The following is a 72,089-nucleotide window of genomic DNA, read 5'->3' as shown; positions in this document are numbered from 1 at the left end:
TAATGGACATTGGAAGTCGATTGCATTTGCACCTATTGGTTTCCAACCCTGACCTTCAGCCAACTCTAGGCAAGAGGTTGCAGCAGTCATGCACTCTCGCACACGAACCAACCCCTTATAATGCCTGAATGAAGATATATTCTCAGACAAAATGTTATTGAGGAGTATGAATATGACTGTGTGGAACACAGTATTCATATGTGAAAGGAGTGTGAAAAGCATGCGGATTACTTTAATGCAAGCAATTTTGCAGATTATAACTGAGTAGCTAATTGGGAAAGGATGATAACTGTTTATGAGCTGGGCGGATTAAGTAATTACACCAAACTGTTTAAGAATCATTATTTTAAAAAGCCTCCTTGACAAATATATATGAGGAGTCAAAGATTGGTTCTGTTCTCATTACATGTTTAAAACTGATCTCTAAATATAGAAAATAGAAGGAACTCGTCTTAAATGCAGGTTGAATGTGTGCTAAAAATACGTGGATATGATCGCTCTTTGAGTTTCTTCCATACTGAATAACAGCTAACTTATATTTATAGCACTCTCTAAAATCATTCTTTCCAGAATAGTACAAACTAGAAATCCCAAAATAGCTACATTTAGGGGGACTCAATCACATCCAACTACAGCAGTGGTATGGGGGCTAATGAAATAATCACAGAAACTTAATAAAGCTGTATTCAGAGTCAGACATGATGATCCATTGCTGTTTGTACAACAAACTCAGGTTAGTCTACCAGCCATAAGTAATAAAATCTACCCTGATATAAATCCTGATTTGTCTGTTCCTTCTCTGCCTCCTAGCATGGAGGACATCTTCCTACTCTGCCATCTCTGAGTCCTGGCAGTCACAGGGGGCAAAGCTGGTCAACAAACTGTTGTTTCTTAATTCAGATATCACAATAAATCACATTATACAAACTGTGTATCAAACTAGTGGCTTCTCCAGGAAGGATGAGGCAGTTACCATGGTGTGACAGAGCCAAGTCCACCCCGTTTTTTCCATATCTGACAAACCCTTTAATATCCTGGTGGACTGGAGAGAAAACCAGCTATGACCAGTCAAAGCCCTCAGAAAACTTGGAGAGAGAAAAGGGGAGGGAGCAGCAGAGGGAAAACTGCCATTTAACTGCTTGTCGAGTCAAATAGCGTTTAGAGGTTCCTTAGGTACGTAGGGATCTTCCTTTGTCTCCAGTCACTTCAGGGCGAAGTGGGCTGTTTAGTGTGGTGGCCTAGTGTGGCACACACTGTTTCTCATACATGGTCCTTTAGGGTTGTTCGGCGGCTATAGGGCAGGCATCGATCTGCAGGTTTAAAAAAGCTCTAGTGAAAAGGTTAAGAAACCTGAGGGACACTTGGCAGTTATTGGTGTTACTGCTCTGACACAATATATAGATATTCTATCAAGAAACTAGATCCAGAGGAGTTAGCCGTGTTAGTCTGTAGTAGCAAAATCAAAAAGAGTCCAGTAGCACCTTTAAGACTAACCAATTTTATTGTAGCATAAGCTTTCGAGAATCACAGTTCTCTTCGTCAGATGCATGATCCAAACTCTTCTGTATTTGACCAGTTTGGATCATGCATCTGACGAAGAGAACTTGATTCTCGAAAGCTTATGCTACAATAAAATTGGTTAGTCTTAAAGGTGCTACTGGACTCTTTTTGATTTATCAAGAAACTGTATCTTCATATCTCTTTGAATAAGTTTCATTTCTATAAAGTTGGTCCTGAATATCCCCAATTTACTCCCCCTCCCCCAGTAAATAAACCATTCTCTTATTGTATTAAATCTTGGTTCCCCTCTTTGGTATTAAGTGTGAGAAAATATATAGCTGGGTTTTACTAGGACAGGGGAGAAGAACACTTTCATAATTTAATTAGGAGTGGTTAGTGGTAAATAGTGCCAAGCTGTGACATTAAATAAACATTTCTTAGATCTCTTTCATAATTGTGCTTGGTGGTATGAGGAGAGGAGTGTGATGCGGACAGAAGTCCTCAAATAATCCTGGGGCCAGCACAACGACATCACTGACATCATTGTGCAGCTCCGAGAGCACTCCTACACTTTGCAGCAGGCTGATTTGGGCCCCAAACGGGCAAAATCGGGCCTGTTTGGGGCCCAAATCGGCCCATGGTGAAGTGCATAGGCTCCCATGCCTTGGGGCACACAAAGCGTGCATACAAGGAGGCTGCCAGGATGAAAAGGAAAGTAAACACTGGGCACCCCCTCTCCCACCAGGAAGGTAAGGGGAATTGGCAGCCCTAACCTCGCCCTAACCTCATCAGTTGAGTGGTGACTGAACAGGGAGGGTTTTGCTGCAATAATGGTTGTGAGAGAAGCTTTATGGAGAGTGAGAGCTTTCCCAAGAGGCTGGAAGGCCGACAGAATGCTGTGGCTTCAGGGCATTCTTCAAATGACTGGGACACTGATTGATGACGCATCACCTGACTGATTACTCCAGGATGTGCAGGGGGAAGACCCAGAAATGGTAAAATTCCCTTTCCTTTTTACACTAAGAGCCAAGCTACAAGTGATGCCTGACACAGGTTGGACACTTGTCAGCTTCCCTCAAGTTTTGATGGGAAATGTAGGCATCCTGGTCTTGCAGCTGTAATGGAGACCCAAGCTGTAAAACCAGGACGCCTACATTTCCCATCAAAACTTGAGGTAAGCTTACAAGTGTCCAACCTGTGTAAGGCGACACTTGTCGCTTGGCTCTAAGAGGGGCAACCAGAGGATGAATACAGAGACAAGGTATGTCGAGCACCCAACCAAGAGAGTACTCCCTCTCAACACTGTGGTTAACAAACAAGCTACAAACCCTAGTTTCCAATCCAGGCTTGGTTGCTGGGTCTGCTTTCAGACATCACAACTAACTGGGATTTGATCAAATCATGATTTATAAAGCATAGGTTATGTGACGTCTGAATGCAGACTGACAGCCTACAGTATTGCAAGGGCTGACTCCAGTCCTCCGCAGAAAGAATAGGTTTCATGAAGGGGCTTTTCCGTTCTGTGTCCCAAAGTTGTTCAAAACCAAAATGGTGTCATACCAAATCTTTTCCATAGGAATAGCACTAATGTGCTTTGCGCTCATGGCTGACAGCAGCGAAGGAAAGCAGAAAAAAGGTTGAACCAATGCAGGACCAAGGAAGAGAAGAAAACGAACAATGGTGTAGTGGGAAAAGAAAATTTATTTCACTTGAACACGAAGCAGAGAAGGCCAATGATACATTTTGGCATACGTGGGAGAACATGACTGCAAAACAGTGATCACACAACAGATGAGATGCAAACCTGAGTTTGTTATGTAAAAGGACATAATGGAAATCATCTGTAACATAGGTCATACTTTTTAAGGCAATTTGTTTTAAAAAACCTTGCATACTTTGCACTTTTCTAACTGTCACAACATTACTACTCTCTCCTCTGTGATGACTAACAAAATAATAGTAGAATAACTCTCCTCTCTCCATATTTTGGTTCTTACTGCACTTCCTGAACTTTCATTCCTTCACTGCAACACACTTCTTCAGGTCATCTATCGCTCCTCTCTTTCACTCCCTTGGTGCCTTAAAAGTTGCATTCATAGGAATGGGTTGTTCTTAATTAGGTGTTTGCAGTTCAATAATTTACTGTGTACCACTCTGAGCTCCTTGGAGGAATAAAAGACATAAATTAAAATAGTTAGGATAGGCTAATAATCCCCAATACTAATCTGAGTTGAATGAAAATATATTACAAAATCTATGCACAGTTCAGAAACTATTCTTGTGACTAATTTCATTGAATTTTTCCCTCATTCACAAGTTTGACCTTCCCCACATCAGGTTCACATCAGGTTCACATCAGGTTCCCCATCAGGTTCCATAATCTTAATTCCAGTCCTTTAGCCATTGGCCAACCTACACATTGCCTTGGCCCCCCAAATATGACACTAGACAATAAGGACACAGACTACTGTGTGTGGGTTCAACTAGGTTGTTTATTTCACTTTATTCAGTTTATTAAAATAGCTGATCTATGTCAATGTTTACTTAATTAAGCTGTCCTTTTTTAGGGCAGGCTGCACATGGCAACTACTCTGGGCGCGCAAGTCCACCCTGGCTCTAAATTCCGCCAGCAGTTATCACCAGCCTAGTTTATCCCAGCCCGCACAGACCTTCTGCACCAAGAGGTGCCCAGATTCATCTGCCTCCCCTGATGAGCCATGAGCCACCTACCAGGTTTGAGAGATGCTGCCCAGCACTTGAGGCGTTTTTTCACAGCACCACCTGCTGCCCAGAATATGATGGGCTGTTCCAAAGACATCTCCCATCACTGTGATTGCTGCTTAACTCTACCAACCCTGAGTAATCCATTCAGGTGGAGGCCCTAACTCACTGTCTCCCCACCTTCTGCCCCCCCAAGCAGAAGCGCCGTGATGCACCTCCCCAGTGTCCAAATCATGCACTTCCTTCTCAACTCTGGTGTCACCAGTAAGGAAGCACTTCTTATCCCTCACTCTTGGTTGCTTTCACTGGTCCCTCCCCTCTCCCTCTCTTCTTGTTGTCTTTTGAATGCCCATGGAAATAGTGGGTGGGGGCAGTGGGGGGAGGTGTGGCTGCAGGATAAAAAGAAAGTTCTTACAAACCCAGAGAGGGAGGGGGAGGGGAGGGGGAGGGGGAGGGAGATAGAGACAGACAGACAGACAGACAGACAGACAGACAGACAGACAAATGATAGCAAGAAAAAATAAAAGAAGTTGACAGCAGTACTAATTCTACTACTCATGGCACACTAGCAAGGGAAAAACACAAACAGCCCCATCCAAACTGTATTGGCAAGGTGACAGCAGGAGACAACCCTAGCTTCGCTCTTCTCTTTCATCTTAACAAAAATGCCTGCTGAGATGTGTGGGCAGGTAAGCAAATGGCTTCCTGCGCAGCACCCTGATTGGTTGGGACTCCCCCACTTTTGCCCCACAGGCAATGCCTTGTGCCCTATTTGCATAGATGTGGGCGGGGGCGAGCTAAATCCACAGTGCCAAGCCATGCATCTTCCTCCTACCAAAAAGATATTCACAAAAGATACTGCAAAGATGTTGCAGCCAGAATCACTCACACATATTTGATAAATGTATGCAAAGCAGCCCAGTGTGCTATTCTATTCTAATGACACAATTTAGATTTTCTGATTCTTTTTTTATTGTGGGGATAATAATAACACCGACTTTGTTCATCACTTTGACTGGGCACTAAGCTGTCTGGAAAAGCGGTATACAAGCAGTTATTATTATTTGCTGTGGCTATTGTCTGACTAATAGTGTTTAAGTGTTTAGTCTGAGAATCAGCACTCTGCTGGTTCAAATCTCACTACTACCATGAACTCAGCCTGTGGCTTTGGATAAGTCACTCCTCAACCCCAGCTCCCCAGCTGTATTGTAGAGATAATAATAACACTGACTTTGTTCACCACTCTGAGTGGGGCACTAATCTGTCTACAAGAGCAGTATATAAGTACAATTTTTGTTGTTATATCTAGATTCACTGCCTAGCAGGCTACCTGCCTGTTCATCAACTGAAGGAGAAAGTTTTCCAAACCAGCAAACATTTAGATGAACTACACTTTCTTATCCAATAAGTGACATCAAGGGAGAAGCCAGAATGGTTCACTATCACTATGATCCTCTTCACAACCCTAATTGGCTGCAGCTGTATTTCTTCTTCATAACAGTGATGTCATCATCCAGCCAATTAGATCTGACTATATAATGACATCACTAGGAGCTAACAAAGGTAGTTTAGAGTGAGGGCAGAACATCCTGAATAGATACTGATTTCATACTAACTCTGTTTGCTCTTAGTGATATTCTCAGGTAATCTCTGGTTGGCTGCATGTTGACATCACTGTTAATATGAGGAAGCACTATTTTTAAACATAAAAATGGCAATGAAACTGCAGCCAATGAGCTCAGTGAATCAAATGTAAGTTTTTAGGGGCCTTTCTGTAAATTTCAGACTATCCTGAAAGCACCTCCGCCCCCTTTGCACCAAAAATGTTCCCTGGAAATTATTCGTAACTAATATTTTGGCCTGTCAAAATATATGTGAATAAACCACACAAATGCTGGCAAACAATAATCAAGCATACCAAATACTGCTTCCTACAGTAAGCCCCTCCAGAAACCTGAGGACGTGTATCTTAAATAATTAGATTTTGTTCAGTAATCAAATGCAATCAAATGGATTCTCAGCAAACTACTTTTATTTCCACAATGAGAAATGTGTGTCATATTTCTCTGCACATTTGCATATTTTTCCATAAACCTAAAACCAATCAATTTTGAAGAGTTATGATAATATAAAGAATCTGAAGCAATTACATGTCTTTTAAATGGGAATTCCAAATGCATCTCTCTGACAGAATTCATGTCATAGAATAGTCAGAATTTCTTTAACCCTTTTGGCGATATTACAATTAGCCTCTCATTCAGTGGCCTGAGAAATTTTGTGGGACTAGAAAGGATTATAGCCATTGACTTCCTTTGAGGCCATTAGTTCTTCTTGATCATTAATTCCCCAGGAACGGCTCCAGGCCAAAGTTGTTAGGATCATTATGAAGTGCTGTTCTTAAGCCAAACAAAAGCCTTGTTTTATTTGTTAGAAAAACAACTGCTTAATAAATGTTGTATTTTAATCTTGTTTTTCCCCACAATTTGTGTGATAATAGGAAGTTCAGCTTCCATTATATGAAGCTTTGTATCTACCTTTAATATAAGATCCCTGGATGTGGGTGAAAACAGACATAACATTCTTAAGAACTGTGTGAGGAGATTTCAAAAGTACCCTAGCTGCATAGTTCTGAAGTTTCCTCAGCATTGTTTAGTTTCTGCTGAGTGAGATGATGAGTGATGCAACCTATATAACATCAACACATCACCCAGTCATTGGAGCAGTTTTGTAACTGATTTAAAAAAAACTGGGTGAGATCCAGCACAAATTTCCCCCTTGCACTAGAGTCCCTGAGCAAGCAGAAACATTAGAAAAAGGCTGTGGTAGCCATTTGCACTAAGTCAGACTTCTTAACAACAACATTTGATTTATATACCGCCCTTCAGGACAACTTAATGCCCACTCAGAGTAGTTTACAAAGTATGTTATTGTTATTCCCACAACAAAACACACTGTGAGGTGGGTGGGTCTGAGAGAGCTCCTAGAAGCTGTGACTGACCCAAGGTCACCCAGCTGGCTACAAGTGGAGCAGTGGGGAATCAAACCTGGTTCTCCAGATTAGAGTCCAGCACTCTTAACCACTACACCAAACTGGCACTTACTGTGCCCCACTTGTGTTTCTGCAACCAATATAGTAATAACTGCGCTTATATACTACTCCTCTAGACGGATTAGTGCCCCACTCAGAGCAGAGGACAAAGTCAGTGTTATTATTACCCCCACAAGACAGCTGGGGAGCTGGGGCTGAGGGGAGTGGCTTACCCAAGACCACCTGCTGAGATCATGGTAGTAGTGGGATTCAAACTAGCAGCATGCTGGTTTGCAGGCCAACCACTTAACCACTCTGCTACAGCAATCAGTTTCTAGGCAATATAATATATAGAGGGGAAAGTGGTAGGTGTTGTACAATATATAATGCAAGTGGAACTACACTAAGGTTGTTTATGTTTCTACTTACACTTTGACGGATCTGAGCCAAAGCATTTTTTTAAATAGAGTGAAAGTTTACTGTATTAACATGTATATAAATTCTGATGGCAGCAGGTCAAAATTCTTTTGAAACATGAGGAAAAGGGAGTGATGTATTCAACTTATTGGTTCATGTTGGTAAGACCAGCTATAAATGTTGGGTCACACTGCAGGTAAAAGAAATGCTGCCATCAGAGTTTAAAATGTGACACTGTTCCCTAAATATTGGGACAAATCAGTTTTCCAGGCTTCATTTGTAGCTTCACAGTTTCCAGAAAACATGAGATTGGATTTCCCGGGTATTCTGTACGTATGCACATGGTATCTATTCCTGAGTTTCCTTTTCATTCTGTACTATTCCATTCCTGTACAAGTATACAGTTTGAAAAGAGCAGATAAGCCATTCTCATTCAAATTTCAGTTACTAGTAACATGTACCACCATATATTCTGTTTATCTCTCACAAACTACATCCAATTCTTCTAAGTATGGCTTTGAAGATTACACCGAAGCATCCATTACAACTGCTTGAACTAGGTCCAAGAGATGAATGTGTACTAGTGAACCAGCGCTGAATTTTATGTGTTCTTGCAATCAACTGAAAAGGCGACATCCAAACTACTGTATTAAAGTAGTTTGGGTGCTATTCTGATACTGAAGGATTTTGCCTTTGACTGGTGGAATCAGGATCGCCTGTACCATGAGATACAAACAATATGTAATAATTTCAAATATATGTAGAGCATATTAGACATGCCGCTTTAAATTACCTCCATGCCAACACTGCACTCCTTCCGCATTACAATTTGTAAAGAAAATGCACCTGTCCAGCTGGCAACAATTAACAAATGGTTTATAGTTTCTTCAGCAGAACTGTGTGTGCATAACACATCACATTTCAAAGGCCCTTAAATACACAAGAAATGTGTTCATTCAAGAAAAAACAGGTGGAAAAAGAAGATAGCTACTGTATGCCTGTTGGTGAGGAAAGCTTGTTTGTTCAGAATATATTGAAGACTCAGTTCAGGAAGAAGTCATCCTTGTGAAAATATTACGCCTGTAATATTGCCAAGGTCAGTGTCTGAAGGTGTTTGGGACTGTGTAAGAACTGCTATGTTAAATATGTGCAAGAAATATGTACCTTGGATAACCAAATCTTTTCTCCTAATTTTTCACTGATTAATAAATCTTACTACTTATAGGTACAGCCATTTGCGCCTCTGGTCTTTTATTTCAATAACTCCCATATCTTTACTGCCTGAACTATAGGATTGCAGGACTTCAGTATGATTTCTTTACACACTGAAATGTTGATCAATCACATTTTTTTAAAAAAATCCAGCTATTCATTCAAAGACCTCCGAGCAGCGTAACTGGTTGTCTCCTCCTCCATTTTATTTTCACATCAGTCCTGTGAGGTAGGTTATGCGAAAAGAAAGTAATTGGCCCAAGATTACCAGGAGAGGTTCCTGTTAGCATAGGGATTTGAACCAGACCCTAGTCTGACACTCTGATAAGCCTATTGGTGAAACCCATTGGAATGCTTGCTTCAAGAAAGCAGCATCCATGAGGCTGCAAATCTAGTAACTGTATAAACTAACTGCAGATATAAGTACTGGTCCAGGACATTTTGGCACCTAGAGCAAAATAGCCTCCCCAGTGATAAAAAACACAAATTACAATTTACTGCCCTTTAATGGTACCCAAATTCTGCCACTGCCTGTGGACTTTTCCACACTGGTTAATTTCATCAATTCTGACCTCATGTTGCTTCGGTCCTTTTTGATTTCCACATGTTATCTTGAGCCTTTAGTTGTCACGTTGGCTTTTCCCCAGCTTTCTTTCATTTTGGAGGGATGACCACTTTTACCCCAATCTTTTTTTTAAACCAATTTTGAGTCGGTTTTTCATGTGAGGAATGTTTAATTTCAGTTTTGTTTTATTTGTCCTCTCCCTCCCCTTTGCAGCCTATGCTGAGAGTGGGGAAGAGGGCAGACGCAAAGCGAACAAACCAAACCCACACGCTAGCTGGAGGAAAATAAGGCCACAACTTTATTGAATACAGCATAAAGAGGAGCATTGGCGCGTCATATGGGTTGGATCCCAAGCATTGCCTGACCCGCCTGCCAGTCGATGACCCCTCACCCCCTCAGACCCCAGCTGAGGGGGGACCAAGGAGTGACATTAAGGGGGAGATCACCTGGGTGTACACCCCTTAGCGATTCCCCTGCCACCTGGGAGTGAGTGTGCCCTGGCAGCCCTGAGCTGGGCATGCACCTCTATCACCCACTCCCAAGATTCCTTATGGGAATCCCCTTCAAGGGGAGCCTGGATACGTAGGCCCTGGCTCCCCCCAAAAGAGATCCAATTCAATGACAAACTGCCGAACAAAGTTGTGACAGAAAAGAAAATGACAAACACATAATACAAGGAAGAGGGGGGTGGGTCTTCGCTGCCCGAGAGCAGAATGCGGGGAAGCGGGGTGGCAGCTAAATATATACCCAGCTGCTGGACCAGAGGGAGAACTGCCTCACTGAGGTCTGGCACCAGGCCCTGCCCTCCCCCAGCACATCCCCGGCCGCTGCTGATTGGTCAACCGGGATTTCAAACTGATTGGCCGCTGGCTTGCCCAGAGGATGCTAGGCAAGCTATGGCAATGGAGGCCGCCATGCCTTGGCCCTCCTCCCCACCTGTTGGCCGCAAACCGGCCTCCAGGTAAGTCCAGTGGCTGTCACTTCCAACTCACTTTGTGATGATTGGTTCTTCATCATCATCAAACCACTCCCCTTTCCCACTCCCTTCTCCTCTCCCCCCACCCTGTCCTCCATAGAGATGGGTTGATTTTATTTTTTTTAACATTAAAGGTTTATATCGCTATTACACTATAAACAGCAGCAATAGTTTTCTGCCTTTAAAAACATTGCACCACATGCAAGATCCGTGTTTTGCTTTCTGTTATAAATGAACACACTTTATGCACGAACACATTATTTTCTCTTAGGAGCAGGGTCCTAAGAGAAAGTGTTTTTCTTTTTAAAAAATCTATTCTTGTAGTGTTATATCAGTATAACAATATAAGAATGGCTTAATTTCATATTTTGGTTACAATTTATAGCTTCCAATTGTTTTTCAAAGATTGGTTATCACTTTTATTATTGGGGTTCAATAGTGATTCTAACACATGCACCCTTCTGGTTTCTATAGCTTTCTGTTTTGTGTTGGGCAAATGACTATTCTCATACATCCCTCTTAATCTAGTGTCAGAGAATCACCATTGGTCAACCTTTCATCCAATCAGCAGTGAGTATGAACAGAAATAGCCTACCAAAACGCATTACTACTAAGAGGTGTATTTGAACAACTTTCTCCACCATTTCTTACTCCTCCTTTGCTTTATCATGTGGCTGGAAATGTCTGCTTAGAACAAGCCTGTTTGGGTGAGGGGCAGTTCTTGGTGACAGAAAGAGAGCTTGGATTGCCTTGATTTATGGAGTGAGGAGAAAATGCAGGAGGCATGGGCCAGGCCACCTCACATTGCAAGTCAACGTTTTTAAGACAAAATGCCTCAAGCTGCCTTATTCCAGGTTGCCCCTCTTCTAAACAGGACTCTAAAAATTATTTTTGTACCACATATGGTGGCAACTCCTCACAGCAATTGTTTACATCACTAAGTTGTTTATATCACCAGAAGCAGTTATAATAGTTGTAATTGTATATAGAGGAATTATTTGTGTGTATTTAAGTATTTAAACTAGATAGGCAAAAGTTATACTGGCAACTTTAAAATCTCACACAAACACACACTTTCCCATACTAGCATCAGTTGTCAGACTATGGTTTGTTTGAGACTTGGGAGACCCTCACTCATTTTAGTAATCTCTCAAGTGTTGTTGAAAATACTGCTTCAGTTTCTAATTAGGACTAATGCTACTACCTTTTAAACATTACAGTAGTATTGAGGGGTGTTGCTTTTCCATGTATTCATCCCACAGGGAAGCTGTATCACTTAGCTTGCAGTCACATCAGTGGGGCCAGTTATGTGAATCCTTCACAACATTATAGCATTGCTGGAATAAGGAGCGAATTGGCCCTGCCTAGAATATGCCTATAGAAAAGCACTCCCGTGGTATTTCCACAATGTATCAAAAGGCGACTTTTAGTATAGTCACCTAGTATGCTGGTAACGAGGCACGTAGTGACCCACTCATTCACCAGGAAAGCAGACACGTGATTGTTCCCTCACACACACACACACACAAAACCATTTCATCCTGCTTTGGGGAGTTTTATGATGTCCTTGCTAACTGCAGCCATAATTTCTGTTTAACTAATCAGATGATAACTTTGCCATGGCTTTAACCATGTAGCCAGCAATTCACATCTTATCATATACTAAAAAAATGGGGTGAATCAGTCTTAAGGTCAGTGGGTTGGACCTCACCTAACATTTCCATGGGCAGAAGAGGAGACCATTTTTATCAGCTTCCCTTGCCCTGTGCAGACCTTCCCCCATGCCGATTATTCAGCCAAACCTCCAAGAGCAATATTTCTGGGGGCATTGTGGGCTGCATCAGGAGGGGGCAGGCAAAAAACTTTCCAGCAGGGGTAATTTTTGAAACAGTGGCCCCAAAGCCATGTATGGAACTTACTGGAGGTCCTTTGTCACTGGTTTTTTGTTTCCTTTCATTTATACTGCAACCTGTTCTTCTATCAGACTGCTGCAGTGACCTGTGGGATATCTCTGTATAGGTAAGTCGTCCAAACGTGCAGAGTAAGAATTGATTATAAAAACTCAATCAGCAATCTAGATGATCATTCTTTTGACTGTTGATGGGAAAGTGAATACATAATATATCCATATTTGCTCATGACAGTTCTGAATGAAAAAGCTGCCCATTTTTAACACGCTGTAGTTGGTTTCTCTTCTGAAACATGCAGTACCCGTATTCGTAGTATCCTTTTCCTTTGCAAATGACTAATAGGAGGAGGTAACTTTGGAAATGACATTGCAATGTAATCATCCATAGTGTATTGTGGTTAAAATTGATTAAAATAATATTGACATTCCCCCAAGGGATTATGCAATTATAAGTCAAGTCCCAAATGGAAAAAGGGTTTGGAGAACTTGGCAGATGTCTTAATGAAAATGAAGCATTATAGTAATATATTAGTGCTATTTGTATCCTATTGACAGCAAAATTACTAAACTATATAAATTACCATCCAGAAGTAGTGTTGACTTTTTGTTGGATTTTTGTTTTATTTCTCTTTTAGGAAATCCATAATCAAATGTTACTTTTTAAAATGCACTTGTTTCATTTTGGTTTGCTTTTTTTTTTTGGAGGGGTGGGGGGGAGGAAGGCATATTGATGAATGATTAATTTTTTTCCAGATTCTTTTCCTTCCTATTTATTTGCCTTTACCAGCTGACAGCTGAAATATTTGAGTCTGCATCAATTTAGTTTGATTACAGAATAAATTCAGGATAATGCCAGACACTATTAGATGCAAACTTGTAATAAAATAAAAATTGTGGAACCCTTATGGCTTTGTGTTCTCTTTTTTATTAAATGGGTTTTGTGTGGCATTTCTTTCTTTAAGAGCTTTGCCCAGAGGAATTTAATTGTGTAAAAGGTGTAAGAGTGATATAGCTCTTTAGCAAGGGAGGTAATCATATTAAACCATTTTCACACAGCGATTTAAACATGATTTACAAGTTTTTGTTGTAATGGGGCCTCTCTTTCAAAAGGTACATATTTCTGTACATATCCACATCTAGAATAAATGTCCTATAATAGTTTGAGCCCTTCGTCAGGAATTTCTGTTTCACTGAATAAGAAATAAACTACCTGCTGGCAGCTACACAATATTTTAGCCTCTAATTTTAAAAGTACACTGTATTTTAATACCTTTTTTTAAAAAAAAACAGATATCAATTTTTATGGAGCAGGACATGAGTTGCTGATGGATAAATCACCCAAGCATGGTTAAAGAGATCCTAATATCCAGATGGTACCAAATCCATTTAATTGTATCCTCTGACCTCATCTCACCTAAGCCTGCATTAAAGTCATAATACAGTTCAAGTGTAAAAATGATATAGTGTTTATTTGTCCTGTTTATAGGGGGGCAAACACACAGTTAAATTCATATGTCGAAAATTAGTGTAGTAATTTGAAAAGGTTGAGTTAGATCAAACCTACTCTCAGCATTCCATTTGGCCTTTTTTTAAAAAAAAAAAATAAACAGCTTTGCTGTGCTGTATGTGGGCATTTGAAAAAGACAAAGAAAGCCAAGCAAAGGGGTGAAACAGTTGACTGGACATAAGGGATATTGGCTTGTGCATTAGCCACTGGGATCTATCAAGCATTGTTTAGTAATGAATGGAAACCATTCATTCTACTTTTAATTTGTGCAATGCAAACAAAGGAAGAGAAACTTTTCACAGAGCAAATCCGTTCCAAATGTTTTAATATTTCAGAGTACCCAAACCAACGATGCTCACTGTTGGTTCCATTTTCATTAGTGTAAAATATGAGCACGATGCTTACCAGAGTTCTTACATTTCTTGACAGTTTATCATTCGTAAATCACAAAACAAAACCTTTCAGTAAAATAACTTTTATTTTGCATTCTATTTCCATTCATTTGAATAGTCAAGGTATACTAGCCTTTTATTTTTCTTCTAAAGCAGACAGGTGAGCAGATCAAATTATTGTATGTACAATATGTCAATGAAACTGTTTATTTTCAGATCACCAACTTCTACATGTAGAGGCCATGAGCCCCCCCCCCTCCCCTGAACAGGCATGCAGTGGGGCAGACCTAATAGCACTGGCCTGCTGGTCAGCCAGCTCTACTGGAGGCGTGGCCTCACCACCTTACCCTAGTGTGCTAGGTGGGGGAGGAGAGGGATTTCCGCCCCGCCCCCCCTAGTCTTCCATGTGGTGCTGCCACAGCTTTCCTCTTGCTCTCACCTCCTTTCGGAGGAGGAAGATGTGACCCAGCTGGCAAGCCTCACCCCTGCTTCTGACCTGCTGTTAACTGTACCCACCAAATGCATTGAAAGTGCAAGAGGCTATAAACTGGATTATAAACTGCCTTGTATTCAGGGCCGGATCAAGGGGGCTGTGTGTGTGGGGGGGGTAGTTTGCCCCCAGCGCTGCCAAGGAGGGGGCACTGGGCGCAGTTGCCAGCCACCAGGAGCACGCGGGCAGCAGCGCAGGCAGCCTCCCAGCCCTCCGCGCTGCCTTTCGCATGCCCTGTAGGACAGGGGGCAGCCGGCTTGCCGCTCGTCCCCTGTCCTGCAGGGCAGGCAAAAGGCAGTGTGGCGGGCTGCAAGGCTGCCCATGCCATTCGCCTGCCCTGCAGGACAGGGGGCACATGGCAAGCCAGCTGCCCCCTGTCCTGCGGGGCAGGCAAAAGGGAGCACGGAGGGCTGAGATGCTGCCCATGCTGCCTCCGCCAACTCCGCGGCGCACCAGGGCACCTGGTTTGCCACGTGGGCGGCACACTCCGCCCTGCATGGTGACATCACGGAAGTCCGCCCTGCGCGATGATGTCATGTGAAGGGCCATACTAGGGTTGCCCTGGGCGCCTGCAACCCTAGATCCGGCCCTGCTTGTATTTCTCTCTTTTGAAAATCAGGATCAAAGTATTCCTCAGTAATAGTTCTGAGTGACTCATGAGCACGTAACTGTCCTGGAAGCTGGGAGGGGGCCTGCATTTGAAAGCACCCATTGAAAGCACAGATTCCGCCCAGTTTACAGATCCTGCACAGGGTTTTGTGAACATTGACAGCTGTGGATTTAGGGAACTTTCCAAACTGGAAGGGGCCAGGATGGGAGCAGGACTAGATGCCTCCAGTCCCTTGGGCCTGCTGGAGCCCAGCACACCTGCCCTGCTCTCCCTTTCCCTGGCTGTCAGAGTCAAGTCTGAGCCTTCCTTTCCCCACATGCAGACTCAATGCTAGACTGAGTAAAGGAGGCAGGGCAGGCAGCACAAGTCTGCCTTATGATTGGAGTGGCATGGTGAGGGGTGACTGGGTCGCCATCTTCCTCCTGCATCCTCCTCAGGTGAGCTGGCTGGTCTAGAGCTGCTCCGCTGTGCACCTGGTCTGGAGGGGGGCTTGAAGCTCTTTGTCCAAAAACTAGAAATCAATTTAAAATGGTGTCAGAAGACAGAGTTTTAATCCCAGGGAAACTGTCACTTTTAGCTTGGCCCTCAGCCCTGGGCAAACTGGAAAGTGGCCTGGAACCAAGTAAAGCTGAGCAGCCCCAACAGAACTACTGGGGCTTGGCTCTGCTTGTTCACAAATGCAAACGGCCCTCCAGAGCAGTGGCCCACTAGAAAACGCCTTGCAAATTAAATGGCTACCCCTCCCTTGCCTCAGAAAAATGGGAATTGTTTCTTCCCAGGCTACAATAGTAATTTAATTACTTCAAAACATGTACCTCCAGCATCTGCTTGTCTGATTTATATGGATACCTTTCAACTTGAGGATGTGGACAAGATCTTTGCAGGGGTGAGACTATTTGCATTTTTGACACTTGCCCTTCCTGGCTGATAAAGGATGCAAGAGGAAAATGGGCTGACTGGATAGGAGTGAAAAATGCTTCCTGAGAGTGGGAATTGTACCACCCCTGCTCAAGGAGGCAGTAATTTGACCAGTGTTTAAATAACCTTCCCTGAGCTCTACCATGTTGGAGAACTTCCGGCCAGTCTCCAATCGTCTATTGTTGAACTAGGTGTTAGAACAGGTGGTTGCTTCCCAGCTTCAAGGGTTCTTGGAAGAGATTAATTTTTTGTGATCCATTGCAATCTGGCTTCAGGCCGGGATTTGGAACAGAGCCTGCATAGGTTATCTTGATTGATAACCTCTACTGAGCACTAGACAGGGAGAGGGTGATCTGCCGGACTAGCTAGTCTAGCCTTCAATATCATCAATCATGGTATCCTTCTGAGACACTTCTTCATCCTAGGACTAAGCAGCATTGTGTTATGATGATTCGAGTCCTATCTGGTTGATCAGTCTCATCAGGTGGTTCTTGGGAGACTACTGCTCTACCCCATGGCCATTAACCTATGAAGTCCCACAGGGCTTGATTTATCCCTTATGTAATTTAATATTTGCCATGACCTGGATGGCCCAGGTGAGCCTGATCTTATCAGATCTCAGAAGCTAAGCAGGGTTGGCCTTGGTTAGTAATTGGATGGAAGACCTCCAATGAAGGCCAGGGTTACAGAGGCAGGCAATGGCAAACCATCTCTGTTAGTCTCTTGCCATGAAAACCCCACCAAAGGTTGCCTTAAGTCAGATATGATTTGAGGGCACTCTCCACAATTTAATATTTACATTAAGCCACTGGTAGAGGTCATCAGGAGGTTTGGGCTGCGGTATTACTAATATGTGGATGATACCCAGCTCTACCTTTCTTTTCCATCTAGTTCCAAGGACGTCGTTGATGTTCTGTACCAGTGGTTGGAGGGAATAATGGACTGGATGAAGATGAACAAGCCAAAACTGAAGCCTGACAAGACAGAGGTTCTCTGGCTTAGTAGAAAGGTTGAACAGGGATTTGAGAGCTTCCCTATCAAGTCCTTTTTTCCACTAAGACTTTAAAGTGTTTCAGTATCTGTTCTGCTTCCCATGTTTGCAAGAGTTTCACACTTGGAAGCTAGTCATGGGACATAGTACTGATGTTTGTCCATAGTATCCCCAATTTTCCCCCGAGGACATCCTGCGATGGTATTTTGAAGCTGCTGCCAAGTTGCATCTGGCCCAATTACTGTCAGTGTGAACTCTATACTCCCCTTCTGCTTCTCTCTGTTCTCTCTATTCTCCCTTTCTCTCCCCTCTCCTTTTCCCTGGGAGCTGATTGGTCTGTGCAGAATTAGACACTCCTGCTCTCCTCAGCTCTCTGGACTCCTTTTCTGCCATCTTTATCAGTAAAGCGAGGTAAGGGCCATAAGGCTGCTTCTCCGTTGGTGTCTTTCCTCCCAGGTATGTAAGCACTCTATGCTTACATACCTGCAGGGCTTTTTTCTGGGAAAAGAGGTGGTGGAACTCAGTGGGTTGCTCTCAGAGAAAATGGTCACATGGCTGGTGGCCCCACCCCCTGATCTCCAGACAAAGGGGAGTTTAGATTGCCCTCCCCTCTGTCTGGAGATCAGGGGGCGGGGCCACCAGCCATACGACCATTTTCAAGAGGTTCCAGAACTCCGTTCCACCGTGTTGCAGCTGAAAAAACGCCCTGCATACCTGGGAGGAAGGACGCCAATGGACTGCTTAAATGACTGCTTTTCCCTCCCTCCCAGGCATGCTTCCAGTTTTGCAAAAGAGAAAAAAAACCAAGCGTTTTGCACACTCCTTTGGAAACAAGCAGCAGCATTTTATTTATTTATTTAATCATATTTATATTCCGCTCTCCCCGCAAGCAGGCTCAGGGCGGATAACAGCATTAAAAACATTTAAAACATTTCATTAAACATTATCATAAAACATTAAAAGCATTGTATAAAGATATTAAAAATAGCAGCACTCTTTTTTTTTTTAGTGGCGATTACAGAAAGTGCAGCACTTTTTTTTTTTTAGTGGCGATTACAGAAAGTGCAGCAGTGCAATTGAAACATGGCAGCAGCTTCAGAACAGTGGTGGGCAGCTCTCATAGGGAGGGGAATAGATGTTATATCCTCCAGCCAGTGGAGGCCCAGCCACAGCCATAAGCTGTCCAGATGCTACGATCAGCAAAAGACAGTAGAGACCCCCTCACCTCTGCAGGAGTATACCGTATACCCTGCAGCTGTGGACAAGTTTACATCGGGACCACAAAGCGTAGCATCCAGACAAGAATAAAAGAACATGAAAGACACTGCAGACTTGGACAACCTGAAAAATCAGCAGTGGCGGAACATAGCCTAACTCAAACAGGGCACAGTATCTTATTCCAGGACACCAAAATACTGGACAACACTTCCAACTACTTTGTCAGACTGCACAGGGAAGCCATTGAAATTCACAAGCATAAGCAAAACTTCAGCAGGAAAGAAGAAACCTTAAGAATGAACAGAGCATGGTTTCCAGTTCTGAAAAACACCAGGCTAACAAAACACTCTACACCCGACAATAGCCCTGCAGAGAAGATTAGCACATCAAGCACCAATCCATATGCAAAAGAACCTCCTCAGGATACAGTGAAGTCTCCCGCCATTAGCATTCCACACCCTGGGAAACTCTTACAGGATGACTCAGCTCAACCCCACCCCTCCTGAGTAGATACAAATGACCTGCCAACATCTTTTCCACACTGTGACACTGAGAGATCTCTGTCTTTTGGTGCTACACCTCTGAAGATGCCAGCCACAGCTGCTGGCGAAACGTCAGGAACTACAATGCCAAGACCACGGTAATACAGCCCGGAAAACCCACAACAACCAATAATAACATACTTTGTAAACCGCTCTGAGTGGGTGTTAAGTCATCCTGAAGGGCGGTATATAAATCGAATGTTGTTATCTGGAGTCAGTTGTCTTGAGCGGTAGCTTCCTGCACCGCCTGTCAGGAAATTGGTAGGAACTGCACCATGTTTATTAAGTCCATGTCCTTCTCTACTGACTCATCTCCACTAGGCTTCATGAGGTAAGCTCTGCTCAAGATGTCTGGCATGACTAGACATTTCCCTGGGTGGTACTGAATGTGCATATCATACTTCTAAAGTTGCAGCAACAATTGCTGAAGCTACTTTGGGGCACTCAGTAATGGTTCCACACAATGATTTCTAGAGGCTTCTGGCCTTTGCCTCTTTAAATGAAACCCCGGGACACAAGTCATTGGGAAGTTTTCTTCCTTGAGCCCTGTTGAAATGAAAGAATGCTATGCACAGGCATGCTAAGATTCAAGTGCAGCTCCTTACATTCATTTCAATGTGACTGGTAGTCGTGCCTCAGGTGGGGTGAGCCACCTTATGCTGCCACCACTCTGGGATTTAGGGTCCCTTGGGAAGCCCCAGAGTACCCCCCCCCCAGCCCTTCTGACCTCCATAGCTTGGCCAATAAACAGGCGTGAGGACCCAGCAGAATAACAACAAAAGGATTTATTTACGAGGTCAGTTAATAACAAACAAACAAGCAAGGTACATTAGCAACAATAGATGGGTGAAAGCAAAATAAACAAAAGGCCCTAGTGCAACTGAACTCACTGTCCCTCTGTCTGCCAGGCCTGCCTTCTCACCCTACCTGGATGAGGGCCTCTCTCCCTAGCAGAAACCTCCTCTGGCCTGCTCCCTGGGAGAAAGAACACAAGCTTTTTTTCCTCCCAGACTTATACAGCACCAGCCCCCTGTGTTCTGATTGGCCAAAAGGGGTGCCAAAACGGCCCAGGGGCTCCTGGGAATCGGAGGCAGGCCTACTCTCACTGCTAACAGGCTTCTGAGGCCTTGCTAGGCCTTCCTGGCACAGCCAGATCATGACACTGGTACAGAACCTCCCAGCGGACCTAGCTCTTGAACATGCCCATTTTGCAGAGCTATTGGTGGGTGGCAATTAGACTTTTGTGGATCTGTGATTAAGAATTAATTAACTGCCCATATTAATTTCTATATTTCACGCTAATGAAATTTCATGCAGAATGAAACATAAGGGCATACATGCATCTCCCAAACAAATTGTCTTCATCAGACTAGAAATAGGAAACAAATATTATTCTGTATCGTAGTGGGTCTCATAAACAATTAGGGTCGCCAGCCTCCAGGTAGTGGCTGGAGATGTCCTGGAATTACAACTGGTCTCCAGCCCACAGAGATCAGTTCACCTGGAGAAAACAGCTACTTTGGGGGGTGAACTCTATGGAATTACGCTGTAGCAAGGGCCTTTCCCTCCTCAAACCCCACTTTCTCCAGGTTTCACCCCCCAGATCTCCAGGAATTTCCCAACTTGGAGCTGGCAACCCTATAAACAGTGCGTAACTGAAGTTAGGACTGTCAGAGTAAAAGGTAAAAGGTAGGAAGGAAAGCTAACAAGAGACAGACCTAAATTATTGTAAAAATGTATTTACAGAAGCAGGTTAACAGTTTTACAGCTGATATACTAGATTATAGAGAGAATTGAATAATTTATCCAGCAATTTTCATATAGGCAATATTATTAAAAATGAAGACATGAAAGAAAGGATATAATGGAGAATATATAGAGGCCATGAATAAATGTATTAGGTAGTAAGGAGAGTGAATGTTTTAGTAGGTTTATACTAGTTTTTTCCCCTCTAAAATATATCTTATTTTTCTGAAGTTTTAAGATATCAGCCAGAGAACATGGGCTACCTGAGGAAGACATGGTGTCTGATCCTGTAAAGCTTTACTCAAACCTGCTGAGTCCAGTGAGGTGAAACATGAGCAGTAAGTATCTGTGATATAATCTATCATTAGGCTATACCGTTTCAAATTGCAGGAGTGTGGAGTGGATTGAATGGTTCAAACACAATTTTAAAATATACAAAACTAAAAAATACACTACATATAACAAACTAAGGAGATGTGGAGAAGATTCTTCATTTTAAATATTTATTAGCAAAGAAGTCTCATTGAGACACGGGATCAGGCAGATGAATACTGGACACAATTCAGCGAAAGTTATTCACTAGTCCTGAGGCTGCAATATGGGGCAAACTTTAAACTAATGATGCTGCCAAAATACATATTCCCTGGGTTTGGAGTATGGGCATGAATGGCACATAATGCTCATCTTTATTGCATTACAGGCCCCATATCTTCTCTTTTTAAATGGACAAATACGTCATATGAAAACAGAAACCTCTCCATGATGGCTACATCAGCTAAACCAAGCCATTTAAAAACATTGCTGCATGCATTTGACTTGATGAGTTCTTACCTTGCCACCTCAAGTATCTACCTTAAAATGTTTATGATGGTTTCACATAAGCTTTTGAGCCCATGGCATTTAAAATGTTTGCATTATACTCCTGGGAGGCCCTATTAGGAGTCCAGAGAGGCCTGGGCCACTTCCATCTTTTGAGACCATTAGTCATAATACAGATAAAAATGAAAATAAAATAAGACACAAAAAAGAGTGAACTGTAATCTGAAAACATCATATAAACATTGGTCCAATAGAAATGCACATAAAACCAAACTAATTAAATAACAAAAAATTAACCGGCCTTCTTTGTGCTCTTGACCCATTCCTCTCAGGCTCACCTTGACCTCTAGGTAATAAGATTTTTGGTACCTTCCACCACTGAAGTATGATTCCAAATTATCTGAAGGAACATCTAATCATCTATGGATCTTCTAGGGTTGCCAGGTCACCTTACACTCCAGGATGGGGGGAGGGGAGGACTTGGCACTCACCTTTTAGTTCTCTCTTTGTGCTCCTGTGTGCATGTGCTAACAGAGGAAAATTGATACAATGTGATTTCCAAAGTGTGTGCTAAAGTAATATGCTGGATTATTTTGACTTGGCTGGAGCTGCTTACTCTGAGATTTCAGGTGTATGTTGCAGTGGGCATATGAAGGGAAGATGAAGAAGGGAACTTTGACTCTCAAAAGCTTATACTCTGAAAGGCTTGTTGGTCTTTAAGGTGCTACTGTTTACAGTATTTGCTTCTAATCTGGGCACAGGAGGAGGGACTTAAAGAAAGCCATTATTGTCACCGGGTTGGGTTACACCTGCACATATTTGTAATTTCTCCTCACTTGGTAACTCATACTGCAGCGTGTGAACTGATGAACAGCGTCAAGTCTGACTCAACAGATTTAAGTTCTATCTGCTGGATCTAATACATGCAAGCACCTAGCTTTGCCCATTCACACGTTTATTTACTTACTTATTTATTTCATTTATTCCATGCCTTTCACCCCAACGGGTACACAAAGCAGTTTACATCATTCTTCTCTCCTCCATTTTGTCCTCACCACAACCCTATGAGGTAAGTTGGGCTGAGAGTGTGTGACTGGCCCAAGGTCACCCCAGTCAGCTTTCATAGCAAAGTGGAGATTCAGACCTGGGCCTCCCAGATCCTAGTCCAACACTCTTAAGCAGTACACCAGCACTGGATCTCAAGTTGCATTGTTGCAGCGTGGGAACTGATCCTTCTGGGCTAGCAACTTGAACATGCAAGACATCTTAAACTGCCCCCATTAAATATGGAGGGTGGGGTGACATTGCAAAATCACTTCTGGTTGTCCTCAGAAATGAGGTCATGGTGTTCTAGGAATTCCCCAAATCTCTACGGTTTTAACTGTAGAGATTGGGGGATTACAAGAGTGTTGTAATGTCACTTGAGTGCAACCAGAAGTCATGTTGCTTCCCATTCCCCATTTTTTCTTCTGGTGGAGCAAAGGGGCCCGCTGGCTAACGTAACGCTGATTCTCTTTGTCAGATTTTACCACACCAGATGATTATGGCAGTCTTTTATCAATGAGCTCTAAATGTGCAGCCCAGTTGCTAGATGTGAGGGTTTTTATCACATACCTCAAGCATGGAAGGCATCCAGTAAGGCAGTCCATGAACTGAAGCCATATTGGATACATCGTCTTTGTTTACCTGGCAAAAATGCAAAACAAAAAAATCTTTTGTTTTAATATGGACAAAGAGAGATTTGGCCAGATTGCAAAGCTACACGTTTCTTAATTCTGGTCAAAAAGTAGACCAGTTTATTTTCTTCAGGGTTTGGCCCCTTGTTGATCTGCCATCACACCCCCGCTGAGCTCCTTTAATCAACCACTCAGATCCCTCTGAAAAAAAATAGCAGATCATTTTACAAAATTCAAGCTGTCCTTTTTTTTCCCTGCGACTTGAGTCAGCTGAAGAGCTCCAAATTAGCTAAAAGGAACTCTAGATTTCTGATATCTTAATACAACGGGTTGTAACACTTTGCACCGAGGCTTCATGCCACTGTTCCTGCAACAGAGCTAGGCTGACTTTTTGGTCTAATGGTGCTCTTGTTCGGTGCTGCTTCCCTTCACATCTGGTTGCCAAAGAGTCTCTCCGTCACCCTGCAGCCTGCTAATGAGATCCCCCATTTAATTAATACCATAAGAATTTTAATTCTGACTGAATCAATTTAACGTGATGTGATTTTGTCAGCTCTATTCCCCAAGTAAAAAGTGAGCCTGATGCTTATTACATACATCATTTCACGGGCTCTGCATTCCCTGCTGACTTAAACAAATTCTAATTAAGACTAATTAAAGCATCATTTATGAAAGCGCTTGTGATAGCTATGCAAACATTCTGGGTGGGTATGCTTTGCATAATAATTATCCTAGTTAATATTAAGGCTGGGTCCTTAGCAATTAGATCTTCCTTGGAACAGAGAGTCGCTCTGAATTTAGCCCCTTTTTTCAGACTTAGCAATTAATAACCAAAAATAGTGTGAAATTTATGGAGCGGCTTCACTAAACAAAATATATTTAGAAGTTGTAGTATTATTTTCAATTTATTTCCAGCCAAGCATAATTTTAAACCAGGTGACAGTTATTAAAATAAAAAGATACTGCTCCTATAGTAGGTCTTAGAAATTTATTATACGCCTGTAAAGATTCGGAGGAGAGGGCAAGATAAAGCTTAAAAGGTATAAGCTGGAAGAACTAAGGCATTTTCTTGTATTTCACTTCACACCTTCAGGTGGCCCCATCCCTGAGTCAAGAGTATATAATCCAAAATGCAGAACTGTTTTTTTCAAAATACATCCAAGCATGGTTCAGTAGAAAATACCTACAGGAATATTAGGTGTACTTTAAATTTCTCATAGAAGACCCAGCAGTTTAAAAGGTGAAATAAAGCAGGGAGAAGACAGATGAATTATAGCAACAGAGTGAATTATAGTGATTATTGCTAGGTGCATATATGCAAAAAGAAATGTTACGTGACACCTACAGACGTCTGGGAAATTAAACATCCTGCATTTACAATCTGTGCTTCCCAGGCATATATTATGTTGCCAGTAGTAAATGTGCTGCATTGCCTAGAGTGGCTTTTTCTCTCTCTCCCTCCCGCCCCCCCGCCCCATACTGTGTATTAGAACTTAATATTTATTTTTATAGTCACTTTTTCCAAGGGTAACAATTTCTTACAACAGAGGAAATACAAATGTTATTGTTAATTATCTATTAAAGTCAAATCAAAAAGAGTCCAGTAGCACCTTTAAGACTAACCAATTTTATTATAGCATAAGCTTTCGAGAATCAGAGAACTTGATTCTCGAAAGCTTATGCTATAATAAAATTGGTTAGTCTTAAAGGTGCTACTGGACTCTTTTTGATTTTGCTACTACAGACTAACACGGCTAACTCCTCTGGATCTATTAAAGTCAGTTTGTACTAATTGGGAAGGACATGCTTTATGGTCTCCTGCTGCAATAAATGGGACTTAAAAGTGGGACTGAACTCAAAATTACCTATGTCTACTTGGATATAAGTCCCAATTTATTTTATAGGGGTTACTCCCAAGAAATCTTAGGATTGCAGCTTCAGTCACCTAGCACCCACTCCCCAAATTTAGGGAATATGCATGTATTTTATGTTCAAATTGTTAAAATACTTCCCATTGAGTTAATGCCATGAAATTTGGTAGACAGGTATTATTTATTTATTTTAAACATTTATATCCCACTTTACTTCCTCAGACATTCTAAGGCTAACAATGTAACAACAAGTAGAAAGGATGCAAAATTTCAACAGTCCGATTAACAAGATTTTTAAATAGATAATCCAAGACATTCTGATTACTAGAAAACATTCTGAAATGGAACATTTATAATGTATACATTCAAAAAGAAGGGTTCTAGTATTCCCCCTAATAGTTTTGGTAAATCCAGACTACCCAGAAAGCTCACATTTGCACTTATACATCCCAGGATACCTCCTTGATTTCAAAACTTTGAAAAGGTTTGTATGTCTCTCTCTCTTTTTTCCTCAAGGGCTCAGAGTACCCCTAAATAGTCAGACTATTCTCACTGTTCCTATGAAGCTGAAATTTGGTACATGCTTAGCCCAAGTAGGGCCACCAACAAGGAAAATAAGGGACAAAATTCCAGGCACTTTGATCATTCTGGGGTCCACGGAGTTAAGCAAGTCATGTGATCCCCCCCCCCCCCATGATGGTTGGTATGAGGAGGACCCCAAAGGGAATTTTTGTCTGTGATAGCTCTCAGCAACCCTGAACCCAAGACAGCTGTAAACATTGTAAAATGGGATATTGTCAGACCTTCTAATCACAATTTGGGACATGTAGTTTACCTAACACTATTGTTGTGACACAGATTATGCCAAGCCACTGTGGAATGTCAGTCTGAGAGAGTTCTATTGCCTCTTCTCATGTATGCATTAGATCTGAATTAGAAAGTTCTATTGCCTCTTCACATGTACGCATTAGATGCAGCAGGCTACATGCAGTAGCATGTAGCCTACTGCCTGCTGCCAGAACTCATCATAGCTTCCTCCTTTTACTACTTGAAAGTGACATATCCAAATCATGACAAAGAAACAACATTACTAGATATGATAAATAACTGTACCTTGGAATAGTTCATCATAAATCCGGCTGCGGAGACGTTAACCCTGGACTTCATCTGATTTGGTGCAAAATGTAAGCATTGTCAAACCAGCTGGAAAGAATGGCTACTATGCTATCAAATTTATAATGTACATCACACCCGGAATCTCTGTCTTCCCCGTCTAATACTACTGGAGCACGTGTAGAGTATAGAAATTGAAGTATCCACAACCAATGCCTTCTGAAGTCATCTTTCAGGACTCTGGCTGAATCACATTTTTTCAATGATGGTGCCTTGCTTTTGAGGCACCACCCATGAGAATCACCCATAAGGCTCACTTGGCGGCCAGAAGTTACACCTGCTTAGAATTGCACAGTCTTTTAAGCCCTAAACAGTATTTAATCAATGAAGTTCTATCTCTGAAATGTTTCACACTCTGCTTCTGACCTGAGGATCATCTTCATCATTTAGGTTGCTTGATGTTTATTTTATGCTGTTGTTATGCCCTTGCTTATTTAACAGCATTGGCTAGTTTTTTAATGGTTGCATTCTAATGGCTGTGTTTTATTGTTTTAGCTGTGCCCAGAGGAGGTCTCTGCAGAGGCAGCATATAAATTTTATAAGTCAATAAATAGATATTTTTGCTAAAAAAAAAAAAAAATTATAATGTACGTTAGTAAGAAATTGTCCAGTAAGTCTTAATATGGTCCCATTTCAATTCAAAACAAGAAACTTTTCAAAATTGAGGAGATTCATTAAAGCAAGTTCAAAGGGAAATTCAACAGAATAAAATCTCTTCGTGACCATCAGAGATTATTTCAGATAAAAGCTCAAAGAGAATGTATTTCACAGATTAGGAAATTTACAAACTAGTCCAAGTAGATGCCAGTATGGTTAATGAATAGAATCAAGGAAGCCATGGAAAGGCAAGCTGGCTTTCTTTAAAATTGTGCCATATGAAGAAAGGAAGAATAAATATAAGTGAATGACCAGACAAGAAAAAAAGATGTTTGAGCAGATTGTTAAAACATTGAAACAAACAAACGTATTCAAATGCATTAGAAACAGAAAAAAACTAGCCAGAAAGTGATTGGACAGTTAGCCAATGTAAAAAGATTGTTGAAGGGAGGATAGGGAGATTGTAGAGAAGGGAAATGAATTCTTTCTACCAACTTCACTTTAGAAGATGTTGGACAGATGCCTGAAGGATATCTGATGATACAAGTCCAATAAAGGAGCTAAGAGATTAAATGCTAGGGTTAACTGAGAAATTTATAAGTAAGGAGTCACCCGATCTGAACTGCCCAGGTATAAAAGTACAGTGATGTGAAACAGATAATCTTCTAACAAATATATGCAGCTTTTCACTGAAACTATCCTTCTTACTAGATGATTAGAAAGTTGCCAACACAAATCCATTTTAAAAAACTGATGAGAAGGGACAGGAAATTGCATGTACATTAGTTTAACATTTATCCTGAGTAAACTGAAGGTTAAAGCTAGATTTAATGAACACAGAATAGTAAGATATTGAGGAAGAATCAGAATAGCTTCTTGCAAAGAACTCTTTTGAAAGTTCTTTAGGATTATCATATCATGGATTGGGGTGAGCCAGTAGGCATTATATACTAGAATTTCACAAAACTCACCAAACAAGAGTTTCTGAGTTAGCAGGCATGGAATAAGAGGATGGGTTGTCTTATGAACTGGTAACTGGTTGAAGAACAGGAAGCAGATGGAAGGAATAAAAAGAAGAAAATAAGGTCTCCAGATATCAGTAGTGGCTCTTGCTCAGCTCCACGCCCTGTCTCCTGAAGCCTTGAAAAGGAACTGCAACCTGGTGTTTCCTTCCACCTGAGAACCTGTGCTGCAGGGCTAGGTTTTCCACTTGCTCAGCTTCACCCCCTAGCTGCCTGCCTGTAAATAAACTGGGTTCTTGTAAGGATAAAATGGGGGAGAGGAGAACGATGTAAGCTGTTTTGGGTCCCATTGTGTAGAAAGGTGGAGTATAAAATAAATGAATGAACAAATGAACACCTCAGCTGCAATTTTCCTGGACAGAGGCTGTTAGGGGAGGGAGGGAAGCTGAAGACAGAAGAGCAGATAAAGTTAGGTTGGCTGGTATGTGGAAAGGAGAGAAAGAATCAAGCAAAGGGGATAGGCTGTAGAGCTTTCACGGAAAGGAAAGATGAAATAGCAGGGGAGGGGGGAGATGCCCCCTGCAAGTACTTGTGGGTCCCCCACTTTTCTGGCATATTTTCTGCCTCAGTATATACTATGTACTGAATCAAGAAATTTGGGTCATGCTAGTTTCTGACAAATGATGACTGTTCGTATTGGGAGGATCAAAGGTACTGCTTACTCCCCTTATATGCAGCTGAATTCCATGAGAACTAACGTTTGAAGAGAGATACTATTTTCACCGTATCTGTGATCTCTGTGCTTGCCATTTAATGCAGCTCAGAATCCCAGAATGCCATTTAAGAAAGATGATAGGAGGCATTTCTTTCCTCTCCATGTGTAGCTGCCACCAAAACTGCCCCTTACTCAAGAGTGTCAGCGAGTACCCTAATGTTGTCTGCACACAAGATAGGTGGGGAAGGGCACCAGGGATTCCATTTACATCTAATAACGAACACTTCAATCTTATTCTTAGTCTGATCACAATATGAATGTCTTAATATTCTACGAATACATTTGGGGACATGGCTTGAATGAATATAAGTTTTAAAATATCTATCCTGGTTTAGTTTGTTATTAATGAATCAGACAGCAGTGCTGGGACACATTTCCGTTCAGAAAAATTATGTATAATTGATACCCATACAAGCATGTGAAGCTGCTTTATAAACACACCGGTCCCTCTCGCTCATACTGCATGGCAGTAACCCTTCAAAATCTTTCTCCAACTCGCTACTTAAGATTCTAATTGGAGATGGGACTGAACTAGGTACCTTCTGCATGCCAAGCATGTATTCTACCATTGAGCCATGGCCCCTTCACAAAAGGAAAAAGGTGCCCAAGAAACTTATGTGAATGAAACCAGATTTCTAAAAATATCCAAGATCAGTCACGTCTTTATGACAAGGTATGAAAATATTTTCCAATATTATTATTTTACTCTATGTTACAGAAATGTCAGACCTTTCTTAGAAACACACATACACACTGCAAAAAATGTTGCAGATGGTGTTATGGTGATATGGGGGGCAGGGGGGTATAGCAGGGAGCACACTGAGGTGTGCTAGTCCCAGTGGTGGTGTTGACAGTGGAGGTGGGGGAGAGGAACTTGAAGGAAGTGGAATCCCATTCTTCCTGGCTTTGCTTTTCCCTATGCCACCCGCCCTTCCTTGTTTCTCCCTCCCACTTACCCTTTCCTTTTTCTCTTCCCTCTAACTTTTCCCTGTTACTCTTCCCTGAACATTTCCCTGTTACCCTTTCCCCTTTTACTCCAACTTTCCCCTTTTATTCTGCCCCCACTCAACCTTTCCTTGTTACCCTTTTCCCCCATGCATCTTTCCCCTTTCACCCTTTCTCCCCCCTACCACTCACGTACCCTTGCCTTTAACTTACTAGTGGTGGTTCCCCACCTGGGCCTGGCAGGGTATCAAACGGTGCCGTCCCCTCCTTACTTTCCTTCCTCCCACCAACCCCTTAGAACCATCTGGCTGCCATGGCTCCCCCTGACGCTGCTTCACCTAGCAACCCCATTTGTTATGAATTTTAGCTGTTGAAAACTTGGTTGTGACTGGTCCTGCTCTACTTCTGCGCTGCACATCCAGTCCACACTGGGGCCTCATGTCAATTTTTAAATGGCTAAAAGCTTCTTTAAAATTGCATGCAGTTCAGGGGAACAAAAAACATGGAGGTGGATTTCCGTAGCGCTGTTGCTACCGGCAGAAGCCAGGAGCCCTTCCTCACTCTTGCGTCAGTGTCGGTCATGGGTGGCTGCATAATTTCAGTGAGAGAAGACTGTATGGGGGGGTAACCCTCCCCCCAATGTGTTTCAGGTGGTTTTCAGATTTTTATGCAAATGTGAGAGATTCCCCAAGGGTGCAGAAGCAAAGTGGCCCCAATCCACAGGTTTAATTATCCACAGATCGAGGCCACTTGATTATTAGTATATAAGCTATATACACCTTTTCCTTGCTACCCTTCCATCCAACTTTCCCCTTTTACTCTGTTCCCCCTACCTAATCTTTCCCTGTTACCCTTTGCTCCCCACCCAACGTTTTCCTGTTACTCTATATACACATACAAATGTAAAGCCTGATTCTTAATCTGCAGAATTGTATTTCCAATAGCTCAGACTTTAATTGAAGGTATTTGATTAATCAGATTTCACCTTCACTCCTCTAGAGGCTGTTCAAATCAATACTTGCAACCACAAATCATTCTGTACCCATAAAAGATTTTCTGTGAAACTGCTCTCTTCCCTAACCAGAAAGGGTCAAATTATATTATAACAGTTAAATAGCTGTAGGACATCTGAGCAGGCTTCCTGGTGTTCACACATATTTGCGAGGCAACAGGCCACACAATTCCAAGGCGTTGATATTTGCAAGGAGATTTGTGGTTGGCCATTGAATTTTTCGCATTTTGTATTATGCTTCCCTTCCCCCATCTCTCATTTATATCAGATCGCAGTTCCACCCAGGGGTAGTTGTAAGTAGGAAATATGCAAATACTATTGTTTAATTACAGTATATTCAATTGGGTAATCAACCTATAAATACACACATTGTATAAACAGTAGAATTTATCAACTTATGTTAATTTGTGTCTGGTTAATTTTTAACAGGTTCTTGGCATATTAGCTTTCTAGGTTGTACTCTGTGACTTTCCAGTATTGCTGGATTGACAGGCAGCTGGTGTTATAATAAAATGGCTATTCCCATATCTGCCAAGGGCTCCAAGCAAGATGAGTACAAGACAGATATCTACCCACTCACCATTTAACGTGTACCATTTCCTACTGAACATGCAGATGGCATGGCGGTCCCAGATTTCATTTGAGTTAATCTAATCCCTCCACTGCTCCCACTAGAAAGGAGGGCATTAGCAGCCATATGTCAACCAGATTTGTCAGATTATTCATTACAATTAATTGCTGTTCTCACTTAAGGCCTTTAAGGCTGTGAATTGCTCTGAATTCTATTGCAAACACAAAATTATGAGTAAAAGACTTTAGCCCTGTCATTCAAATTTCACGCTGACCTTTATCAGCTTTTGGCTTTTCCATGGGTGCCGTGCTGAAAGCTTTCTAATTGGTGTTCCATTTCTTCCTCACTACAGGTAAGCTGTCGGCCTAGGCAGTAAGTATGACCGGAACGACAAGAGGAAAAACTCTCTGGGTCCCAGTAGACAGTATTTAACTGCCAGCTAATAATACATTAGGAAGGTAATGAAATGAGCTGGGTGCCATAATGACCCAATATACTAATTAAGCCCCTAAATACTGTAGCTTTTTTAGACATTTCTTTCTGTCCTGGAAAGACTTATTTTTGGACCCACATTTCTTTTTACATTGTTTCATTATCCAAACCCTCTTGTACATTATTATGGATTATCATTAGAAATTAACCAAAGTAATGCTCAGTTTTTGCACACAGAGGGGAGAACAGGAGACAGGCTGCCTCCTGCAGCCTCATTCCTTGCGTTTAACTCAGCTTTGCCCACAAACTAAACGTTACTGGTCTTCCTTTATTTTTTTGCACATGGTGTACATGTGTGTGTTTGATGCTTTTACACCTTGTCTGCTGTGCTGGGTTGAAGTTTCTCTCACACAGTTTTATAATATTGTAGAGCCCGGGCTGCTCTTCAGCTTACCACAAGCAGGGTTTGTGTGTGTTCTCTCTATTGGCACAGTTTGATTAGATCATCACCCAAGGAGCTCTGATGGCCAAGAAATGTCTGTCACTGAGATGATTAAATCACAATGGCCACCTCAGATAATATCATGTTAGTCGCCTCAGCTCAACGGTTTTGTCAGGTATTTCACAAACTGTGACATACTGCTTTTTAAAGTTGAAATCTTCTACACAGGATTGGTTGGCAGTTTGGATTTTGAGTGGGATCTCCCCAGTTCTTGAAAATTTGCACTAGTAAAGAAGAACTCTTAGTTGGTATAAGACAGGAAATGCAAAAGACAAGAGAGCATTCTGAACATAATTTAGAATGCTGTCATTTCCTCCAGAGGAAATTATTTCTGTAGTCTAAAGATCAGATTTAATTCTGGCAGAATGCCAGGCCCCAGCTGGAGGTTGGTAACCCTAATTCCCAGTAACGTTATGCATTATGTTACATCATCTTGTCAGCTACCTAGATAGTAAAGAGTCCAGTAGCACCTTTAAGACTAACCAACTTTACTGTAGCATAAGCTTTCGAGAATCACAGCTCTCTTGTGCATCTGACAAAGAGAACTGTTCTCGAAAGCTTATGCTACAGTAAAGTTGGTTAGTCTTAAAGGTGCTACTGGACTCTTTACTGTTTTGTTACTACAGACTAACATGGCTAACTCCTCTGGATCAGCTACCTAGAGTAGTTTTGGAGAAGTGTGAGATTTAAATAAAGTCAATAAATAAATCCCCATATATTTAAAGAATGGTCTGAAGATGACTGAAAAGTAGTGTCTAAATTTGGACATGGCCAGGACCTACATGGGGACTATTTGGGAACCCTATACATCCTTCCCAAACCAATTATTTGCATACATGAAGCAGGTGGCAGCCAGAGAGAGAGACCTTTATCGGTGGTGGTGTCTTGCCTTTGGAACACCCATTTTCTTGAGGCTTAGCCAGCACCAGGTCAAAATATTTCTCTTTTCCCAAGCTTTTAATTTTAATCTAGAATTAAAGGGTTCCAACATTTAAAGCTGTTATAGTGGTCTGCTTCTAGTTTTATAGTTGTTAATGTATATTTTAGGATGCTTAAAAAAGAGCCAGTTTGGTATAGTGGTGAAGAGCGGCAGGGCTCTAATCTGGAGAACCGGGTTTGATTCCCCATTCCTCCACCTGAAGCCAGCTGGGTGAAATCAGTCACAGCTTCTCAGAGCTCTCTCAGCCCCACCCAGCTCACTGGGTGATTGTTATGGGGATAATGATAACACTCTTTGTAAACCACTTAGATTGGGCATTAAGTTGCTCTGAAGGGCAGTATATAAATCAAATATTATTATTATTAATGTTGTTTGGGGGGCTGTTTTATGCCTACTTTGATATTGGTTTCCACAGCACCCCCTACCACCACATCGGCAAACACTTCCCAAAATCCTGCTCCTGATAGATATGGGATCCCTCCAGGATTAGCTTGGAGGAGGAGCTGCAGTTTCCAGATGGGAGGAGAGAATGCAGGAGGCAAAAGTCACTGACTCCTTCTGCCCATGGAATTTTTAGGCAAGATCCAGGCAAATACAACCACATCCAGTAGTAATAAAAGTAAATTAAACAGAGGCTTTAAAAAAAAATCACAGAAGTAAAAGTAGCTATAAAACAGCTAAGAACAAAAACCAAGACCACGGCTATACAGCCCGGAAAATCCACAACAACCAAAAACCACATACCAAATCAAATCAAAGACAATTAACTTAAAAATGCCTGAGCAACCAACCACATCTTAACCTCTACTGGAATATGAATAAATGTGGTCTTGAGCAGGTTTGTGTGTGTGTGTTTTGAAGAGGATGTGCTATAAGTGAGGGTCTAATTAAATGTGCGCCAACCCAACCAAACTTGCATTTAATGGGTGACCACTGACCAAGCTCACCTTCAAAATGCTGGGGGCGGTTGGCTCCCAAGTGAGTGTGGAAACAGGAGCGGCTTTGTTGGTTCTTACTTTCCACCCAGCATGCTTTTGCAGATAAAAGAGGGCTGTGGGGGGATGGGCTGCTCATCTTACTGCCAGAGACATGACTCCTGGGCAGACATGAGTCTCCAGCAGTAAGACAGCCTCCACTCCCACGGTCTTCTATCTGCAGAAGCATGCTGGGTGGAGAGCAGGGACTGACAAAGCTGTCCTTACCTCCATGCACAATTGGGACCCAATTTCTCCCCAATGCGACCAATGCGAGTCCAGTCACACATTAAACCCAAGTTTGGTTGGGTTCCCCAAACCCAACTCATGTTTAGCACATATGTAATCAGACCCTGAGACATTACAACAGAAAAAGCCTTTCCTCAACAGCCACCTACCTCACCTCTAACAAGAGAGCAATTCCTCAACACCCTGTGATCCATAATTTCCATATAAACATGCAAATAAACAACCAATAGAATATGGCTGTTGCTCTCATGCGTTTCTCTAAGTGGTGAGTTAAAGTGTCCCTTTTGGCATCACTCCTTTGAGAGCAACCCTCCAGCACAAAAGAAGGAAAGAACTCGCACTCAGAATTTGTTGCTCCTGCAGACAGGTATTAAAGTTCATTCTGGTTCTGGCCTTGTGAGGAATGCAGTTGCTGCTGCTAGCAGAAATGGGCCAGGTAGCAATGCTTAAGGTACTGGGGAAGATGGTGTGATCGCCATTTCTAGATTATAAATTATCTGATCCATAAAACTAGATTAACATGATGAGACTCTAAAATATGTGAGTTTAAGTGGCCAGGCATGATAAGCTTCATTATCCCGGCAGAAAGAAAACTGGAAAAATAAATACAAAATTTATTTATACAAAGATGAAGGAAATCATCATCATCTATCTTTCTTCTTTATGGCTCCTCACACTATGAGATCCTAATCTGTAGTTTCCCTAGTTTATCCCTAATCCCCTCTGCCCAGTCAGTCAGAGGGGTGCTAGATTCCAGGGGGGAAAGTTCCCATAAATGGACTGTATGAAGATGAGCAAAATCTGTCTTCTGCCCACCATTCTTCCTGAAAATCTCTTTGCATGCAGTCTGTTTACATATAAATTTATATCCCACTTTCCCACCACAAAGCCTTCAAAAAAGCGAATGGAATAATATACCGTTCCATCAAATCAAATTTTGATAGTTCGTACAAGATATCATTTTTAAAAATGAATATACTTAAAAGGCAGCAGCAGGAGCCTACTCTAAATCCACATGCTCCAAGGCAACAGGAAGCTTGGCGGAAAAAAGAAAGGTTTTCACCAATCGTCTCAAAAGTTCTGACTGAGCAGTTATGCCAGCTTTTTACTTTCCTCCAAAAGTAACAGATTAATGAGGAAAAGATATTGCCGCCAATTTAACTTTTTCAAGAGTTAAAAGCCTTGGCTGGAGGTAAGGCTTGATGCCTCAAGTCACAACATTCTTGAAAAGAGAAGAAAGGCAGGGGGGATGGAGGCTGCGCACCAGTGGGCAGCAGGTGACAGGGCGGGCGGGGGGGGGGGGACTGCGGGGAAGAGCTACAGTGGAGTGTGAGATCCAGATAGAATTAATTGCTCCATTAGGAAGAAGCAAGGACAAAAACTAATGCCATAATGGAGATCTGACTACTGGTAACATGTTCTCCCCAGCTCTGCTGATGCTCTTTGAATAAAGGACCATATCTCTTTTAATCACATCTCACATAAAACATGTAACTCCCCTTCTACTCTGCTCCGTTGGCCTTAAAAGGGGGAGTGCTTGTACAGCGATGTCACTCGTCGTACTGGCCAGTCTTTCTTCCCTTCCCCTCCTCAAACAGCTGATCGGGTAAAGGGGACATTCTCCAAACAGGGGGAACAGTTCCCTGAGTGAATCAGTAGGTGTACATCCTGCTGCTGTTCTGTGTGCATACACACATTTTGTGCATAGATCTCTGTTGCAGGCTGAGGATTTTGTAGCATTGCAATAGCCTCTTGTGAATGTGAATAGAATAAGCTACTGTAGATATTTGGTGTATTAGATACTGATGCTTTTTTGTAATCAAAGGCTGCTTCCACGTGGCAGTGAGTCTCTGCATAGCTCTCATTGCTGCTGTGAATATAGAGACGTTTCCGGTGGAGTGTCCACACAGCAGTTTCCCCCACACTTTCCTTGTCTCAGTCTCCCATGGCTGCCACCCCATGCCACAAGGTGGCTTTGGGGGGCTTTTCTTGAAAACAGTATTTAACAGAGTGCTAAAGTGCAACATATTATGAGATATTGCCACCATCTACAAGTTGCTCTGAATTCTCAGTTTCCACTTTTTAAAAAAAAAAAAGCATTTCTAGCCTTTTTTGTTGTAGAAATAGTGTTCACCGTATACCTGTGCAACATAAAAGGTCATAAACTTACTTGTTTAAAAAGTTGATATTGCTTTATAAAAATAGGGCTCCCCGTCTCTTCTTTTACAGCATGAGAGTGTAAACAGTTATTGTAATTTTTTTCCTGAAATGACAATCTTTAAAAAGGAGCTTCTGACCCTGCACAAACCAAGCATGGGTCACTGCAGAGATGCTGCCCCATAAAAAATTACATGACTGGCAGAAACAAAGGTACTATTTCCTATCCATTGAGAAGGCAGCACTGTGCATCTGAAGAAATTTCAGTCAGCATTAAGAAAAAACGTATCTCAGAGGAGTTGTTTCTATCCGTCTCCTATAAATACCTATATAGTAACTCCAATCATCAGATGGGTTTTTTCTCTGTTCCTTTACTCAGAGCATTACAAACTGTTGCTGCTCAGGCCTTCTCAGTGGTGGCTCCCATTCTGTTTTCGGGAATGCTCTTCCTGGACTCCAATCTTGCAAAAATAAAGTGAAGCTCTAAAAAGCAGAGCTTTTCTTACATGCTTTTGGTTACCTTAAACAGAGGTTGGCCAGCATGATGGCCAGCAAGAGGTGGTTTGCTTTTTCCATCTGTCGTGTGCTTCTGTATTTTTAAAGATTTAATGATATAAACTACTTTGAGTCTCAAACTGGGAGAAAAGTGAGATACGAATATTTTAAATAATAAATTAACCGATAAAATGTTCTGTAAACTGTGAGTGGAACTACATGAGATGCACAGGCACATGTTGGGTCCTGCAAACTTCCCTGGGAAATGTAGTCTTAAAAAACCCCAGCTACTCAATGCTGGGAGAGAGTCTCTCTCTCTCAAACATTTTTTGCACACAAGAGGGGGTGTCATGGGCTGGGCCAGCACACGCAGAGTTGTCAAAGTCCAGTCCAAAATCAGAACACAAGTCCCAAATGAGAGGTGAGTCCAAAATCCAAGTCAGGGGGTACGTAAGTCAGTTACCAGTAAGATCAAGTCTAGGTGCAGGCAGAGACAAGGCATGGCCCAAAGCTACAGGAACAAGGCAAAGTTCAAGGGCACAAAATTGCTTCCACGCCTGACCGTTCCTCTAGACTGGCTTTTATAGCCAGGTGTGATTTGCAGCCAGCTGCTTGGGCTCTATCCTGATGCTACTCATTGTCGCTATCCACAAGCAGCTGGTGTCAGCCCAGGAGATGAGCACTGCGCCGTCTCTCCTGCGGTTCCACACTCTGCCTTCCTCTGCAGTGCTCTGTGGTTGTGGGTGAACCTGGGGGGTGGGGTGGAAGCCCCTGGCTGGGCTTCACCTGTGGTTATTGGAAGTCCCTGACTGAGCTTCCTCTGTGTTGGGGCTGGAGGGTTCTGGTGGCTCTGCCTCAGCTCCTGGCTGTGGACTCTGATTAGCCAGCAGCTGTCCTCTCCTCCTGAGGAGTCCTCTCGTTCACTGAGCCCAGACTGGCCCATGACAAGGTGGGGTATTTGTGACCCCCTCCAAGCTTTCCATCAGACTGGTTGCTTTCTCCACCTCCCACCCCTTGAATGTTAATGGGGCAGGGCATATTTTGGGGACCACTACCTGAGTTTTATTGTTATATGAACTGTTTTTTACCATTGTGTGAACTGTTTTATGTATGTTTTAATGTGTTTTAACCTGGTTGTTACTCCGCTCAGCCCACCATGGGGAGACCTGACAAAAAATTGAATAAACGAAATGAAATGAGAGAGTATCCCAGTCCCTCCCATTGTTCTCTTGGTGTGGAATCACATTGTGGATTTTCTCTCTCCCTCAGCTTTTTCTTGCCTCCTGTTACATCTCCCCGCCCCACCAGCTCCAAGCTCCTAGAAGAAAACCAAGCAGAGTGGATTTTTGAAAGAGAGAATCTCTCCAGCTGAGCTGCTGTTCTTTGTAAGAAAATCTGCTTGGTTTTCCTCCAGGAGCTTGGCAACACTGTGTGTGTGTGTGTGTGTGTGCGCGCGCGCGCGCGCGCGCGCGTGCGTGCGTGCGTGCAATGGGAGAGGCTGGGATTCTCTCTTGCTCACAAAAACCTTGGGCTTTTTCCTGCCTCCTGTTGCATCATCCTGTCCCCCCCCCCCAAGCTCCCAGAGGATTTTTGAGAGAGAGAGAGAGAGAGAGAGAGAGAGAGTCCCTCCAGTTGTGATTCTCCTTGGCTGAGAATCACATGGAGCAGCTGGTCTTTGTAAGACTACCCCTCCCCTCCCAGGGAAGCTTGAGAGACCCAACACATGCTCTTCACATGTAAATTTGTCTTGTGTAGTTCAGCTGTGTGTTCCTTGAAGCCCTGGGATTCTTTGAAGTGTTTGGTGAGAAGTAATGGGAGACAAGCTTCTCTGACCACTACAAATCTTTCTCTAGAATGAGCAGATGCAAGAGAATACTGAATTGTGTTTCAGTGCACAGGCTTGGTTTACATGGGGTGATGGTGAGACCCAAAAGCTCTGATCAGTATATCTTGTGAATTGATGGTATAGCCCAAAATAATGTTCTGTGTCATGCTGTGGTTCTGTGCCTGATCTATGGTGGTTGCTCAGCAAACAAGTGAATATGGAAAGAGTTACCTAAACTTACACAATTAGTAAACCACTGATCTATAGGACATGGTGTTACCAGAACTGGTCTCCTTGCAATAAAATGATTTGTGGGGGAAATAGCAAGCAAGGAGAATGGCTATGCGAGAGGCCAGTAACTGTCAGACTATGGCATTCCAGTTAGCTATAGTCTGCCTTCCCCCCTCTGCAAGAAGACAAGGTCTTTTGATTTCAAAAGGTTTTATTAGAAAGGCAGTATTTAGGCCCAGATGTTCACATTCCAGGACCAAGCAGATCCTGGCTGAGCAAAGCTTTGTTGGGAATGGGTTACAAAACGAAAGTTGTTACACTTCACAGTCTGAGATCCCAGCCTCCCCCCAGAGTTCACATAGCAGGCAGCTTCTCTGTGGGAACGCTGGTTCATCAAGGTCGTCTTGGGAAGAAACAGATAAGACATGGCATCCTCTCCCATGGAAATGTACTTGCAGGAACCTAGAGGGGAGAAAGACTAAACAGCTATAGAAATTAATATGGCGTTACACAGGCTACAAGTCCCCAGCATGGCAGATCCTGACAGTAACCACAGGGATCTATCACCAATTTCTACCAGGTCCCTTCCCAAAATAGCAAACGAGACTGGTTCTTAAAGTCAAACAGTAACTTTTATTAAGAACAAAACACATGCACATACACTCACAATTACACGGTCAAAATGATCACACACAGAGAGACAGAGTCCTAGGAAATTTAGCCAGAAATCGGAAATAAGGGAGTAAGTATATCTACCTATCCTGAAGAGTAGTCCAGTCTATGGGAGAAGAGAGTAGCTTTGAACGTCCAGCATCCTTAGCCAAGAGAGCGAGAAGCTTAGGGCAAACCTCAAGGGAATAGCGCTTGGGATCCGAAAGTGTGTATGAAGAGAGAGAGGCTTAGGGAAGTGACCCTAAGGGAGCAGCCAGGAAGCATGTATGATTTGAATGAGGCCAGGGCTCTACCTTTATAGGTAAAATGTGCCCTGAGGTGGAAGAACCCACCTAGCCATTAGAACAAAGGCTCCAATGGTCAGTTCCTGGGTTTGACAAAAGGGTTGATCACCTTGATCGGTACCTGCCGGGATGTATGAAAGCAAATGCAAAACATTCTAGTGCTGCACAAAAGGGATAGTTTGTCAGTGAATTCCACCAGAGCTAAGTTGATGGATTTTAGGTGGGGACTGTACTTTCCCAGGAACTACTGTATAAACTTATGAATGAGATTTGATTAGCTTCTCAATCAAGGACAGGAGATTTCATCACAGAAGAAGGGAAAGGAATGTGTTAAGTGGAGATGACTCTGCAAGACCTTTGTTGCACTGAACTCCTATGGGGTTGGCGGGACTGCAAATCCAATCACCTCTTAATCACACTGCATTCCTGTGCGGCATTCCATGCATGCCATGTCCTCCCAGGACTGTTGGAGGTCCTCTGGTGGCAACATAGCTGCCATTTTAAATCAAGAGGCCTGGTGATATTTTAATATCACAAGTAGCCATATTAAAAATGGCTATTAAAATAAGGGAGTAAGTATATTGTAAGTGGTTGGCCTGGCCTCCGCCAGTTGAAGGCTGCTATGAACTTCTAGCTCAATATATGTAATAGGTACAACAATGTGTCTTGATTCTGTGGCATACTCTCATTGTTTCCTACTGATTCAGTAAATAAATCTGTCTGTAATCCTCTTAACTTAAAAGGCGACAGCCCTACTTTTCCATGGGTTTGTCCCACAGCACTACTGCAAAATGTCTAAAAACCCTACAATCATTGTCAAGGAGGTGAGATGACGTGGATCTTCCAATAAAATCAGCCCAGCCCTGGAAAGGAAGGGAATCAGTTCTATAGTAAAGACCTATAGAATCTGCCCTGCCCATTTGGCTCTAAGCATTCAATTTGCAACAGCTCTCATGGCATTCCCATAACATCTCAAAGAGACACGCCTTACAGAAAACACCGTGGCTTTTTCTGCTGTCAGGAAGGCTATGTCAACTTGAAAATGAAATCCTGCCCTCAAATCATACTTGACTTATGGCGACCCCTGGTGGGGTTTTCAAGGCAAGAGACTAAACAGAAGTGGTTTGCCATTTTTTGCCTCTGCAACCCTGATCTTTGTTGGAGGTCTCCCATCCAATTACTAACCCAGGCCAACCTTGCTTAGCTTCTGAGATTTGAGTACATCAACATACACCAGGTCATTATGACAGCCATTTTAATATCTGGATTTTTTGAACTAACAACAGCTGAATATAAAACCAGTTCTACAAGAATGGCTTCGGCTTTGTTCTAAACAGCTTTGTTTCACTGACCCTAGCCTTTCCCTTTGAGGATTTTATATAAATATACCATAATATGATTTCTTTGTTGAAGTGTAAGAGGCTTGATACTTAAACACTCAATGATCACCCAGCCAAAAAATGTATAATAGCTTCAAAAATAGTTGTTTTCTCCATTCAATGTATTTTATATGTCATCTTTTTATAAGTTCTTTTGGAGTGGAATAGTATTTTTATCAGCACTAGAGCATAGAGCTCTGCTCCATAAAAATGTGCAATCTTGATGAAAATATGACCAAAAGCTTCAGAGTTGCTCATGAGAAGATGAGATCACTTTTGTAAGGCTTCACATTATCAAACAAAACCGTAAGGACCAAATCCAATGATTAAATAAAATTGGTCTGGAGTTTTTCTGCTGTTTCTTGAACTACTGAATAGTATTGAAAGCTAAAAACCAGTACACTTTGGTTGGTCATTTTTGACTAGTGTTATTGCTCATCTAGTTGTAGTCATGCAGATTCAGAAGCACGTCAATAACACTCTTGGTATGTATACATCATCATGCTACTACTTGATCTTAGTAGGCTAATAGAATATCAAACATCCCCCAAACTAGGCAAATGTTGTCTGTTTCTATAAAATTTTAAGAAGCCAAAACAGAACTTTTGTTTAGCACAATTGCAGAGTGTGAAAAAGCATGGCAAGGATAACTTTGAAAAACGTGGGTTAACTGTCCCCCATACACTTGTCTGGCAAAAAATGCTCTGGCAAAAAAAATGTTCCTGTGGTTTCATTCCACCTATAGAGGAAAGACAGTATTCCATGGGCAGCCCAATCCAAAGAGGGGAAGCGGAAAGTGCACAGGGAACGGAGTAAGTGTTATGCTTGCATATGCCAGACATATGCGGGTGTAAACCCTCCCTCCACCGGCACTCAGGCACGGTGCTACTCCTCACAGCTCTCCACCCACGGCTGGAACTAGTGGCTGAACATGGGCATAAGTGCAGTGTAAGTTCCTGTGCCAGTGTCAGGGGCAGTGGGCCAGGCCCATTTGGAGCTCACCAGCCCCTGAAAATCATGGTCTGCTCATTGGGTGCACAGTCCTTTGCCCCTCCTGTGCCGGCCAGGGAGCCACCACACCCATTGGCAGGGCGGGGATGTCTGGGGAATGGCAGCCTGGATGCTTTCTGGAGCAGCTGCACCATGCCTTCCCAGCCACCGGCGCCGGTGCCACTTGTCCACCAATGTCCATAGTTGGTGAACGATTGGTGCTGCTGCTACACTGACACCCAGCTGTGGGCACAGGGACAACCCTTTGGATTGGGCTGCAAATTTCTTCCCTCCCTTGATCTCATATTCTAAGCTGCATTTTATCTTTCTAAACAAATGGTGAGAGGAAATAAACCTGAGACTGGAACTCAGTTCTTTGTAGGTCTGCATATTTCACACTCTGTTCACTAGGAGACCACCCCTTCCAAGTTCAAAGATTATTTGTGGCTGTGAAAATAATTCTTAGCACAAATAGTATTTCATTTTGACAATATGTTAAATTTATGTTACATAATCATGTCAGAGGCCTGACCAGGATAGCCTAGGCAAGCCTGATCTTGGGATATATAAGAAGCTAAGTAGAGTCGGCCTTGATTGGTAATTGGATGGGAGACATACAATGAAGAGGCAGGCATTGGCAAACCACCTCTGTTAGTCTCTTACCTTGAAAATCCCAGCAGGGGTCGCCATAAGTCAATATAACTTGACAGTACTCTCCACCACCAATCATGTCAGGACATTGCTCCTAATATATACTGGGCACAATACATGAAAAATAACATTATGTGCACTGAAGGTCTCAGTGAAATTACAGGAATTTATTTCCAAGAAAACAAAGATAAGAATGGGGCACATATCCTATTTCCATTGCTTTTAAGGAACTATCGCTAGTTTTTCCTCATGTTGTTTCCAAATCCTGGAACAGGCCATACTCACCAGGGATATTTATCATTGCAATTAATATATTAGAATGCTTTTGTCATTAATTTAAGGTTAGGCAGTGGCAAGTGACCGTCCAACAAACACTACAATTACTAAGTATATGATATGATTTTATTTTTTACTAGTCGGATTGCACAGATCTGTTCAACTGACAGTAGTACCTTCCGTAGTGCAAGGTTCCTTCCCCAGGTACAAGATACTTTAAAGCATGTCGTACTTTAAAGCATTTCCGTTCTGTTTCGCGTCCCGTGTTTGCAGGGGTTTCTCACTTGCAAGCTGGTCATGGGATGCAGTGCCGCTCTTTGTCTGCATTATCCCCGATTTTTCCCCCGCAGACATGCCACGATTTTATTTTGAAGCCGCTGCCAAGTCATGGCTTGCCCAACTAATGCCAGTGTGAACACTTTAGTCCCCTTTTTGCTTCTCTCCCCCCCCTTCTGCTTTTCCTTGGGAGAGAATTGATCTGTGTGTATCTAATGACACCCACACTCCACTGCTCCTTGACCACTTTTTCCGCCATTTTTTTTGGTTTTCTAAAGAATAGTAACGTTGCCATACTGCAACATTAAATAATAATATTGTACCATTTAACAATAGCTTATTGGTGGTCGGAGGTTGAGCGGCCAGGAGTGAGGTGTCTTGTGTGAATGTGTGGCAGCTGGGCTGTGATACCGGGGCCAGGGCTTCAGCCTGCCTCCGTTGCTCAGCTGTCGGAGGAGCAGGCGGAGCACCAGATCAGCAGCAAGGGAATGGCAGCATCAGGCTTTCCCAGTGCTTGCTGCTGAGCTTCCCCACCACCATGCTGATCTTGCTGCCACTGACCCCATCCACAGAGCACTACAGTTGCAGGCTGAGTTGTGAGCAGATGGTGCTTAGTGGGGCGGCGGCTAAGCGGGCAGGAACGAGGAATCTCATACTGGTGCACGGCAGCCGGGCTGTGATACTGGGCTTGCCTAGCCTGCTTCCGTTGCTTAGCTCGGGGGGGGGGGGCTGCAGAGCAGGAGAGTGCCTGCCCCAGCTGAGCCGCAGTTTGGCCCACATCTCAGCTGAGCCACGGCTGGGCATGCATCTGCTCGCCCTCCCCTTCGTGTGGAGCAGGGGGCCAGTCAGGCGTGGGGGGGAGTGAAAGTGCTCCCACCTTCTGCCTCCCCCCTTACAAAATGTGTGCAAAGGGACTTCTGCAAAGGGAAGTCCTGCCTTACCACTGGGAACAGTGGGGTGGGGGCGGGGGGTTGACTTAAGGGTGGACATGGGTGGAGGGTTGTCAGTCAGAAACGTTACTACGCATGCTCAAAGTTAAAAGCCCAAGACTGAACCAAGGCTTCCAAGTGGGTCTCAAAGGAATCACAAGACGTTTAATTGAAACTGCTGGGAACAGTGTGAAAGGAGCGGGTGCCAAGCCGAAGCCATTGCAATCGCTATGACTGCTCAGAAATAGTGCTTTAAGGTTCTTCCACTAGTGGGGTCCAATATAATTTTAACTGGATGATTAAGCATCCATGGGATTAAAAGGAAAACCATATATAGCTAACTTGGTATAAAAAGCAGGCCAAATTTGTTTTGAAACTTCAGCAGTCTAAAGGTTAAAGCCTGTCAGTTGAATTTCACAAATTCCAGGAAGGACTGGAGAAATCTTGCCAACTCTTCATTGTAGACCAGTGATCAAACATCTCCTCATTACACTTCAATATTGTTGCCTCTAAAGGTCACCATTGCTGAACATAATCACACAAAATCAAAACTGCAAACTTTATATATCATAGAGGTAGTAAATAGCTTGGAGGTTTATTTTCTGGTGCCTGAACAACATTCTGAACTCATTTATAAATTCCTGGCTATTGTGGCATGAGCCAGACACATTTTGTAGTGACTAACAAAAGCGTCAATTAAATCAATTTCCTGTAAAATATATATTCTCAATAATTTATCGGGTCAGCAGTGACTGGTCTAATGAAGCAATGTTACCCCGTAACTTGCATTTGCATACTTTAAACAACAACCACTGTTGCGATCTTTTTTTCTTTTCTTCCTCTTCTGTTTAAGGAAACAGGACTTTACGCAAACAATTTGCAGGTCATGTTCCAGAGACCTTTCTTTTGCACGCTATACAAAGGCATGCCCAGAATTTGCCTCGCAGATTTCGATGAAAGGCAATAAATCATGTGGCGTCCATTATTTTCCCTTTCACTGATTTTACTCAACATTAATTTAGCCAATCTGTCACCTCCTGAGAAGCAGAGGCCAAAAGCAGGCTATAATCAAACACCAAGAATGAAAGTAGCCAATTCCAGTGGAGCAACCAAACCGAGTCACAGAAGGAATATTTTTATAAACTTGTTTGATTATATTTTTTGCCTTTCTATTTGAAACCACATTTACAACTTGTTCTATTTTAGCCGGTATGTTCTCTGTGATACAGTAGAGGCTGAACCATCATTGGCAAGTATAGTGTAAGGAGGGGGGGGAACTCCCTCTCCAAGCTTCCCAACTAAACTGGGATGGATTTTTGACATTGAAATGTTGGGTCCCACAGCATAAAATGGAACCTGACGTCATTACTTAAATTTTAGAAAAGCTTTAAAATCCAAGTCCATAGTGACAAAGTACATAACTTATTTGCTGGCACAAAGAATATACAAATGTTTACAATACAAAGCAAGGTACCCAGTTCGTCCTGCATTTGCATGTCCCTTTGAACATTTTACTCTGTATAAACTTTCTTCCCTGGAACAATGACTTTGGAGTGACCTACTATGAAGTTAGGGATGCCACCAAATTTTGTGACTGAGCGGTTTCAGTTTGCAGATTTTGATTTCTGACATGGGTTCTACTCACTCAGGACTAAACTGCCATTGTCTTCCCTTTTCTCCCAACAATACAGATAAAATTTGATAGAAATCATGCTGTTAAAACTGACGCCTATATTTGCAGCAATTGCCATACAAACAGTGCAATCCTAAGAAGAGTTTCTCCAGTCTAAGCCCATACAATCAATGGACTTGGACTGGAGTAACTCTGTTTAGGATTGCATTGATAGCATATAAATGGTCAAAAAGAGCCAAAAAATTGAGTACACCAACAACGAAAATAGGTAAAATGAGAAGAGTCACCATGACAAAACATGAAAACAAACAAACCAAAAAAGAGTATATTCATTTATCCCAACTTCAAGCATGTTTATTGCATAGCTAATGGGCCCACAATGGATGAAAATATGTGTATATAGTTTTATATTAAATTGATTCCCGTTACACAACATGAAAATGTATCCACTAACTAATGGGTAATCGGAATGCTTGAATCCAACATATTTCCTGTTATATTGCACCATCATGGTCTAATATATCCTGCAGAATATTGTTTTTTAATTTGTGGCTTAATAATGCTCTTTTTAATCCTCCCTTTCTTTCAGTGATATGGCAGGGATAGAATAAAAGTCTTCTGCATCTGCTATTTTTTGTTTCAGAGTTCAGGGTATAAATTTGTGTTGTTGTTGTTAATGTGTAAATAAAAGATAGTATTACCTTTTAAAGAGTGAGGGAGATCCATTCACAAATCTCTAGATGTCATATCCAGTTTGTCCCTCTGTCAGGAAAACATTCGTCAGTTTCTCTTTGGGAAAGGTAGGATTTGACCCACTGTCTCTAATGGGGTTCAGATCGATTGTTGTTCAGCCATGCAATGTAGTTTCTGTTAAAAAAAAATCAACCTGATCAGCAAAAAAAGATCCATTCACAAAAACAGCTTTCCACATGTATAGCCAATGGGGATGTAGGAGCACATCTGGATCTGTATTCTCATACAGATGAATATTGGTCCCTCATACAGTGAAAATACAGTGATGCAAATGGAGACATGAATCCTAATTCAGAGCCAACAGCTGTCTGTGACTACAACTAGACCGGAGCCAAAGTATAGTAATGAGGTGTTTGTGATAAAGTATATCCTTGTGCATTTGTTTTGATCCAAGAGAGAGTATTTATTTCATTAGCTTCCTGAACTGGAAGTTACACATTGTTTTTTAGTTTCATTTTCTTTTTTTCCTTCAGGAAGAAAATAATCCTAGGTGGGAGTATTAAATGAGCATAAACATTAGAATCCAACCACCACCTGCTAGGTTACATCCTTTGCAATATAAAGACTCAAAGGGGATGAAAATCTCAAGGTTAATAAGATTACTGCCATCTTTTTTGACATCTAAATCTGTTCTACCAGGCCTTTCTTCACTGAGCGGAAGATTGCAATCATTGCTGAAGTCCCACGTTTTTGCTTCTGTGTGCAGAACTGAAACCAGTGGTGTGTAGCTGAACATATTTCAGACAGCAATGGCATATTATTAACAAATCAGTGGCAGACACACACAAAGATTTCCTCAAAAAAAAACCCACTGTATACAAATAGAGTGTCTGCAAGATGCTGCTACCAAAAAAACCCCCAAAAGCCAAAACCCTCCACTCAGCTTTATTTTCTTAATTCTTCAGCACACAGTAGTATTCAAATAAAACGGATATTATACAGTCTTTCATCTGTTTCTCAATTTATTTATTTTTTCCACCAAAGAACAACATTGGATAAAATGGACATGCTTAAATCCCTCCAAAACCCTATGGGAGGGCTACAGAATAATTTTCTGTTGGGTAAACTCTGTGCAATGACCAGAGTGTCTGCTGGGGTTCATACCATTTAGCAGATGATCGAATATGGTCCTTTTCAGAGTCTCTCTACATGAGTCACCTCGACATGTGTTCCTCGTGTAGGGAGACAAAATGTTAGCAAGGAAGAGTAGTTTAAAAAGACAGAGCCGGCAGAGATCGCTCCTCAGAAGGTTGTTTAATTTAATCTTCACCTCCCCAAACACTCTCTCAATTTCACCTCTCTGTGTCTTTTAAAACTACCCTTCCCTGCTAACACCATCTCCCAACACGTGTTCTTCATGTGTCAGACGTCTCGTGTAGAGAGACTCTTGGGCCAAACAAGTATGTGTATGTCAACATTTGTGTTCCCACCACTCTTTCCTGCTCCCAATTTTTGATGGAAATAAAAATTCATCAAACAGGAACCAGCAGGAATTCAGTACATTCTGTTCATAGATCATTCCTAAATTTGGATATCATAACAAAGGTATTATTATGCTTATCACAGCTGAATATCTGAGTCAGTGTGAAGGCCACTCTAACATTGCAAGGAAAGGCAAGGACTGATGTCATTCTTCCATTCCCTCATTATAGTGTTTTTCTAAGAATTGTCCGTTGGGTTGTTTGGTTCATTTTTATACCACCTTTTCTTCAAGGGGCTTAAGATTGCATACATCATACCCTCTCCTTCATGTTATTATTACATTAACTCTGAAAGGTATATTAAGATGAAAGAGTGTGACTGGCCCAAGGTCACTCAGCACCCTTCATGGAAGAGAGGAACTTGGGTCTCCAAGAACATAGAGCCAAACTACAAGAGACGAATTACACGAGGAGGAGCACATGAAGGGAGTCACAATGTTAGCTAGGAAGCTGAGTTTTACAAGAGATGGGAAGGCTTTGTTAATTTCCCCTCTCTATAGAGCCAGGGAGATCCTACTAAGAGGGTTTGTTACTTTCCTCTTTGCCTACTAAAGGCTCTGTTAGTTTCATCTCCCAGGCAAAGAGGAAATAAAATCTTCTGAGCAGTAATCTCCCTGACTGTAGAGAGGGGAAATTGACAAAGCCTTCTCATCACTTTTAAAATTCAGCTTCCCAGCTAACATTGTGACTCCCTTCTTGTGCTCCTACTCGTGTAATTTGTCTCTTGTAGCTTAGCTCTTAGGCCGAGACTTTAACTACTACATCATGCTGTAGTATTGTTTTAACTTTTCCACCTGTACTCCCCACTGTAGTCTTCTGTATCCTCTCCTAAATTATGCTTCTGAAGGTCAGTGGACCCCAGAAACAGTGTATGGAAGCAAAATGGGAGCCTGCAGCAAGAGGGGAGGAGATCAGGAAAAATCTTATTCACCTCGTTCCATCAGAGGAACTGCTGTTGCAGTAATGGAGCAACACCTTAAAAACCAAGCCAGAATTTCCCCCCACATGGAGGAGGAATATTGTGTTGGTGCCAGTCAACTGTCTTATTGTTTGAACCTTTATAAAGCACCATTATAATTTTCTGATGATTTCTGATGTTGTAGCTCTATAGGTTACGCTACAACACTTCTGGAACTTTTTAATATTTCCCCCATTACTGGCACATCAAAGCCATTGAAAAACACAGAAAAGTTCTTTTGCTAAACAAAAGTGTTTGGGAGGGTACAACTCTGAAAAAGTAAGCTGGAAGTTGCAAGACCTGTCCCCTGACATTACAATATGTTAATAGGATGGCATTGTATAGTACAATAGAAACCAATGAGATTTACACCATCAGTGAAAATACATCATTGTGGATAATGTCTGAAAATTAGCAAAGATGGTTTTGCCAAGAAGACTGGCAGGAGCTGCCATCCCAATAGTAACAGCTGTCCTGAGTCATCATCTCAGCACAGACTTGACAAGAAGGGGAGAGTTCCCTCTATCAGGACATCCAGTGCCCTCTGAATAGCAATATCAGCTGGGCTGTCACCAAGAACACCTCCCCAAGGAGGGCTGGAGCCTTTGTTTTTCCCCTTGCATTGTTTGATATACCCATTCAGTTGTTAAATAAATCTGTTGTGTCTCAAGTCTGCACAGGACTGATATGAGAGACAGTAGATAACACTGTTGGTGTGGGTGAAAGGTTTATATCATCGCTGTTTGACTGGGGAACCGAAGTTAAACAAGGATGCAACAGTTTCGTAAATAAACACAATGGTCCCCAGGTTTCTCATCTTTGAAGCCTGGGAGTTAGGAAGTTAAGTGTTACTAATATTTCTATTATCTTCCTGGGAGAGACTTTGTGTACTTATAGCAAACACACAGGCATTGTTACAGCTAAATCAGCAATTGTGGCCCAATCTGTGTGGACAATAAACTTGCGTGGGTAAAGCCAGGCTCCTTGCCAGACTCAGCCACTGGTGACAACCTCCTATTTATTTAAAATTTTTATATCCTGCTTTTTTCTGGATAAGCAGAGAAAGCACCTGTCTCCAGGGAGACAAGCAGGCATAGCAGACCTTATAGATGGTGTCACATATTTTGCTGTCTTTGAATGTTTGTTTGCGTTTCTTACAGTCCACCTTTCTCACTGAGACTCAAGGTGGATTACACGGCACATTGTGCTGAGGGACCTTACCGGAGCAACTCATGTCCTCACTTCCCACAGAGCAGGTAGTTTAAATAAGACCACAAAGCTGCCTTGAAGAATCAGGACAAGATCTACCTAGCTGAGCCTTCTCTTTCTAATAGTAGAGAGCTGAATATTTCTGGAAGCTCATAAACCACACAAATGTAATGGTATCCATTTAGCTTTGGATAAAGACAACAGACAGCTGAAAAGAAATGAAACAATCCCCCATTGCTGGTTCCAGATCTGGGGGCCCTCCCCCATGCTCCCCACAATCCCCTCCCTGCCAGCCCCACCTCTGTCCCACCCACTAGCTAGCCTCCCTACCATATGCACTGCCTATATACCCTTTCCCTGATGGCACTGGACATGCCACCTCTGTGACTACCAGAAATCCCACTTCTGTATACCACCTGCACATCCTTTCCTGGCAGTGCAGGTAAGCACATGCAGATGGACGTAGAGGTGACAGAGCACTCTTGAGTGGATGAGCAGTCAATGGCAATGTGGCCTGATATCTGTCCCACCCCAGGATATGCTAATGCCAGCACTGCCAGTAGCACAAATGCTTTCAGTCGGAAGTGCCTTTTCATAGTCTACTTTCTCACTACCACAGTCATTTATTTCCTCTTGATAAATTGCTTTTTCAACTCAGTGGATATACACACACCTGGCCACCCAACTCATAAAAATACCCAGCAATGAACTCTCCTGCCTGTCCATATGATGGACCACTCTTCATTCCCCCACTCTGAGAAGCAGATTTTCCCGCCAAAATCAGTTTGCTTGCTGTGGCTGAGCAGCCTCAAGTAGTGTGTCTCTGTTTATAATTTAAAGTTCTTTTTGTCCCACCCTGAGAAGCAGTTACATTTTTGGCTTTTTAGCCCAGTCCAGAAATTTGATAAGGGAGAAGAAGGAGCCCTCTTCTATATAAAAAATGGCACTAGAGGCTGAGTAACTCACAAAAGAAACAGCAACTTTATTGGACAGGCAGGGATGGAATATGGGCACACACAATAGTGTGCAGCTTAGTTTCAAGGTTTACAAGAGCTTTATAGTTTCATACTTTGGTTAAAGCAACATTTCTCCACAAAATTCCCTTTACAACTTAGATGTTCTGACATTAGTTCAACACAGTTTTCCATTTACAACAGACCTGAGGTTCCCCTTAGAGCCAACCCCCCCTTTCTAGACACTGGGCAGAAATTATTCTTCATAAGACAAATCTGTTCACTTGGCTGAATGGGAGTCTCTAATTACTACCCACTCACTCTGCCAAAAACACACCCCCAGTTCTATCTTTTCTGGGTTTCAGTTTGTGCTGGTTTTTATACTTGGCCTTATCAACTGAAAGTCCTCCTGAAGACAATGTTGTCACAGTTAGGGCAAATGTTCTCTTTTTCCTCACTTCAGAGGGTACCAGACCCTCCTTATCAGACTCCATATTCTCAACTGAACTCAAAATCCTAACTGAACTGAAAAATCCTGTCAGCACCAACTGTCATTCTGACTTGCCAATCAGAGAGAGGGGAGAGCAGCCTGACAATCAATTTCTCCTTCCAGGCAGTTATTAACTCTTTCCATTCCATTCTTTGAGTGCTGCCCTGTGGAAACCTTTCATTAAAGTGAATTCAGTCACAGACCACCACCCTCTGCAATCTATGCAGCTTAACAGGCAATCCTGTGAGTCCTGTCTGACTTTGCAATTGGAAGAGATGCTTTTAATTTAAAGAATAACCAAGCGTCTCTTCAAAAAAATCCCAAATTTTTATTGCAAAGTCAACAAGAAGAGTCTAAAATATAATTTCTTACTTTTAATGTTTATTTATTTACATCATTTATGCCTGTCTTTCTCACTGAGACTCAAGGCGGATTACACAGTGCGAGTTAGTACAGTCAGTTTCAATGACATTTCAATAAACAATATAATAGGGTATATTAATGCAAATTTGCAAATATTTAAAACCAGCAGAAATCCAAGACACAGAGCTGAAGAAATGCTGAAACAGAACATTTGCAGTTCTATGACTAACATATGAAACAAAATAGAACTACCTAGTAAGATCATACTTAAAGTAACAGATAGTACAAAGTAGCACATAGTAGTAAAGTCTATGGTCCTCATATCTTTACTTATGCATCTCTTTGAGACAACTATCTTACAGTTCAGCTCTCCTATCTGAGGAAAAAGCCCTCTTGAATAATTCAGTTTTGCATCATTTGTGGAAAGCCAGGTAGGCTGTTTCATAAGTTGGGGGGGGGGGCATGCACATGTATGAGCAGCAGCTGATTTTGCTCATGTGCAAAGAAGCACCTGCAGAAGGCCCAGTTCAGATGAGCGAAGCTGCAGTGGTGGAATACAGGGAGAGAGGCGGTCCCATAGATATGCCGGACCAAGGCCATGGAGAGCTTTGTATGTGATAGCCGGTACCTTGAATTGAGCCTAGTAACTGTTAGTTAGCCAGTGGAGTGACTGTAGGATGGGAATAATATTCATACTCTTCCTAGCTTCTGATAATAATCAAGTCGCAGCATTCTGCACCAACTGTAGTCTCCAAGTTTACTTAGTGGGGAGACCCATTACAGTAGTCAAGTCTCAGTGTTACTATGGCATAGATCCAGGTAGTCAGATCAGCTGTGTCGATGCAGGAGACCATCTTCCATGCTAGACTGAGGTAGTAGAAAGCATTTTTTGCAGCTGACTTAACTTGCTTTTCTAGCAGTAACATTGGATCTAGTATAACCCCTAGGCTCTTAACTGAGTCTGCAAGGGACAGACGGACTCCATTGAAAGTGGGGAGTACAGTGTCCTTCAAGAGCTCTGTCTTCCCAATGAGCATCACTTCCATCTTGTCTGGGTTCAATTTGTTTGCTTTCAGCCATTTGACCACAGCTTTCCGTCAGTGACCCAAGTTTTCTACTCCACCCTGAGGTGATTTGGATAGTGAGATATAGAGCTGAGTGTCATCTTCATATTGGTGGCATCCAACTCTATCACTATGAATAAATTCTCCTAAAGGCTTTACATAGAGGTTGAATAACATGGAGGATAAGATTGTGAAATCCTGCAAAATAATTCCCACTCTGGAGATAGCTAGTCTCCAACAATGACCCTTTGAGTCCATTCCATGAGAAATTATTTAACCATGGCCGTTTCCAGACAGCTTACCTGCCTCTGGAACGTCGCACCATGTTGCGGGGAAAACGCGAAATATTGCATTTTCTCACGCGAGTTTTGCGCAACATCGCGCGACGTCGCGCAAAACTCGCGTGAGAAAATGCAATATTTCGCGTTTTCCCCGCAACATGGTGCGACGTTCCGGAGGCAGGTAAGCCGTCTGGAAACGGCCCATTTCAAGGCATAGCCTTTGATACCCTCTTCTGCCTCCAAAGCCCCCAACAAGATGGCATGGTCTACTATATCAAAAGCTGCAGACAGATCCAGTTGGAGCAATAATGAAGCATGGCTTTTATCTTTATTCAGATGAGGATAATCCACTAAAGCTACTAGAGCCATCTCCATCCCATGGCCTGCCCTGAATCCAGACTGAAGAGTGTCCAAACTCCAAAGTTATCTAAGAAGATCTGGAGCTAGTCAGTTATTGCTCTGTCAATCACTTTGTTCCGAAAGGGCAGATTAAATACTGGGCAATAATTGACCATGTCATTTTTGTCTAGAGATGGTTTTTTAAGTAACGGACAGATAACTGCCTGTTTGATTTACCAGGGGAAGGTGTCCTGAGTTAGCAATTTATTACAATGGACTTCTATGGCTCATATATGTGGTCCTTACTTGATTTTTACAGCCAAGATGGGCAGGGATCCAGCACACAAATAGTGGCTTTCACAGATGCCAGAAACCTGTCTAGATCCTCATTGTAACCAGTTCAAAGTGGTCCATACGTGAAACAGACAGTGTAGTAAGCATTTCTTCCATCTTCTCTATATTACAGCTGGCATCCATGTTGGCTGCATGATGGCAGCTCTTCCGATAGCTGTTTCCCACCTCTCTGTTTGGTACTGCCCCAAAATACAAATATAAATACAAAAATTATAAGAATCGTCTAGCAATAAATTCCATGCATGACTATAATATGGAGGAATAACATGAAGGAATCGTGGGGAAAATTCAAACAACATGAAGTCAAAACGTAGTTTTGGAATAAGGAGCAAATAGCAAGAGGTTGCTTTCCCATTATTAGGAAAGACTGTGGTCATTGACAGGAAACCTAATAAGAGTTCTACAAAATGATGTACAGTATGGAAAATGGAGATAGGGAAATTTTTCTTCCTCTCCCATAATACTAGAACTTGGGGTCACCCATGAAACTAGTTAGCGGTAGATATAAGACAGACAAAATAAAGTACTGCCTCACACAATGCATAGGTTATTTGTGGAATTCACTGCCAGAAGATGACTCTACCCCCCAAAATGGGTTTTCAAGGGCAAAAAGAGCTGCAATAGGAAGGGGAAGACCTAATGAACCCTATGAACTCCTCTCTGAAGCTGGCTGGATCCAAGTCATTGTGCTTGAAACAATGAGAAGTCAGAGGAGACTTCTGGCTGTAGTGCGAGATCTGCAATAGCTCGTTCTCATTTTATGTCATCACTAGACAATTCCCGGGGGAGGGGGGGGATCTGTGGTATCTGTTATCAAGTTTGCTCCGTGAATGGTTTTAAAATAATAAGTAAAAATCACCCAGCATTTGTTTATTTGCTAAAATATGTCATGCATGTTCCCAAGATCTACCAGGAGATGTCCTGGATGCTGTAGGCCAGCAAGTTCTACTATTCAAGGCAAAAAAAAAGCACAGAGAAAGAAAACATTAAAATTAAGAGCTTTGTTCAAACAGGACTCAAAAACAACAGATTGATCAGACGGTTTCAAACCGTTTTTCAATAGCAGTTAACAGTGGTGTCCCGCTGAGTTCAGAAGATGGTCTTATCTTGTTGGAAAGAGGACCTATTAAACACAACCATCTTTCTAGATATGATTTCTTTTAAACACCTGTCTCCCGTGGAAACTTTACTAAACAACTGATCTGTTCAGCAAAAGTAAATAACATGTTCAAACAGCATCCTTTTTGCTAATGAAGTCAATCAGAATTAGGCTTCTGACTAGGAAGGACGTAGGAACAAATTCCTTGCATTTCCTACAATAAAAATACTGAAGTAAGAAAAAAAATTAAAGAAAGCATGTGATGGCAGATTATTAAAGCATTCTGGGTCTTTTACGTCCTGTCAAAACAAGCAGCTGAAGAGATGAACCTGCTTCTTACTGAGTTGGACCATTCATCTGAGATCATCTAGCTCAGTGTTGTGTACTCCAACTCATAGCAGCTCTCAGGCAAAATAAGATGTTTCCCAGGATCTGCTGAGTAAGATCCCTTAACTGGGAACATCAGAGCTGAACGGGGACCTTCTTACAAAATACATGCCTTCCTGTTTCCCCCCATTGCTTTAGAAGAAGCTTCTATATTTCTGATTAAAGAAAGTCATGAGTGGAATTCTGCTGTGGAGGTTCACATTTTCATTTGATCCTGACTAGAGATGGGCACAAACAGCAATACGAACAAAAAAAAGCCACAAACAGCCCAATCTGCTGTTCACGAACAAGCTGTTCATGAAGCCCCATTCTAAATGAATAGGTGGTCATTGCAAGCCTCGTTCATTGCTGTTCATCAAGCCAGACGGTCTGGCACCTGCAATCAATTCCCTTGGCAACTTAGGCAGGGATTGTCTGAACTCCTGCTGTTGCCCTGGAAACCCCAATCTAAGCCCAATTTAGCTTGATAGGCAGGTCTTCCTTTCAAGTGTGGAGCTCCAAATTTGTTACAAGGAAGCAAAGAACAGGGGGGAGGGGGGCTCCCAGCTCTGGCTAGTCTTTGCAGACAGTGGAGAGGCAGAGGCAGCTGCTGTTGGCATTTTGATAGAGAGATGGGGAGAGTGCATTGGAGCTTGAATGTTCTTTGTGTGTGGTGGGATATGGATCTACCCCTTCAGGTTCCAGGGCTGCTGCCAGGCTCTGGGGCCAAACTATTATTTACTATTGGTACCTTTCCTGGTGCCTGCTCAGGTCAGGTTTCTGGGAGTGGTGCACTAGGGATCTTGACCAAACTTAGATGATGGCTGGAGGAGAGCCTGCTGGCCCCCATGAACAGCCAACCACGAACATGTTCGTGAACAGGTCATGTTCGTAAGTGTTCGTGAGTCCCTGTTTGTGGATGGCAATGAACAACAAACATCATGTTAGTTTTTTTTCTGTTCATGCCCATCTCTAATCCTGACTCAGAAGTGATCATCCTCTTCAACTCATTTGGTATAGTACTGTTATGAAGCACCTGGACCTGGTGATCTGCTTAAAAGGCAAACTAGCACTTTGTGATTTCTGATGTAGATCAAAGGAGCCAGATTTTGTCAGAGAGATGCTTCTAAGCTTGAATTTTACAACCCAAGCTTACATTTTTCTGCACAAGACAGATTCTGCCTAGAATCAAGCACAAGGGCCTTTGCCCTATATTTTATTTTATTTAAAGCATTGGTATCACATCTTTTTGCCTGCTTAGGGCCCTCAAGGTGATGAACATTTTAAAAGACAATACAAATCAATTTCAAAAATAGTACATGTATGATAACCAGCAATTAAAACAAACACGGAGAATCAATAACAAAACAATCTTTACACCCTCTGGTGGAAGGCAATGACAGAGGGAGAAAGATTAATCTCCCTAGGGAGGGAATTCCTCATTTTCGGTGCCAGCAACCAATAAGGTTCAAGACTCATACATTGCCTCAGTTGGGTGATAAAATCAAGACAGGGTCTGTTGTTCCAGAGGTTATAAATGCCTTCCTCAAGGAGGAGAAGGTGTCCTCTGCTCTCTCAAAGTTGGATATTTATCTCTTTCCCACTCCCATATAGGCAATTAGTCAGGTAAGATTCTTCCAGTGATTGGGCATTTGTTGGGGAGTGCAGGTTATAAGCTAATGTTGCAGAGAAGCCTCAGTTTTGTCTTTGTTCTTCCTCCAAATCTTGGTACAAATTCCAATTTCTCTCCTATCTGTTTTTATATCTGCCCAATAAATAAGTTTTTGCCCTCACCAAAACAAATGGCAGAGATGTAGAAGAGAAGGCAGGATGGAACCTATTCCAGTCACAACAGCTGGCACAGAATGGTTATCCTAGGGGAAAGCCTTACCTTAGCCCAACAATTCATTAACAAACACCACTACTTCATCACTGGGCCTTCAGTCACAAACAGAACTTGATGTATTAACATTTTCCAAACCCAGGATCGATGCTTACATGAGGTAAGCTTCCATTTCATTTCCTGCCTTGGACTAGTCCTCCCAACAATCTAGTTGGGAGTATTGGAATTGGCAGCCAAAACCCACTTCACTGATCCAGTCACAACTAGAGATGGGCACGAACAGCAATATGAACAAAAAAAAGCTACGAGCAGCCCAATCTGCTGTTCATGAACAAGCTGTTCATGAGGCCCCATTCTAAACCAACAGGTGGTCATTGCAAGCATTGTTCGTTGCTGTTGGTTGCTGTTCATCAAGCCAGACAGTCTGGCACCTGCAATCAATTCCCTTGGCAACTTAGGCAGGGATTGTCTGAACTCTGTCTGAACTCCTGCTGTTGCCCTGGAAACCCCAGTCTAAGCCCAATTTAGCTTGATAGGCAGGTCTTCCTTTCAAATGTGGAGCTCCAAATTTGTTACAAGGGAGCAAAGACCAGGGGGGAGGGGGGCTCCCAGCTATGGCTTTGCAGACAGTGGAGAGGGAGTGACAGTTGCTGTTAGCATTTTGATAGAGCCACAACCATGTTTGTGGTTGTTTGTGAGTCCCTGTTCATGGATGGCAACGAACAACAAACATCATGTAAGGTTTTTTTTTTCTGTTCGTGCCCATCTCTAGTCACAACAGCCTTCAAGTGTAAACCTTCCCATCTTTACCTTATATTGTAAAGAGAAAACAAATCAATGGATTTGTTTTCTCTTTACAATCATATAACAAATCATATGATTTATATAACAAATAACAAATATAAGAAATCATATAACAAATTATATGATTACGGCGGCCAGAATGTGTTATGCACAGATGTGGAAGACTCAAGAGATACCATCTATGGAAGATTGGATTCTGAAAGTTTTGAATATGGCAGAAATGGACAAATTAACAAGGAAATTGAAAGAACAAGAAGAATTGGACTATACATTAAGCTGGGAAAAATTCAAGAAATATGTGGAGAAAAAGTGGGACATGAAGGGGAAACTGTGGTCTTTGGAGACGAAGGGGAGATAGAAACTTACTTAAGGTTAAAAAGGGGTATATTTTACTGTATTTTATTGGATTAGTATAGTATATTTACAGGGGAGTATAATTATGAATAATAAGGTTATAGGAAGTATATGTGAAATATAGATAATATAGTTAATTGGTATGTAAGGAATAGTATGTTACATATATATATGTAGTTTTTTTTCTTTTAGTTAGTATATGTACCTATTATTACTTATATAATTTTTATATTTTTAATTAAGATAAGCAATATAGTTAGTGTAGATTGTTAGGATAATTAAAGAGATTTGATAGGTATAATATAGATATATATTACATTATTATATTATTATTATAGACTTTAAGAATTTATATGATATACTTTTTATATTAAGTTGGGTATGGAAAACTACTGGGAGTCACCAGAAAAGTGGGGGGGGGGGGAGAATAGGATGGGGAAAATGCAATGGGGTGAATAATGATATATATATATATATATATATATATATATATATATATATATATATATATATATATATATATATATATATATATATATATATATATATATATATATATATATATATATATATATATATTTTGGATTTGAATATAAATATTTAAGTGATACATCATAGGGAGGTATGCTGCAGCAAGAGTTTTACACAAAGAAAGAAAGGATCAGTTTCACACAGCAACAGAGTAACTGCAAGATGCAAGGGCAAAAGGAACTGCACTCTCAAAGTTTCAAGAAAGCAGCTCTTCTCTATTGAAGGTAATTAATTTAAAGACACTCATGATGACTACTTTTTTTAAAAAAAGTGGAATGCAACTCCTAGAATGTTCAACAGCTTTTAAAAAAACCTTTGCTTTTTTAAAACCTGTAAAAATTGAGCACCTTCTGCAAAAAGCACACGTTTTCTAGAAGTCATTTTCAGTAACTTCCCTACCACCAGGTTATGTTACTTTCCACACAAACTAATATGGTCTCAATTTTTATTCCCTTTAAATGCACCTGTTAGCAACATCTGCCTTTTCGTTCATCTTGGGCAGATTTTCATGACACTTTTAGAGGTTCAGAATATGGTTTACTGGATGGAATCCAGAATTCCGACTACATCCTCCCACGACCAATCGTTACATGTCCACATGGCAGTGGTGAGAGGGTTTTAAATGCACTGATGAAGGAAGTACGATTGTAACAAGCCATATGGCACTCATACTGGAAGATTTACACACATTTTGATGGGAAAGGGAAGTATTAACGTTCACTTGTTGCATTATTCACTATTCATCTAGCTCTTTCCAGTAAAGCCAGGAGAGCATTTCTAGTCTTTGTTTTCCATTACATTTCTTATAGTTGCAAGCCTCCACTATATGTATACTTTTCATTACAGATGCGCACTTGGAAAAAAATATAATTTTTTTCAGATTCAGATTTCAAGAAAGGGTGTCCATACTGTTATTTCAGATTATTTGAGTACACAATACATCTTAACACACAATCACATATGAAGCTGCCTTCATTGTGAGTATTTACTCAGAATGGTAGCAGTGCTTCAGGATGTCAGGTAGAGGTCTTTCACATTGTTTGGGGTTTTTTAACTGGAGATGCCAGGGATTGAACTTGGGACCTTCTGCATGCAAAACAGAGGCACTCTACTGAGAGACAGCCCCTCCTTCACTACTACCACTTTGGAATTCAGATTTCAGGGAGGGGGATTGGAATTCCAAAAATATTCAAGGCCATTATTTCATCTTTCTTGTTGGGCTGGAGTGGGCTTTTGTAAACCAGTGATCCTCCATGTGTTGTCCACGAGTGCCGTGGTGCTCACCAGAGTGTTTGCTGGTGCACACTTATTTCTTCTCTAAAGCAAAGAACCAGTCCCAGTTGTCATGCCACTGGAGGAAGAAGTGTTTCAGAAGACCCCTTTGAGTATGCAGGGAATGCCCATTCAAAAACAGCTGCCCCCATCATAGAAAGACACTTGGCTTGGAACCTCTCAATATTTTGTAATTTCTCCCCATTGCAGCCATTTTGTGATTGGTCTCACTTTCCATGCCAGCCATTTTCTAGTAGCAACCTGAACATTTAAGAAGGCCTATAGGTTCAAAAAAGTTGAGGACCCCTGCTATACAGCAAAGCAAGGACATTGCAACGGTACCAATGAAAGAGTTCACACAGGTAGAGTTGCCAACTCGGGCTTTGGAAATTTGCAGAGATTTGGGAGCAGTGCTTGGTGGGGGGCAATGGAGTTTGGGGAGAGAACTTGATATGAATGTGATAGCATACAATCCACCCTCCAAAGCTGCCATTTTCACCAGGGCATCTGATTTCTGTAGTCCCTGAGGAGGCTGGCATTCCTACTTACAACATGACATCTTTAGTTTCTGATATCACCTTCTACAGTTCAGCTTGTATGCTAACTGTAATTAATTGTAAACCACCTTGAACAGGACTCTTAAGAGGTGGCATAGAAATATCCAAAATAAATAAAGAATAATAAATAATAAACTCTGGCAAATAAGCCTCAACAGATATCTTGTGCTAGGGCCCAATGAGAACTGGAATATAGAATTCTGCTTTGGGATACAAATGGTGAGCCATCCAATCACAGTGCTCTGTACTGATGCCCAGCATAGGAGACCTCACAAAGCTCCAAACTACATGCATGGCTCCCCTGAGATCAGCAGTAACTATGCACAGTAGAATTAAAGGGCAAGGTTCCAGGGATTCTCTCACAGGCCCCAGGCACTTCTGAGCAAGATAAAAAAAGGAAGAAGCCTATTTTAATTGAGTCTACCAAGAAGCTATCATAGCAGCTTCCTCCCCCCTTGAAATTCAGGCAATTCTCCACAGTTAGGTTTTCTGATAGCCTTCATGCAAGGCAGGGTCAGCCATATCACAAAATCTTCACCTTCCAAGAGACAGCTGTCTGTCCGCCCTATCTTTTGTTCACTTATCACTGAATCATCCAATGACCAGTGCTTTCTAGCTCCTAATGTGCTAGATAGCAATAATATCCAGAACATTTTCCCACCTGGCAGTTAACTTTAAATCAACCAATAGAATTCAAACCTTTTGGCTCTTGCCCAATCCTGGTCCAGAATACACCTACCATCTCACCCCCGGTACTTCCAATGTATAAATATAGCCCCAAGATCTCCAGGAGTTTGCAACAGTTTTCCTGATGTTTCCAGATATTGTCTTGGTGTGTCTTCTTGGCACAGATCTCACCAAGATATGGGCTGGTCTCCTTCTCTAGTTTGCTTCCTTTTCAGCTCCAGTTCATTGGTCCTGCTCAGACTCAGACATCTCAGGTTTTAGATGTTAGGGTTACTGTTTATTGCTCTTTTGTGCATGTGTGTGTGATATAACCAGTGTGCTTAAGTTCTTTTGTACCCCCCTTGCTATTCCCCTGTTCTTTCTTTTTCTTAATAAAGCTTTTGATTGTATTCTGACTTCCGCCTGCTTGTTCCTGAGAATTTCCCTACCCCTGGTTGATTTGCCCAGTTACATATGTATGTGTTTGACACACAAAAGGGGGATGATGCAATAGTTGGGGAGCAGATACTTGTAGCTATTTGGGTAACTCTCACTTCTTCAGCCATCTTGCAAGCAACTTCTTAGAGGCTATTCATGTTGGGTTTGCCTGATGTCTTTAGCATGCAGAACCAGCTCTATAGCAGCAAATTCCACTGAAATTAGTGGGATCTCCTTACAAGAAAGTGTGTTGAAGAGGAAGTTCTAAGCCTGCTATTGTTCCTTCTTAAGTCTGCTAGTTCTCTGGCAAATGTATCCACCATTATTTATATCAGTAATTTTTCTGCCCTTGATATTATGCAAGGACTTTAGTTCTGCCACCTCAAAGCAGAGATGACACAGTCCCTTCTAGCTTTGCCTGTCTGCTCTAGTAGGACTGTTACTCAGGCTGCTCTAATAACAACAACATTCAATTTATATTCCACTCTTCAGGATGACTTAACACCCACTCAGAGTAGTTTACAAAGTATGTTATTATTATCCCCACAACAATCACCCTATAGGGTGGGTGGGGCTGAGAGAGCTAGAAGCTGTGACTGACCCAAGGCCACCCAGCTGGCTTCAAGTGGAGGAGTGAGGAATCAAACCCGGCTCTCCAGATTAGAGTCCCATGCTCTTAACCACTACACCAAATTGTAGTGCTCTCTAGCAAGTATGAATAAGTGTTCAAAAAGTAAAGGTTCAAGTGGGTATAAGAGAGCACTACTACTATTGACTAAAGATCTATTGGAGCGGAAGTAGATGTTACTTTACTTGTGTCCCGTGTGAATTTCTGCTTCATAATGTAATGTCTACACACTCACCATCTGACAGATCAGAGTGTCTCCTTGTCCGTGTCTCCTTCCCATTGGCTGACACTGACACAGAGTAGAGTGCAGAAGTTCATATCAGGTCATCTGGCATGGGGTCAGGTCATAGACATTCCAAGCAACTCATCACATAGAAGCATCTGGAATGGAGTAACAGATAGACCGTTTCTTACTCCTGAGGAGCTGGTGCATGTTCCTAGTGGTCAAACAGAACTCACAAAATGAGTCATGTATATGAAAAAGTCCACATTAATACCGGTTTTCTTCTAAAGAATCACCTCAGTTATCTTTTCTAACCTCACAAATAAAGATGTTTTGTTAGACTACTACCTAGATGTGTGTTTTACATAATTAGATTTTCACTGTGTTTAGCTGTAACCACAACTATCCAGTTTATATGAATAAAACTGTTAAGGAGACGACACGCGATTATTAGACTTAATATCAATTGTCTCTCATTAATGTTGCAGAGAAGCGATTAGCATTTTGAGGCAAACAAGGTGTACTTAGTTAGTGGAACATGACCCTGCTGTCATTAAATTATATCTATGATTAATGATCTTCTGTAGCACAGAGCTTAAAGTTTGAGCCATAATGAATAGATTATCAAGTAGACACGGAGAAAAAGATGAACCCTGAGGGTTATAATCACAGCTGTTGCTGCAAGTAGGTTTTCAGATTACAGCCTGCATACACTCCCCAAGGCTGCCGTTGGGGAATCCAAGGATGTGGAAAGTTTAAATAAGTACCCAAAGGGCTGCCACTCAAGGTGAGGTACCTGTACTGAAGATAACTGGGCTGTTGTTCATTTCTCAGTTTCCAAGTCCCAACAGCAAAGTTTGGTGATTTTCCAAGTCTATCTGAGAAAACAGGCTTGGGAAAACATGACTCTTGATCCAAGATTCCCTACCAATTGAATTATTGATATTAATTTGCACCAAACTCCTCCTCTACCCTAAACTGGATAGCCCAGGCCAGGCTGATCTCATCAGATCTTGGCTGCTAATCAGGGTTGGCCTTGGTTATTATTTGAATGGAGACCTTCAACGAAGACCAGGGTTGTTATGTAGAGGCAGGCAGTGGCAAACCATCTCTGTTAGTCTCTTGCCTTGAAAACCCCAGCAAGAATTGCCACAAGTCAGCTATGACTTGATGGTACTCTCTACCACCACCAACTCCACGAGGCTTGGAGGGTGGCTATGATTGCCAAGTGGTATCTCATTCAGGCAATTTACTGAATTAGGCCTACTTCAGTGATGTGGCAAATTTTTCTGCAAACATGTTTGATTGTCAAACTTAACTGTGTTCAAAGGTGGTGCTCAGATGTGAACTGATCACCTTGTCTGTCCAGTTCATGCAGAACAGCTGCAAGCGCCTGCCAAATCCATTTGTGTTGGGTTTTCCCCAAACTGTGCAAGTTCAAAGACGCTGCTATTTCAAACTTATCAATGGCCAATAGCATCACTAAGGACTACTTTGAGAGACAATAAAGGCAAGGGTTATATTGAAACACAGCATTTGTTGATGATTGTTTATTATGAGTTGAGAGTGGTCATTTAAATGATTGCCTGGTGTGAGGAAGTTATGCATCAAGGATAGGGGAAGGAGTAGAACTCAATTGGATTGTGTGAGAATGTGAACATGCAAAAAGCCAATTGCACCGTACTGCATGGTTAGTAAGGAATACATCAAAACAACCTGACAAACACACACGAACAGCCCAATGAACTTCAAACCAGCCACTGAAAAATCAGGTCTCTGATCACAACCTGAGAACAGGATGTAAGTCGAACTAGGATGTGTTCAAGCATCACTAGGCTGCTTGGCTTTAGAAGCAGAATAACGCATTTAGACCATTCTCCGGACTGAACCGCTGAATCTGCCCTCCATGAACATTTGAAGCTGTTTTATACTGAGGCAGAACATCAGTCCTATCTAGCCCAGCATATGGCAACTCCAGTGGACGGTAGCTCTTCATTATCTCAAATGGGTCTTCCCCAGCTGGCCTGTCCAAGATCCTTTCCTCTAGAAATGCCAAGGGCTGGACGTAGGACCTTCAGCATGCAGAGTATGAATTCTTCCACTTCTTTCCCTACAAGCATTGGTAGCTTAGCAGGGCAATGGAAACTACTCATCCAGTGTAACGGACACACAACATGCCACCTCCTCTTTAGCCACGCAGAAACGGAAAGACCTGCTTTATCAGTTCCTACCTTCTGAAATCCCCAAGAGATTTGGACTTGGATCTGGGAAACCTGGGTTCAGATTCACACTATCATGCTCTTTCCACCTTTCCTACTCGGTCACAGAGTAGTTGAGCCAGTTAAAGAGAACGAAGTCGTTTATTTATAAGAACTCCTATACTCCTACTTATAAGAACTTCTATACTCCTGTATAGAAAAAAGAGAGGTCAGAAAGTGAGGCAGCAACATGATTGATGGGAAGAAAGGAGAACAAAAGAACTAAGAAGAAGCAGGAAACATGCCTGAGAGTTGCATTCTCGGGACAAACAAGGACATTTAGCAGAAGGAGGAGACCCACATCCTTATCTGATGGGCTTTTCCGTGTGTTTTCCCCTGGGGGGAGCTCCTCCTGTACACTCCTGTATTCCAACAAGTCACTCTTCCTCAGTATTACCTGCCATGCAAGATTGTAGTGAGGATGCTCCAGCCCAAGAATGAGCAGGATAAAGATGCACTGATGCACTAGATAGATACAAACAGAGAATGGAGGCCTATATCATTGCGGGGTGGGGGTAGGGGGGTTAAAGGATCAGGAAAGAGATACACCAACAACTTAAAAGTATTTTGACTGGCTATGGGAAGTCTGGGCTGATAGACGAGAGGCAAGCAGTAAGAGATTTATTTTTAAAGGGATGCGTTTTGTTGCCAAATTTCATTCTTCTTTGGAAAGGGTGTTTTTTTTTTTTTTAGTTTGGTATGCTTATTTATGGCACTCTTCACTAAAAACCCATCATTACCTTAGCAGCTGTCACACCAAATGGTACAGCATGTGTGCTTTTAAGAAAGGCACAGAGTGCATCACCATCCTACAGAAGTGCGCAGCCAAAATGCCATAGGAAGCTGGTAGCAAATACTGCCCAGGTTTATTAGGAATTTTAAGCAATTATATTTTTCACAGATTTTGTTGTTGTTGTTTTCAGTATTTTAATGAATATGGTAAATGATTGCAGAACACTAGCTGGGTTTTCTTCTTCTTTGAGTTTTTTCACCTCCAGATTTGTGGATTCCAGTGGAAAGATATGGAGAGAATGCATAATGGCTAGTCACAGGATCTGGGATAAGGAGCAGTATGAAAGACAGGTAGCATGTTGAATGTGTTCAGATGCCTGAACGTACAGGAATACGCAATCTGAAACAGACCACTATCAATGCAGCTCACATTTATATTTGGTTGTTTATGATTCTTATATGCTCTTACTTTCTATCCATTAGGACTGCAAGCTTGGTTCGATTTATCCTCTAAAACTTTCATAGAATAATAATAAAAAGGAGTCAGTTTTTTTTAATTTTAATAATTTTAATAACATTAACAGCTATCATCAAACTAAACAACAATATACTCAAATTAAAACCAAAGATGGATACAAGTTTGTCAGTATCAATACAAGAAACCATTCATACTTATTTTAAATATGTAACAAACAGAACAATCTTAACAGTAGAGATATTAATAGTAATATAACAATCTGCACAAAAGGTCACCACAAACCCCACATTTCCGTATCAATAACTTCTTGGTAAGGTAGCTTTGTCAAAAGTAGATCATTTTTAGAAATAAATTCGAGGAAAGGCTCCCACTTAACATAAAAATTCGAAGTACCAGTGGGGTTTTTCTGTAGGTATAGCTTTTCTGTTATTTTTTCCATTATTAGAAAATCCCATATCTTGTTGAACCAGGTGTTAATTGTAGGAACTGATTGTGACTTCCAAAATGAAGCAAGTGAGGATTTAGCTGCATGAAAGGAGTCAGTTTTAAATCAAGGTGATGACTTTGCCCATAGATTTTAAAGTACCTTAAAAAACAAAACATGCAAATGCCTGGGATTGAACCAAGAACATTAACAGATGCTCTATTACTGAGCCACTCTGAACTATAACAAAAATATGTTTTAAGATGGCTAAGAATTACTGATAGGCTTTTTTAAAAAAAAGTTTTAGGTTCTCTTTCACATTTCCTTCAATATTTCAAAATACTAGCAGTAACATTTCAACAATGTGCAGATTTATTTACATTTAACTGATTGCTGAATTGGCTAAAAGACAGATGATTAATCTATTAAGGCCAGAGTCAAGGTGATGAGCGCACTGCATTTATGTCACTACTCTTAGGTGGTTAGCAAATATCCAGAATGTATGTGATAGTGTGGGGAAGTGGGGGTGGGTAACGGTTATCATTCAAATTAGTTCAAAGAGTCAAATAGGGGGGAAATGAATCTTTCTTCATTTAGCTGACAATATCATTTCTGATTTCAGAGGTGATTCTCTAGAGCATCAGATGCAGACATAATCTGTGCTCAAAAATTATGCCATCAAATCTTTCCCTGACTAATTTTGGAATGACAAAGAGTGATGAGAAGGGGGAATTCTCGCTGTATTCACGTGGTAAGGATCTTCTCGTTTACCAGTGTTTTCTTTGACAACAAACCCTGATGCATATGGTAAGAGACAGAAAGAGGGGTCAAAGTGGCAGACGGTTGTAAACTAGCTGTCAAGACATGTCTATAAAAGGCAGACATTTCCTACTGTAATAATCCAGTTACTTGAAGAAAAGGTTATATCTTTCCAAGCAATCAAGTTAACAGTCCAACACAAAAAAGGACTTAGAAAATTAGAAATAAGTGAATTAATTATGCTACCGAGATTCTGATACATAAAAAGAACAAAATAGGATTAAGCCTGGTCTCAACTGACTGTTTCAATGGAGCTTATAAACAAACAGCTAAATAGAAAGGTGAAGTAATGGACCTACCCAGTCACTCGCTATACATAAGAGAAGTGTGATTCAAAGTCTTTCACGCCCGTTCAGGAATAAGGACTGGGCCCATGCCTATACATCCACTGCAAGTAGTAGAGATTTTCTGGGCATTAAAAGGAATGAAGAACAAGCAGGCTCATATGGAAGCCCTGAGCTCACTTTCAAGTTCTCACAGGTCAAAGTATTTAGCACCTGATGGAGGGGAATTCTACAGCCAGTAAGACTCTGTTTTAAAATATATGTTCAGCATGGTAACACTTTCTCCCATTATACAATTAATATTTATACAGCCAATGCATAGCGATGTCCATATGAACCTCCATCTTGTGAAATGGATATGTGTGACCGCTGTCATTTTAGATAAGAGCACTACTCCGGAATATATTCAACATAACGTTGCAAAAATCAGTGTCGTTTAAGAGCTTCACTTATGATCTTATTTTTTGTATCTCATAAATATATTGTAGTGGTTTGAAGTTTGAACATAAGTCAGTCCTACACCCTCCCTTTTTCTTTTTCAGGCTTTGAAATGCATACCTAGTATGTCATCCATTTAATCCACTACAACAACAGTCACTGAGTGAAAATCGAAAACAAAAATCCGTATCATAGCTTTTATTAGGGCCAAACAAAACAGAACAAAACCACAGATTGGAGATAAAACAAAAAAAGAGGGAGTGAGGTAGGATTGCCAGCTCCAAGTTGGGAAATTCCTGGAGACTTTGAGGGTGGAGCCTGGAGAGGGTGGACTTTGAGGAAGGGAGGTACCTCAAAGGGGTGCCCCAACCAGGGGACGGAGGGTTGTGGGAGGTGTTGTGCTGGAAGAACTTACCTTGCGTACATGCAAAGTGCATGCAAACTCCAGACATCACTCCTGGCACAACATGGAAGTGGAGGATCTCATGAGGGGCCAATTTTATACAAATCAGTCCCCAACCTACTGTTGGAGGCCAATTTTTATCAAATCTACCCTACGGGCAACCCTCCACTTCCACGTTGTGCCATGAATGATATTCTTCCTAGCATGAAGCAGAAGTCCTCTGGAGTACACGGGAGAGCTCTGTGAGGCTCCCAGGTAGGGTTGCAGGGATACAAAGCTCTGCAAGGGGAAGAAGAAGATGCTCAAAATATCTTCCACCAGCTTGTTCTGTTTGTTGTTCATTACATTCCAACCTACAGTGCAATCCTAAGCAGAGTTACTCCAGTTTGAGCCCACTGAAATAAATGGGCTTAGACTGGAGTAACTCTTCATAGGATTGCACTGTTAAGTGTTCTTAGCTGTCCTCCACTCCACTCCTGGAAGGATAAATTAAAAATGGCATTGAAAATAACCAGACAATAGTTACTTTGTTGTAGCCCTGTGGATCTGACCTCTTTGTCTGTTTTCAAGCTGCATAACTTGAAAAAATCCCTTGTATGCTGAAGGCACCCACTAACCATGGGGGCCTGCTAGGTGCCTCTTGCTTTTGCTACCTTCTAGGCACTACAGAATCAGAGCCTTTTCAATACTGCTGCACAAAACACAGCTAGTAGGCAACATTCTGCTTGGAGTGGTCACCAGTTGCCAGGGCTGTATTATTCATAAGGCTGACTAGGCTGAAACCGCAGGGACCCCGCAGGGACTAAGGACTAAGGGCCCGCCAATTTTTTTTGCTGAGGCACTGTTACCTGTGCCCTAGGGCTTTAACCTAGAGTGGTTAAAGGTACTTTGCACTCTGCGAATAGAATTCTTCAGGAGACCTTCAAAATGAATATAGGACTATGTACTGTGATCTAGTATCTACCATACCAGGGTCAGGCTGTCAGCTGTAGCGGAGTGAAAGATTGAAATGCCGGAGGGGACCTGAAATACCTGAAAGCCTAGGGGCACACCATGGGTTAATACGGCTCTGCCTATTGCACAGCTCTGATCTCTTCTGTCATTTTTGCCTGACATATCCTTTCAGACACTGAGGCGAAAACTAGAATCTTTCTCCTAGGAGGCAACAAAAGAAAAAAGAACTTTAATTTGGAAGTAACAGGAATGAAAATTTTCAATCTAAAGCTATGCCAAAAAGATAAACAATAAGAGAACACTTTTTAAAATTAACTGTAGAGGACTTAATATTGCTTTATTGGCATATTTATTAATTTTATTTCTCATTTATTGCATAGTATCTCAACTATAAACTGGATTACAGCTTCTGGGGAGTTTCCCTGATACACAGTTCTGCTTTTCACTTTTAGAAATGTATAAGCAGAGGAATCAAAGGACTTGGGGGCCTGCTTCCCTCACTTTTCCCATCCCTGGATCGCCCACATAACTTCTTCTCTGTGCTTGTTTCCTTCTCCTTTCCACCCACTGGCTAACCTACCTTTATCTATCCTCCTGTCTTCAGCTTTTCCTCCCCCTGGCAGCCTGTACCTGGGTAAACTATGGTCGAGTTGTGCAGTGCCTAGTGGAGCAGTGGGGAACCCTCAAGAACTTGCTGGGGGAGGGGGGAGTCACCTCACTTTCCCCTGTATCCCCCTCCCTAAACTATATCCTCTTTCTGTCTTGCTGGCAACCCCCATATCCTCACCTTTCCCTGGTTCTTTTTCTCCTACTCACCAGCCAGCCAACCTTTTATCTGCTCCTTCATCTTCAGCTATATTTATTATTTATTTACTTCCTTTATACTCTGCCTTTTTCCTCAGTGGGGACCCAAAGCTCACATTGTTCTCCAGAGGAGTTAGCCGTGTTAGTCTGTAGTAGCAAAATCAAAAAGAGTCCAGTAGCACCTTTAAGACTAACCAATTTTATTTTATTGTAGCATAAGCTAGGGCAATCAATAAACTATACAGTAAGGTATGGATTATAGAACATGCAGAAATTTCATGTAGGGCTGGAACAATGTTGAAGATAACATAGGCAATTTAACATGGCATAATTAACAATAAAAGACAGTGCACAACTGTAGTATAGTCCCTATTGAAGCATCACCTCAAACCATTTCCTTACAACACAACCCTATTACCTGTGTAAGAAAGCCCTCCTGAATAATTCAGTTTCGCATAGTTTGCAGAAAGCTCCTGATAATAATCAAGCTGTTGTGTTCTGTACCAATTGGAGCCTCCTAGTTAACTTTGAGGGGAGAACTATGTAGAGTGCATTGCAGTAGTCAACTCTCAATGTTACTATGCCATGAATCCTAGTGGCCAAATTGGCCACCTCAATGTAGTGGACCATCTTTTGGGTTAGACCAAGTTTGTGGAAGGCATTTTTTTGGCAACTGCAGTAACTTCTTTTTCTAGCAGCAGTGCTGGACCCAGTATAACCTGTAGCTCTTAATCAAGTCAGCAAGGGTCAGCTGAACTCCCTCAAAAGTGGGGAGTAGTTCAATAAATAAATAAATAAATAAATAAATAAATAAATAAATAAATAAATAAATAAATAAATAAATAAATAAATAAATAAATAAATGACAGTTAAAATCTTTAGACTCTAAAAGAGATTTTTTACAATGTAAGAGTAGAGGCCATAACTTGTTATTTGGAGAGGTAAAGAAAGTGCCAAAGAGAATAGTTTGGCAACCTTACTTGAAGAAATATGTGCTGCTTTCCTAGGTTGTGATTTCAATCTTAGTTGAGAAGGTATATTGGATAGGTCCTCCATTTTGTCCTCACAACAGTCCTCTGAGGCAGGTAAGACTGAGAATATGTGACTGGCCCAAGGTCACCCAGCAACCTTCCATGGCAGAGTAAGGATGCTAACCTGGGCCTCCCAGATCTTAGTCTGAAACTCTAACCAGTACACCATATTGAACAGCAATAAGCAGTCAGTCCTCCTGAGTAACTCATGGAAGTTGCGTAGCATCAAGTCACCTGGTGGTTATTGCCAGGTAGTGGTCTCTACATATTCAGGAGATCTTCAAGTATGCAGGAAAACATGACTGCGCAAATTGACCAAATGAGACTGCTGCCTTCCTAGCCAAAAAAACCCACCTTGATTGTCCAGAAGGCAGGGGATGGTGAGAGTTCAAGTGAAAAG

This window comes from Eublepharis macularius, chromosome 2, assembly GCF_028583425.1.
Source record: "Eublepharis macularius isolate TG4126 chromosome 2, MPM_Emac_v1.0, whole genome shotgun sequence".
NCBI classification, from domain to species: Eukaryota; Metazoa; Chordata; class Lepidosauria; order Squamata; family Eublepharidae; genus Eublepharis; species Eublepharis macularius.
Note: the sequence above shows the minus strand (reverse complement) of the source record.